Raw genomic sequence first — 72,089 nt, forward strand, 5'->3', positions numbered from 1 at the left:
TTGATCCAATAAATATGAGAGTTTCAACAAAAAAAATTTAAAAAAATTCTATTTCATTTTCTGAATTAAAATTATTTTTTGGATCATTATTAATATTTTTCATGATTTAATTGTTTTTGTGAATATTTTTTAATTGTTTAAAAATAGTTTTAAGTTTCAAAAATTAATGAAATTTTTTCTCCAATGTCCTTTGACCTTGTTTGACCTATGATAAATCTCATGGCCATTTATTTGGTGTTTTGATGAGGTTTTAGGATTTGGACCAACCATAATTTAATTTAATGCATTATTTAATTGATTTTAATAGTTTAATTGCAAAATAAATTGTGTTGAGCTTTTGATATTGACTTGTTGAATTTGACTTGTGTTGTTGGGCCTTGGTCAAGGTTGATTTGACTTTGTTGACTTAAAATCATTGGATTTAGGGGATTGATGGAATGTACATTTCATCTCCCAAAATGAATGAATGATTTTAATTTGATAAAAGTCCTCATTTGACCAATTTGTGTTGATTCCATTACCCCTCCCTCTTCATCTCAATCTCATTCTCTTCTCATTCATTTCATGGACCTATGATATCTCTATATCCTAAGGCTAGTTGATTACAAAATCAACCTAAGTATGGATGAGATTGGGTACACCCCTTTTGCATTCTTTTAAGTATGGTATAGTTTAGGAGTATGGTTCACAATACCATATCTTTAACATGCATTAACACTAAAATTTCTATTGCCTAACCTCAAATAGTTGTGACTTCTACATAAGTCCAATTACGGTTGCTTAATATAGCGCTAAATTGTTGACACAAAAGACATATCATTCTAGTAAGTGAGATTGTAAGTCTCCCCTCTTTCATGGTATTGTGTGGAAACTTGGCCTTTTTTCCTTCCTTTGAAAGATGTCTTGGTTCAAGGATCCATGCTTGTAAATAATGGGTTGAATATTCTCCAAAGAATGACGTAAACAAAACAAAGCAAAAGCAATACTAACTTCTAATCAACTAACAACTAACATTTAATTTCAAGCCATTTACTTTTATGCACTTTAATTTTAAAGTCTTTATTCATTTGCCATTATTCATATCATTTGACTTGTTTACCTTAATGCCATTTTCACTTTGCTCATTTGAGCCTTATCTTGTGATTATAGTGTGATTGTATATACTTGTTTGTGTTTGTGGTCTTTTGACCGTAATGTATATAATTACAACAAAAATCTTAAAAGAAATTTGTGTGGACTGTTGGATTTGATCTGAGACATCGGACTTAGAATTAGGCAACACTCCCTATGCAAAAGGACTTGGCCAATGCCAACTTTCATGAAACTAAGTGCTTGTGAATTGAAACTTCATCTGATGCAAGTATTCTGATTCCATTTGAGTTCATATGCTATATGGTCTTATTGAAGCTGTTACTTTGAACATGTATCTAATGCATATCTCTGAGCCATTCAAGGAGTATGTCATCTGATACATGGGAGATTATGAAGAAGATCATGGAATTGCTAAGCTTGGATGTGGATATCTTTATTTGATGCCTTGCTCTTCATCTTGATATTTGTGTATTGATATTGCTTGATTCTAGAGTCCAAGGGAAGTTTAGGTTTCTATATGACATTCTTGTCTATTGGATTGCAGCCCTTGGTCAGATCTTTTCAACTCTTAACTTTTAAATTTTTGCTTAGGATTAGTCTCTTCATCTCCTCCCCATTTCTTTAATTTCAAATCTCTCCCTCCTTTTAAAATCTTCTTTGTTTGTGATTTCTAAACTTAGACCATATTGAATATTAGAAACTTTGGCCTTATGCCATTTCATTTTTAAACTCTTTTCTTAATCAAACTTGTAAATGAACTTAACTATGCTTGACTTAAAATTTCAAAAGACAAAAAGAACTAACACTCATTCAAACCTTTTTAGGCCTTTTGGGCCTTTGTTAAAACTTAATTTGTTTTTTAAAAGCAATGCATTCACTTTGAAATCGTTACCACGAACTACGAGGTTTTAATCCCTCACTTTTTGTTGGTACGTAGGCATAAGTACGAAGGTCTTGTCAAACGCAAAAGTATAATTAATGAATTCTTTTCTCATCCCTCCACTCTATTTATCGCAAACATCATTTTGTTCAAAAGCACATATGCATACAAGAAAGGGCTCCCTAGGAGTACCTAGGACACTTTGGGTGCTAACACCTTCCCTCTGTGTAACCAACCCCCTTACCTGTAATCTCTGGCATTTTATTAGTTTTGATTTGAAAACTTCTTATCTTTTGGGTTTTGTTCGTACTTTTCCCTTTTCCCTTGAAAACAATAAAAATGCGGTGGCGACTCTGGTTTAATTGACGTTAAGTTTATCCATAGCTTAATGGTCATGAATTTACTGCTACATCAGTGGAGACCCCCTTGGAATTATTGATGTCACACAAGTTAATCGTGGATAGGCATTACTCTTTCCGAACCGGGAGTCCAAGAAGCTGAGGACCGTAGAACATTTAACCCAACTTGGCCTATTTAGGATGTAGTGCGGAGACTGTTCAAGTGTAGACTTGATAACAGTTGTTACACGATACTACACTCAAACGAGTCTCTCTTGAGAATATTATAGGTTGATGAGTCAGTCATCCTAACCTATAGTATTCGATAGATGGGATCAAGACTCTAGGAACTTTCTAGAACATGCTCTACAGGTTTTTATTTGTAGTACACTCCTTTGGGATGGTTCTAACCCGACTCCATGCTCGTGACTCACAATAAACCCTTTGATTCTTGGTTGATCCGATCAGTCTCATCAATATCAATGGAACTTGGGTGTTGATAAGGTTAAAACAATAATCCACCAAAATGGACGATTGATCTTGATGATGACTTGATCCTTCCCTTGACCTTTGCTTATGTTTGACTTGTGTGTGATCCCTTGTGTGTTATCCCTTGTGTGTGATTGTTGCATTCATGCATATACGCGCATCATAACATTCATAACAGAAAAATAAATTTAAAGGAAACTAAGGCCTTATTTGCAAATAATTCAGACCATGTGTAGCACCTCAAATTTGCACCCTACATTTTGTACATACAGTTTCATATTGGGTCATTTAACATAACATAGGCCATTGCATTGTCCTTTGCCCAAGTGCAAGTTCATCTGACAGACTAGGTCAAATTGGTCAGGAGATCAATCAAGCAAGCAAGTGCATTTTTCCTTTGAGACAAGGCCCTAGGGTTGGTCAAACATGTTCACATGACCTAGGGGTCCTTTGGAAGTGTTTTGGTCAAGGATTGGTTGCTCAGAAATCATCAGTCAATGTGCAGTCCACCAGAAACCCTAGAAGGTCAAATATGGTCAACTATGGTCAACTGTGCCTGATTTTATGGATTTCAAGGTGGGAAATGGTTTGAAAAGGTTTCATTCATGTCCACACAAGTCTCATTCAACATTTCAAAGATCAAGATTGAAGAATTTGAAGTCAGACAAAAAGTTTCCAAAAATAGAAAGTTGACCTGTATTTGGAATTTGCCAAAAATGGAAAGTCTTGATCCTCAAAATTACATCATGAGACAAGCTTCAAATGAATTTTTGCCCAACATGAAAGTTGAAGATCTTGTTCTTGCCTTTCCAAAACGTCCAAGAACACTCAATTCCCAAGTATGGTTGGCAAGTTATGATCAAATCATTCTCAAAAATATTTGAACTTCAAAGTGGCATATCTTCCAAACCATTTGGCCAAATTGGGTGGGGTTTTTTGCTACAAGTCATATTTGATGCCCTCTTTCCAAATTTGTCATCACAATTCATCAAAAGTTTACCAATCAAAATGGCCATTTTCAAAGTAGCATGAATTAAATTAAGTGAAGTGAAAAAATGGACTTTCAAAATAAACATTTCCAACACTTTGTGCCAATTGGAATGGTTCTGAAATCATGTTTAGAGGTTGTCTAAGGCCCAAATTCGTGCACCTCCATACACCCCCATGCAACTTGAGTAATTTTTAGCAAATGGCAAAAACATTTCATTAAACTAATTTCCAATTAATACTTCCATTAACCAAGCTTACAAAGGTTAAACAGAATATATATACCCCATTTTCTGTGAGAAGAAGCCCTAGCACACCTTGCCAAAACAGAAAAAACCCTCTTGCTCTCAAAACCCTCATTTCCTTCATTTGAGAATTTTGCTGAAAAACTCAAAAGAACACGAACTTGGTTTGGTTATTTCGTGATCCACCATCCTCTTGGAAGCTTTTGAAAGCAAGGAAACACAACTGTAGGGTCATCTTCCACACTGTTCTATCAAAGCTTCTCCCATGGCAGATGTTATTTGGAGCGGATTCAAGAGCAGATGAACCAAAGTTTCATCTTCATTCACCTACTGCATCATCAAGCTTCGTCTGTTTCAACTCATAACAGCTAGACAACCACTATTCCACACTGCCCTTCAAGATTTGGTAAGAATTCGAACTCAACCTTCGATGAAATTACATGATGCATCTTGTAGATCTTTTCACCGTGAGTGTCATGAACTTTAAATCGATTGAAACCATGCCATAATAAGAGAGAACGAGGGATTTGAAGTTTCTTGTTCATGATTAGATTCGTTCGATTTGTGCTTGATATGTTGTTGTTTGATGAAATGATTGTTGTATATTGATGCCTGTTGATGGATCTACACGTTGCTTTTCTTAAATTTCATTTCTGGGACTTTTGATTTTTTTCTGGAAATCACGTTTGGAGATGACGATGACCAGCTGGCTGTTCTTCTTTTCTGGAGAATTTCCTGCGGATTCTCCTGCAGCCTTCATAGGGTGTTGCTACGACATTACCTGCGGAAACACGTGAGTTTCCTGCGGATTTCGTTCACCTAGGGTATGCATGCGCTTCCCATGCGCTGTTTCTGATTGGCTGAGCCAATCCACTAATTGAAACGCACCGTTTGGTGCTTGGCGCCAGTTTGTCTTTTTTGAATTAATTACGAATCTGCCACTGGCCATTTAATTATTTAATTAATCATTTTAATCTTGCAATATTTATTTCATTTACATGGCCAATCTTAGAAAATTCATAAGTTGATCATTCCTTATCCAATTTTGATGGGGTTTTTTGTGGATTGATGCTCTTGATCTCTAGTTTTTCATGGTGTATTTTCCAGATTTTTTGCACGTGTGAATTTTAAAAGATGCTAGGGTTTGTTCATGTTGACCATTTTGTGCATGTTTTGCCAAATTGATTGTGAAATGGTGATACATTATCCAATGCCTTCGAAATTTTTTTGTGCTTAAACTAGACACATTCATGGTGATTTTGGTGTAAAGTTTGTGAATTTACCATTGCTGGTTTGTGAGTTATGATTTTTTGAATAGGGGTGTGACAATTTGTGTCACACCATTGATGTCCAACTTCTTGATTTTAATTACCTTGCCTAATGAACTCAAAATGGTCCGATTTTTTGCATGAACATGCTTATGGATGTTGAGAAAGTGTGTGATTTTTTTTCTGGAATTTTGGAATGCATTTTCTATTTGATTGATAATTTCTCCCCTGTTTGACCAAAATGTTGACTTTTGTGACACATGATGCCATATGATTTGTGAAATTCTCATACATTATTGGATGGACATGAAATTTGACATGTGATTAGTAGACATCTTAAGGTTTATCATGGTTTTAATCCCATTCATTTCTCATATGTTGTCACTGATTTTTGATTTTTTGAAGTTGGTGTATGTTTGGTTGGCTTCTTTGAGCATGTTTGAACTTGCCATGCCTTCCTGATTTTCATTTCCCTACTTCCCATGATCAAAATGAGCTGAAATTTGGTATGCTTATCATGTTATGGATGATGTTTGATCATGAATTATTTGAGATTTTTTTGAATTGTTTGTGATTGGATTTGAGTTGCATATTTCTGTTGACTTCTTTGAGCTTCCATATGCCATGCTTTGACCCAATTTGCTTATGAAATGATGATGATGATTGATATGAGCATGAGATCAATTGGGTTTGTTTCTTGATTGTTTGAACTTGATTTTGGACATTTGTCATTTGCTGTTTTGACTTTTTTATCTCTTTTTGACCCTAGGCTTGTCCTAGTGGTCATGTTGCTCATGTTTAAGTTGGTTGTTTCAGGTTAAGCAACAAATACCCAAAGAGATCAATACAAATTGATTGAGCCTGAGTGATTATCATGACTAACTTGTTTGTTTTGTAGGTTGCTTGGCTCACATGCTTTGAGCCTTGTGCATTGCACACTTAACTGACTGTGTTGACTGTTGATCTCTATCTCATTTTGATTTAACTTTGAATTGTATACTGATGTTGTCTGACTGGTTTCAGGTACCTTTAGTTGCTTATAGTTCTTTAAGAACTTTTCTTTGCTTTGCTTAAGAGCAATTTGCATTGAGGTATAACTTCTTATCTTCATGTAGTCTGGAAGACCTGGCCTGTTACTTGGCCAGGCACCTGTCTGAAGTCCTCCTTAAGAGGCAGTGTTTGTGACTGTTTACATTTGTCCTTGTATATATTCAAAGACCTCCTAAGTGAAGAGGCAATTGGCAGAACCCAAGGGATATGCAATCTATCCCCTGTTATTCTGTGTGTCATCTGCTTTGCTCACACCACTGTGTTGATGCATTGCAGATACCAACCCAAGATCTTGTACAGTTGTACAGTTGAGTCAGTTTCAAATGTGTAGAAGGGTTCCCACTTTCTGAACCCACACATTCTTGTCTTAATCTCTCCCAGGCCAGGGATAAGAGCTGTGAAGTCTTATCTTCACTCACCTTTCATCTGCTTCACCTTAGCCCCTCAATGGCAAGGTTAAGAGCTAACACTACCCAGTTCCAGTGGTTTGTTTGTTGAGGTTGATATGACCCCTCGACTAAAACCTAACCTTGTTTGAGCCCATTGCTTGCATATAGTGTGTGCTATTTGTGTTTGTGTGTTTGCTTTAGCTTGCTTCCTGTGCAAGTTAGGTTTAGTGTGGCTTGCTTCCTGTGCAAGTCATGTTTAGGATAGGCTTGCTTCCTGTGCAAGTTAGCTAGAAACCTTAACTTAGGGATGATTTTGCATGATAACATCTAGGCTCGAGTCGTAGTCTCCCTAGTTGTGTCTCCCTATGTTATCTGGTTAGGCTAGTCCTGTGTCCCTTCGTAGGGGAACTACGTCGCCCTGATCCTCATACCAGATGAGGTACGTAGGCAGGAGATGAGCTGATCTCTCCGGGCGCCCTTTTGTTTTGTTTGTGTGAGTTGTTTCTCCTTTTCTGGTTGGAGTCCGACGTAAGTCCAGCGATTGGCAGTTGGTTTCCTGTGTGTGTTTGTTGGTTCGGATGCTGATGTAAGTCTAGTGATTGGCATTCGGGCTCCACGTTTGCCTTTGCCTATGTTTGTTTGTGTGCGTGTCAGCCGAGCTACGGATGCTCTGATTCTTCTTAGTCCAAGAAGATACGTATGCATAGGGTGCGATATCCTAGCGAGCATGTGTCGTTTCCCCAGTCCGAACTACTTTGACTCTGATGTCTATGCCTGATAGACTAAGTAGGCCCAGGATGCGGTATCCTGCCGAGTCAGTTTCAGTCTGTTTTCTTGTGTCTCTTTCAGCCAGTGTGTGTGTGTTTGAGCAGTGTTTTAGCAACCATTTTCCTTCCTATTATGCGTGGATCCCGTCGAGTACGACGGATGCGTAGGGGTGCTAATACCTTCCCTTCGCATACCGACTCCCGATCCCATTCTCTTTGGTCGCGAGACCATGTCTTTTCCAGGTTTACTCTGAGCGTTTCCTTTCCCTCTTTTGGGATAAATAACGCACGGTGGCGGCTCTGTTGTTCTTGTTTTCCCGCCGGTTTTTCGCGTAATGCGACACCATGGATTGTGGATGAAGGAATACTAAGAGGTACAGTTTCAGATGTCCTGATTTGAAGGAATTAAGGAAGTTATCATCCTTTGCATTAGATCCCTTGGACTTCAAGCAACGTCATGGGGATCTTTTGTCCATGTTATCTACTGATGTGGTTGAAGGACTTCTGAGTATTTTGGTGCAGTTTTATGACCCTCTCTATCGCTGCTTCACTTTTCCCGATTAACAGGTTATGCCTATGTTAGAAGAGTATGCCCGTCTCTTGGGTATGCCCGTATCTGACAAAGTACCTTTTAGTGGATTAGAGGAGATTCCCAAATCTCATGTCATGGTTGAAGCTCTTCATCTGAAGGAATCCAATATTGATGCTTATTTGGTACAGAAAGGAGGTATTCTTGGGTTGACTTCTGAGTTCCTTATTGATAGAGCTACTGTTTTTGCTCAGTGTCATACGGTGAACTGACTTGGGGTATTTTGCTTTTTATCGCAATGTCGCGGATAGCAAGAGTCGCCACCGACTTTTCTTTTATCCAATAAGGAAAGGTGGAAAAGAACAGGAAAGACCTCAATAGATTTTTTGGGTTCGGGAGGTACATTATACAAAGGGAAGGTATTAACACCCTTTATATCCATGGTTATCCATGGGCTCTTAATTGTTGGATCACTTATATTTTTGTCTGAAAAGTGTCGGTGAATTGCTTAAAAAAATGTTTGAAAGAGAGTTTAACTTTGTAATGATTCTCGTATGAATGTATACAAAGTATTTATCTCATTTGATTTTGAAAAATGGTTTAGAAAAATATAACTCGGTAATGATTCTAGTATGAATGTATACCAAGTGGTGATCTTCTAGGATTTGTAAAGTGTAAAGTGTGAGGGGTGGAAAATGTTTTAGGTTATGATCCAGTAATTGAGAGTTATACCTTCCTGAGGTCGTTATGGGCATTTCCTATCCTTATGAGGGTAAAACTGTCCTTACTATTGAGAAGTAAGTAATTTTACCCTTTGGATGTTTAAGGGTCATCGTAGGGTCATCGATAGGTCATTGAAGGCAATAGTTGTAAGGATACCTTGGCATTCGAAGGGACGATCATCATTTAACCGTAGGCTACACCGAAGGGTCATCGAGGGACAAAATCGTATTTTCGAAGGCAACATCCGAGGGACCATGATTTATTTTATGATGATTTAATCGGAGGGTCTTTGCTAAGTGTATCCCTACATTCGCGGGACATGACCGTTATACCGTAATATCGTAAGGCAAAAGAGAGGTCCAAGATCACATATTTAAAGGCCATATTTTAAAGTCAATTAGGTAATTAGGATGAGCCTCCACATTAAAATCAATACATTAAAATTAATACATTAAAATTAATACATTAAAATTAACACATTAAAATTAATTAAGCAATTTAGAGTGAGTCTCCACAAGGGTATCCCACAAATAAAGTGGAAGACCTAAACGGCGATCTTTTTTTCTGGGACATATGAACCTTTGCAAAATTCAACAAACGGGTTAGCATACCAAATCAGGGTGCAATCGAGGATTACACCGCAAAAGAAAATACAGCAGCATGAATGTCAGGCAAAACAGTGCATAATTAACATAGAATAGATCAGGTTACGCATAGAACATAACAAATATCAATGGCTGTCCCGTTCGCCTCTGCCTCGCCTAGCGAAGGCCTAGCGAACACTCGCTACATGCTCGCTTAGCGATGTGCTAGCGAGCGGCTGCGGGTTTTGAATTTCAGAACAGTATGACTTCAACCTGCGGCATGGCTTATGGCATTCAACACATAATTACATGGTTCAGCATTCACAATATTCAGGCACACTTAAATTCACATGCAAAACCTCAAATATGTTTATGAATTCAATTATAATATCCCATGCAAGTTAAGAACATAAAGCGGTATCACATGCAAATTAAGAAAATAAAGCGATAATAGTAATGCAAACCTGTTTGCAATCGAATTGTAACCTTGAGTTGGCCGATCGGATCAAATTGAGTGGAAGTGACCTTGCTGCCGCCGGCTTTTCCTTCAGGGTTCCCTTTAGGGTTTTCCGTCTGTGAGCGCTAGGGTTTGCTTGCTAGGGTTCTCCTTTTCTCCTTTTTTCGTTCCTCTTTCATTACTGAAGTGCTGGTATTTATAATGCCCTTTTTCATGACCTAATGGGCTCAGAACGAAGCCCGAAATTTTTTGTTGTCTGTCAGCCTCGCTAGGCGAGCTGGTAGCGAACGTTTGCTTCGCTAGGCGAGTGTGTAGTGAACGTTCGCTAGGCGAGCGTGTAGCGAACGTAACGTTCGCTAGGCGAGCGTGTAGCGAACAGGCCAGTTTGGGCCATTTTCTGGATTGGGCCATTCGTGAGCTGGGCCTTTGTCCCTTTAAGATCAGTGCCATAAAATGAGTCGGAATGCCCCTGAAAAATGTCTTGAACTATTGATGGGCAAATTTTGGGGTATGACAGCTGCCCCTGTTCAATATTCTTGAACCGAGAGAGTAGAATGGTATGTGCACCATTCGTGGTCTGGAGGTGGAAGATTATTGAACACTAGAATGCCCCGAAAATTTGCGCTTGTCAATTAGTCTTGACGGAGATGGGCTTAAAGATGCCATCCAGGTAGCTTGATGAGGAGATTTCCAGATTACGTCGTACGTTAGACGATATCTGGAGACATGGGTGTCACACCGGGTCATATGCTAGACCATATAGTGAGTCATCCATTATGCTGTCGACTTCGCTGGGGAGTCAGAGTATGCTATATACTGCTGGGGATAAGGGATCAGAATGGATCATACGCTAGATCATATCTGAGTACCAGAGTGAGCTGTTCGTTAGGCGGATGACTTTGATGGGGATAAAAGATCAGAATGGATCGTACGCTAGATCGTCTCTGAGTTGCAGAATGAGCCGTCCGTTAGGATGAATCCGCTGAAAAGGGAGTAGTCGTATACTAGACTACCATTCAGAAATGTACCTGTCCGAAGGTAGCATCTGAGTAACAGAATGAGCCGTCCGTTAGGCTGAATCTGCTTTAAAGGGAGTAGTCGTATACTAGACTACCATTCAGAAATGTACCTGTCAGAAGGTAGCATCTGAGGAGGGAGTAGCCGTATACTAGACTACCATTCAGAAATGTACCTGTCCGAAGGTAGCATCTGAGGAGGGAGTAGCCGTATACTAGACTACCATTCAGAAATGTACCTGTCCGAAGGTAGCATCTGAGTAAGGGAGTAGCCGTATACTAGACTACCATTCAGAAATATACCTGTCCGAAGGTAGCATATGAGTAAGGGAGTAGTCGTATACTAGACTACCATTCAGAAATGTACCTGTCCGAAGGTAGCATCTGAGTAAGGGAGTAGTCGTATACTAGACTACCATTCAGAAATGTACCTGTCCGAAGGTAGCATCTGAGTAAGGGAGTAGCCGTATACTAGACTACCATTCAGAAATGTACCTGTCCGAAGGTAGCATCTGAGGAAGGGAGTAGCCGTATACTAGACTACCATTCAGAAATGTACCTGTCCGAAGGTAGCATCTGAGTAAGGGAGTAGCCGTATACTAGACTACCATTCAGAAATGTACCTGTCCGAAGGTAGCATCTGAGTAGGGGAGTAGCCGTATATCAGACTACCATTCAGGAATGTACCTGTCCGAAGGTAGCACCTGAGCAAGGGAGTAGCCGTATACCAGGCTACCATTCAGGAATGTACCTGTCCGAAGGTAGCATCTGAGTAAGGGAGTAGCCGTATACTAGACTACCATTCAGAAATATACCTGTCCGAAGGTAGCATATGAGTAAGGGAGTAGTCGTATACTAGACTACCATTCAGAAATGTACCTGTCCGAAGGTAGCATCTGAGTAAGGGAGTAGTCGTATACTAGACTACCATTCAGAAATGTACCTGTCCGAAGGTAGCATCTGAGTAAGGGAGTAGCCGTATACTAGACTACCATTCAGAAATGTACCTGTCCGAAGGTAGCATCTGAGGAAGGGAGTAGCCGTATACTAGACTACCATTCAGAAATGTACCTGTCCGAAGGTAGCATCTGAGTAAGGGAGTAGCCGTATACTAGACTACCATTCAGAAATGTACCTGTCCGAAGGTAGCATCTGAGCAGGGGAGTAGCCGTATATCAGACTACCATTCAGGAATGTACCTGTCCGAAGGTAGCACCTGAGCAAGGGAGTAGCCGTATACCAGGCTACCATTCAGGAATGTACCTGTCCGAAGGTAGCACCTGAGTAAGGGAGTAGCCGTATACCAGACTACCATTCAGGAATGTACCTGTCCGAAGGTAGCACCTGAGAAAGGGAGTAGCCATATACCAGACTACCATTCAGGAATGTACCTGTCCGAAGGTAGCACCTGAGCAAGGGAGTAGCCGTATACCAGACTACCATTCAGGAATGTACCTGTCCGAAGGTAGCACCTGAGCAAGGGAGTAGCCGTATACCAGGCTACCATTCAGGAATGTACCTGTCCGAAGGTAGCACCTGAGCAAGGGAGTAGCCGTATACCAGACTACCATTCAGGAATGTACCTGTCCGAAGGTAGCACCTGAGAAAGGGAGTAGCCATATACCAGACTACCATTCAGGAATGTACCTGTCCGAAGGTAGCACCTGAGCAAGGGAGTAGCCGTATACCAGACTACCATTCAGGAATGTACCTGTCCGAAGGTAGCACCTGAGCAAGGGAGTAGCCGTATACCAGACTACCATTCAGGAATGTACCTGTCCGAAGGTAGCACCTGAGCAAGGGATGAAGGTCTAACTTGGTCGTACATTAGACTGTATTTGAGCAGCATCTGGTCTAACTTGGTCGTACATTAGACTGTATTCGAGTTGAATTCGAGGACTTGACGGTCTAACTTGGTCGTACATTAGACTGTCATTGAGCAGAATCTGGTCTAACTTGATCGTACATTAGACTGTATCTGGGCAGAATCCGAGGACTTGACGGTCTAACTTGGTCGTACATTAGACTGTCACTGAGCAGAATCTGGTCTAACTTGGTCGTACATTAGACTGTATCTGATGACTGGAAGGTCTAACTTGGTCGTACATTAGACTGTATTTGATGACTGGAAGGTCTAACTTGGTCGTACATTAGACTGTATTTGAGTGGTATTTGAAGATTTGAAGGTCTGAATGGATCGTACGCTAGATCGTATCTGAGTTGAAGGAGTCATGTGTTGAGATGAATCAGGGTGGACCGTATGCTAGGTAGTACCTGAGAAGTGAAGGTCCAACTGGGTCGTGCATTAGATCGTGTTAGGAGTAGTTGAAGATCAGAATGGATCGTCCGTTAGATCGTATCTGAGTGGAAGGAGTTATATGTTGAGCCGAATCAGAACGAACCGTACGCTAGGCTATATCTGCTAGTATTTGTATATGTTGTATTTGCAATGAATATTTGGGATGGGCTTATAGATGCCATCGTTAGGAGGATGTCAGAATGAATGTTGTCATGGAGTGTATCTGAAAGATGTAGTTGAATCCTGAATGTAATTGATAAGGATGTCCGTCTGAATGGACCTTTGTTTTGACTATGTCAGGAGGATAATTGACCTGAAAAATAAAGTTAGCTTCATGCCATGTCATGATGCATGAGATGCAAATGTTGTATGCATGCGTATGCTGTGAAATGATGTAATGAGTGAATTATGCGTCTGGAATAAATGAGAGCATTGTATGATGTAATGCATATGATGCGGAATGAAAATTGTATGTAGGTATGTGATGTGAAATGATGTAATGAATGCCCTATGTGTCTGAAACGTTCTTCCAGGGGACTCTACTGGGGAATAAATCTCAGTCTTCTGGTCGGAGATATTTGTATTGATGATCCTTCCTTAGCTAGGGGATACTTGATTTTTATCTGATGGCAGAGATATTCAACAGAGCCTGGCTGGGGTAGAAGAGATGACCAGTCTAGTGATGCCAAGTTCTTCTGGGGCATAATTGGCTTAGCCGGGGAATAGAATTGGCAACAGATTCATTGGAAAGCCTGGTTAGACCTTCTCCTCGATCCTGAAGTCCTTTAGTAATTGTCATTGTTATTTTATGCATGTATTTTGATAAACATTGATCATATTCAAATGCATATATCAATTCAAGTTAAATCAATGGACGTTTATGCAAACAAAATAGAGAAAGTAAAACAAAAGCATTTTTTTTGAAACAGAATTGTATTGATTTAGAAAGAGGGCCTATAAACAGGCAATTTGTGTACAAGGAGACAGAAATCCTAGTAAGAGGAAATCGTCCAGAAACGAAGACAAAGCTATGCAGAAAAAGTCCTGTTGATTTTAATTCCACTACTGTCATTATGTCTTCAAGCCTCTCATCTCCTGCTGTCGGATGAAAGTGATTGGCTTGTTCAGTCCCTTGAACTTGGTTGAAGCAGACAGAGAACAGGGCATAGTCATACGCTTTAATCCCTAATTTTTGCCTGGACCGCCTTTTCAGGTTTTCAGTCCACCGGGATACCCTTTTTTGCTCAAGCCGCCTTTTCAGGTTTTCGACTTGCCGGGTGTACGTCTTTATATGTTTATCCTTAATTTTTCCCGAACCCTTTTGGTTCGCCGGGATGCCCTTACTTTTGCCTAGATACGTCGACCTAGCGGGTCTCTTTTATGCGTAGTATTTTTTTTAACTATGTCAGCGTTCACAGGATGCGGGAACTCTTCGCCGTCCATTGTAGCAAGCATCATGGCTCCACCAGAGAATACCTTCTTAACTACAAATGGCCCTTCGTGTGTGGGAGTCCATTTGCCTCTGGGATCACCTTGTGGTAGAATGATACGCTTGACCACCAAGGCACCAAGTTGGTACACCTGTCTCTTGACCTTTTTGTTAAATGCTTGGGTCATGCGCTTCTGATATATCTGCCTATGACAAACAGCCGCGAGTCTCTTCAATCAAATTTATCTGATCGAGTCGAGTCTGAATCCGTTCCTCTTCATCTAAGCCCGCCTCTTTCATGATTCTTAGATAGGGAATCTGAACTTCCACTGGTAAGATGGCTTCCATTCCATAGACTAAAGAGAACGGAGTTGCCCCTGTCGAAGTGCGGTAACCATGAAGAGCAAAAGGTAACATCTCCTGCCGGTCTTTGTATGTTACTGTTATATTCTTGATATTGTTAGCAGCCTCCACGGCGCCGTTCGTCTTTGGCCGGTACGGAGAAGAGTTATGGTGCTTTATTTTGAACTGCGTGTAGAGTTCAGTTTAGTACCATTATCAGTGATAACTCTCTCAGGAGACAGCAGGTTTCTCAAGTAGATATTTGATAGAATCCATCTTAGAAATCAATAAAGTGGTATGATTCAACATATACTGTCTTAGTCGGCGAGCAGCCTAAGCCAAAGCACAGTAAGCTTTCTCGAGCTGTGAGTATCTTGTTTCACAGTCGGTACCTTTTGCTAAGGCAGTGTATGGCATGCTCTTTTCGACCAGACTCGTCATGTTGCCCCAGCACACCCTATTGAATTTTCTAACACGGTCAAATACATGATTAGAGGTCTTCCTTCAACTGGTAGCATTAGAATTGGAGGTTCTTGGGGATATTTCTTGATTTTGTCATTCATCATTCCATACCATCTCTTGATTTTTCTTTTTTGGTAATTTGAAGATGGGTTTGCAGGTAGCAGTCAAATGTGGGATGAATCGGGCAATGTAATTCGAGTGCCCCAAGAAACCTCTGACTTCTTTCTTGTCTATGTCAGTACCCATTGCAATTTCAATTGATTCCTCCTGCGGCTGTATGGTCTTTTCTTCTTGTAGTAACAGTCTGACAAGTTCACCAGGGACTTCACAATCTTCCTCGCTTCCATCCTCGGCTTGGTAGATCAGATTTTCAAAGTCATAATGAACAGTAGTAGAACTATTATCAACAGGATCCAGAGTGGATATGGATCGGAAAACTGTTACGTGCGTGTGTGCAAGAAAACATAGCTTGTTTTGAAAAAAATGACAGGAAAGATAAAGAGCGCAATATTTGAATGCAAAAAGTCCATTGATTTATTGAATATGAATATGCTTATGAAATGACAAAACCCTTGAAAAATTAGCTATTATGCCCCGGGTATAGACACAATGCTTTGAAACACAAAAATAGCAATAACAATTACTCCTGACTAAAGGAAATCGGGATAGTGTCTTCAGCCTTCCAATTATTGGGTCCGTCACCAATTGTTGGGAAAATCCAGCTATCCAAGTCATAATCGTTATCAGTATCTTCCACAGCATTGACAGTCTCGTCATGATTAGGCAGAGGGGCAGTGATGCCATTAGGAGTCTCCGGAGGATCAAAGATAGTCGCTTGTATCTTCCCACTTCGAATGCCACTTTCAACATGTTCACCTGTTAATATAAGTTCAGTGAAACCCAATGAGGAACTCCTCAATAGATGGCTGTAGAATGGGCCAGTCAGTGTGCTCATGAACATGTCCACTAATTCTCGATCAGTCATAGGGGGTTTGACTCTGCCAGCCAAATCTCTCCACTTTTGAGCATATTCTTTGAAACTTTCTTTAGATCCCATGTGTGGATGTCAGAGCTCTCGAGCTGATAATACCACTCCAATTGTGTGCCAGACAGACTCTCTTGGAAGAAATGGATCCAGAGCTTCTTATTAGTGGTATACGGCTGAATCTTTCTCACGTAAGCTCTCAGATGCATCTGAGGACAAGATGCCCCATCATACTGAGTGAAAACGGGGACCTTGAATTTGCGAGGAATGATCACATCGGAGACTAGACCCAAACTTTCAAAATCCAGACCGGGCGCCTTCTGACCTTCCATAGCTAGCATGCGTTCTTCCAGCAACTTGTACTTGCCATCTTTTGGAGAGTACTGTTCATTCTCGTAATCTTCATCGTCATCCTCAGGGTTGAAAGGATCAGCATTCTCATCTTCTGAATCTGTCTCTGTTTCCTCTTCTTGATCCTTCGGAATTCTGATTTTGATTCCCGCAGCCTGTCCTTTAAGCCTTCTTCCCGGGTTAATGTAACTCACAGCTTTCTTGTCTTTTTTTTCTCGAGCAAGAGAGCTTTCAGTTCCTCCTGCCCCCTGGATAAGTTCAAGATCATCTCCTGGAGTTGAGCATTCTGAGCATGGAGATCCTTGACAGTTTGTTCGAGGTCCATTTTTCTGTGTGGAGGAAAACCGTGAGAACACTGATCCCTTTAGAGTACCTGTTATGCTATGTTATGCTATGCAATGCATGAAATGTTTTCAAGGCCTTTTGGAATTTAACTTTGCATAAACTACCGAAAAGGGAAACTTTTTTTTTTTGTTTTTTTTTTGTTTTTTTTTTTTTTCATACAAAACAGAGCAAAGTTAAATCCCTAAGTCCTTGAAATGGTTAGTACAATGTTATGATGTCATGATGTTATGATGTTATGAGGTTAAATAAATAACAAGCACAAGCAAGTCACACAACCATCATTCCTAGGTTTTAAGGCTTGCATGAGTTCCATAGGTAAGTACCCTCCCCACTGAAGTTTAGTTGGTTCAACCTGTCCTAGAATAGTAACCGGGTTCTAAAAGGATCTCCAATCATTGACCTTCTTTTAAGTCCACTTCAGTGCAACACCAAGTGGTTGACCAAAGCTTCCCTAAAGTCCAATCTCAAAGAGTGTAGTATCGAGTCTCAACCAACCCCAGTCGGAACCGAAGTCAGTTATCTCACTACTTTCTACTGGCCAGGATGAGTCAATTAGGGTTCTAAAGGTCTGGTTAATGCTTTAATGACACCACGCGGAAGCCAAATTTTTCCTCAAGTAACATGAGGAACATCAGGACAACCAAAGTGTCACATTAACCGTAGCCATCATTTTAACCATTCCAGTATACGTCGGATAGTCGCGATGATCTATTGCTACTTACCTAAGGTACACTAGATCCGGGTGTAGGATCTTTCACTCAAGCATAGGATACCCAAGCAATCCCTTAAAAGTAAATCAGACAATTTTAAATAAGTGATCTTGTTTTTTTTTTAAGGTTACCTCTCTTGTAAGTACTCCCCAGCAGAGTCGCCAGTTCTGTCATACGGTGAACTGACTTGGGGTATTTTGCTTTTTATCGCAATGTCGCGGATAGCAAGAGTCGCCACCGACTTTTCTTTTATCCAATAAGGAAAGGTGGAAAAGAACAGGAAAGACCTCAATAGATTTTTTGGGTTCGGGAGGTACATTATACAAAGGGAAGGTATTAACACCCTTTATATCCATGGTTATCCATGGGCTCTTAATTGTTGGATCACTTATATTTTTGTCTGAAAAGTGTCGGTGAATTGCTTAAAAAAATGTTTGAAAGAGAGTTTAACTTTGTAATGATTCTCGTATGAATGTATACAAAGTATTTATCTCATTTGATTTTGAAAAATGGTTTAGAAAAATATAACTCGGTAATGATTCTAGTATGAATGTATACCAAGTGGTGATCTTCTAGGATTTGTAAAGTGTAAAGTGTGAGGGGTGGAAAATGTTTTAGGTTATGATCCAGTAATTGAGAGTTATACCTTCCTGAGGTCGTTATGGGCATTTCCTATCCTTATGAGGGTAAAACTGTCCTTACTATTGAGAAGTAAGTAATTTTACCCTTTGGATGTTTAAGGGTCATCGTAGGGTCATCGATAGGTCATTGAAGGCAATAGTTGTAAGGATACCTTGGCATTCGAAGGGACGATCATCATTTAACCGTAGGCTACACCGAAGGGTCATCGAGGGACAAAATCGTATTTTCGAAGGCAACATCCGAGGGACCATGATTTATTTTATGATGATTTAATCGGAGGGTCTTTGCTAAGTGTATCCCTACATTCGCGGGACATGACCGTTATACCGTAATATCGTAAGGCAAAAGAGAGGTCCAAGATCACATATTTAAAGGCCATATTTTAAAGTCAATTAGGTAATTAGGATGAGCCTCCACATTAAAATCAATACATTAAAATTAATACATTAAAATTAATACATTAAAATTAACACATTAAAATTAATTAAGCAATTTAGAGTGAGTCTCCACAAGGGTATCCCACAAATAAAGTGGAAGACCTAAACGGCGATCTTTTTTTCTGGGACATATGAACCTTTGCAAAATTCAACAAACGGGTTAGCATACCAAATCAGGGTGCAATCGAGGATTACACCGCAAAAGAAAATACAGCAGCATGAATGTCAGGCAAAACAGTGCATAATTAACATAGAATAGATCAGGTTACACATAGAACATAACAAATATCAATGGCTGTCCCGTTCGCCTCTGCCTCGCCTAGCGAAGGCCTAGCGAACACTCGCTACATGCTCGCTTAGCGATGTGCTAGCGAGCGGCTGCGGGTTTTGAATTTCAGAACAGTATGACTTCAACCTGCGGCATGGCTTATGGCATTCAACACATAATTACATGGTTCAGCATTCACAATATTCAGGCACACTTAAATTCACATGCAAAACCTCAAATATGTTTATGAATTCAATTATAATATCCCATGCAAGTTAAGAACATAAAGCGGTATCACATGCAAATTAAGAAAATAAAGCGATAATAGTAATGCAAACCTGTTTGCAATCGAATTGTAACCTTGAGTTGGCCGATCGGATCAAATTGAGTGGAAGTGACCTTGCTGCCGCCGGCTTTTCCTTCAGGGTTCCCTTTAGGGTTTTCCGTCTGTGAGCGCTAGGGTTTGCTTGCTAGGGTTCTCCTTTTCTCTTTTTTCGTTCCTCTTTCATTACTGAAGTGCTGGTATTTATAATGCCCTTTTTCATGACCTAATGGGCTCAGAACGAAGCCCGAAATTTTTGTTGTCTGTCAGCCTCGCTAGGCGAGCTGGTAGCGAACGTTTGCTTCGCTAGGCGAGTGTGTAGTGAACGTTCGCTAGGCGAGCGTGTAGCGAACGTAACGTTCGCTAGGCGAGCGTGTAGCGAACAGGCCAGTTTGGGCCATTTTCTGGATTGGGCCATTCGTGAGCTGGGCCTTTGTCCCTTTAAGATCAGTGCCATAAAATGAGTCGGAATGCCCCTGAAAAATGTCTTGAACTATTGATGGGCAAATTTTGGGGTATGACAGCTGCCCCTGTTCAATATTCTTGAACCGAGAGAGTAGAATGGTATGTGCACCATTCGTGGTCTGGAGGTGGAAGATTATTGAACACTAGAATGCCCCGAAAATTTGCGCTTGTCAATTAGTCTTGACGGAGATGGGCTTAAAGATGCCATCCAGGTAGCTTGATGAGGAGATTTCCAGATTACGTCGTACGTTAGACGATATCTGGAGACATGGGTGTCACACCGGGTCATATGCTAGACCATATAGTGAGTCATCCATTATGCTGTCGACTTCGCTGGGGAGTCAGAGTATGCTATATACTGCTGGGGATAAGGGATCAGAATGGATCATACGCTAGATCATATCTGAGTACCAGAGTGAGCTGTTCGTTAGGCGGATGACTTTGATGGGGATAAAAGATCAGAATGGATCGTACGCTAGATCGTCTCTGAGTTGCAGAATGAGCCGTCCGTTAGGATGAATCCGCTGAAAAGGGAGTAGTCGTATACTAGACTACCATTCAGAAATGTACCTGTCCGAAGGTAGCATCTGAGTAACAGAATGAGCCGTCCGTTAGGCTGAATCTGCTTTAAAGGGAGTAGTCGTATACTAGACTACCATTCAGAAATGTACCTGTCAGAAGGTAGCATCTGAGGAGGGAGTAGCCGTATACTAGACTACCATTCAGAAATGTACCTGTCCGAAGGTAGCATCTGAGGAGGGAGTAGCCGTATACTAGACTACCATTCAGAAATGTACCTGTCCGAAGGTAGCATCTGAGTAAGGGAGTAGCCGTATACTAGACTACCATTCAGAAATATACCTGTCCGAAGGTAGCATATGAGTAAGGGAGTAGTCGTATACTAGACTACCATTCAGAAATGTACCTGTCCGAAGGTAGCATCTGAGTAAGGGAGTAGTCGTATACTAGACTACCATTCAGAAATGTACCTGTCCGAAGGTAGCATCTGAGTAAGGGAGTAGCCGTATACTAGACTACCATTCAGAAATGTACCTGTCCGAAGGTAGCATCTGAGGAAGGGAGTAGCCGTATACTAGACTACCATTCAGAAATGTACCTGTCCGAAGGTAGCATCTGAGTAAGGGAGTAGCCGTATACTAGACTACCATTCAGAAATGTACCTGTCCGAAGGTAGCATCTGAGTAGGGGAGTAGCCGTATATCAGACTACCATTCAGGAATGTACCTGTCCGAAGGTAGCACCTGAGCAAGGGAGTAGCCGTATACCAGGCTACCATTCAGGAATGTACCTGTCCGAAGGTAGCATCTGAGTAAGGGAGTAGCCGTATACTAGACTACCATTCAGAAATATACCTGTCCGAAGGTAGCATATGAGTAAGGGAGTAGTCGTATACTAGACTACCATTCAGAAATGTACCTGTCCGAAGGTAGCATCTGAGTAAGGGAGTAGTCGTATACTAGACTACCATTCAGAAATGTACCTGTCCGAAGGTAGCATCTGAGTAAGGGAGTAGCCGTATACTAGACTACCATTCAGAAATGTACCTGTCCGAAGGTAGCATCTGAGGAAGGGAGTAGCCGTATACTAGACTACCATTCAGAAATGTACCTGTCCGAAGGTAGCATCTGAGTAAGGGAGTAGCCGTATACTAGACTACCATTCAGAAATGTACCTGTCCGAAGGTAGCATCTGAGCAGGGGAGTAGCCGTATATCAGACTACCATTCAGGAATGTACCTGTCCGAAGGTAGCACCTGAGCAAGGGAGTAGCCGTATACCAGGCTACCATTCAGGAATGTACCTGTCCGAAGGTAGCACCTGAGTAAGGGAGTAGCCGTATACCAGACTACCATTCAGGAATGTACCTGTCCGAAGGTAGCACCTGAGAAAGGGAGTAGCCATATACCAGACTACCATTCAGGAATGTACCTGTCCGAAGGTAGCACCTGAGCAAGGGAGTAGCCGTATACCAGACTACCATTCAGGAATGTACCTGTCCGAAGGTAGCACCTGAGCAAGGGAGTAGCCGTATACCAGGCTACCATTCAGGAATGTACCTGTCCGAAGGTAGCACCTGAGCAAGGGAGTAGCCGTATACCAGACTACCATTCAGGAATGTACCTGTCCGAAGGTAGCACCTGAGAAAGGGAGTAGCCATATACCAGACTACCATTCAGGAATGTACCTGTCCGAAGGTAGCACCTGAGCAAGGGAGTAGCCATATACCAGACTACCATTCAGGAATGTACCTGTCCGAAGGTAGCACCTGAGCAAGGGAGTAGCCGTATACCAGACTACCATTCAGGAATGTACCTGTCCGAAGGTAGCACCTGAGCAAGGGATGAAGGTCTAACTTGGTCGTACATTAGACTGTATTTGAGCAGCATCTGGTCTAACTTGGTCGTACATTAGACTGTATTCGAGTTGAATTCGAGGACTTGACGGTCTAACTTGGTCGTACATTAGACTGTCATTGAGCAGAATCTGGTCTAACTTGATCGTACATTAGACTGTATCTGGGCAGAATCCGAGGACTTGACGGTCTAACTTGGTCGTACATTAGACTGTCACTGAGCAGAATCTGGTCTAACTTGGTCGTACATTAGACTGTATCTGATGACTGGAAGGTCTAACTTGGTCGTACATTAGACTGTATTTGATGACTGGAAGGTCTAACTTGGTCGTACATTAGACTGTATTTGAGTGGTATTTGAAGATTTGAAGGTCTGAATGGATCGTACGCTAGATCGTATCTGAGTTGAAGGAGTCATGTGTTGAGATGAATCAGGGTGGACCGTATGCTAGGTAGTACCTGAGAAGTGAAGGTCCAACTGGGTCGTGCATTAGACCGTGTTAGGAGTAGTTGAAGATCAGAATGGATCGTCCGTTAGATCGTATCTGAGTGGAAGGAGTTATATGTTGAGCCGAATCAGAACGAACCGTACGCTAGGCTATATCTGCTAGTATTTGTATATGTTGTATTTGCAATGAATATTTGGGATGGGCTTATAGATGCCATCGTTAGGAGGATGTCAGAATGAATGTTGTCATGGAGTGTATCTGAAAGATGTAGTTGAATCCTGAATGTAATTGATAAGGATGTCCGTCTGAATGGACCTTTGTTTTGACTATGTCAGGAGGATAATTGACCTGAAAAATAAAGTTAGCTTCATGCCATGTCATGATGCATGAGATGCAAATGTTGTATGCATGCGTATGCTGTGAAATGATGTAATGAGTGAATTATGCGTCTGGAATAAATGAGAGCATTGTATGATGTAATGCATATGATGCGGAATGAAAATTGTATGTAGGTATGTGATGTGAAATGATGTAATGAATGCCCTATGTGTCTGAAACGTTCTTCCAGGGGACTCTACTGGGGAATAAATCTCAGTCTTCTGGTCGGAGATATTTGTATTGATGATCCTTCCTTAGCTAGGGGATACTTGATTTTTATCTGATGGCAGAGATATTCAACAGAGCCTGGCTGGGGTAGAAGAGATGACCAGTCTAGTGATGCCAAGTTCTTCTGGGGCATAATTGGCTTAGCCGGGGAATAGAATTGGCAACAGATTCATTGGAAAGCCTGGTTAGACCTTCTCCTCGATCCTGAAGTCCTTTAGTAATTGTCATTGTTATTTTATGCATGTATTTTGATAAACATTGATCATATTCAAATGCATATATCAATTCAAGTTAAATCAATGGACGTTTATGCAAACAAAATAGAGAAAGTAAAACAAAAGCATTTTTTTTTGAAACAGAATTGTATTGATTTAGAAAGAGGGCCTATAAACAGGCAATTTGTGTACAAGGAGACAGAAATCCTAGTAAGAGGAAATCGTCCAGAAACGAAGACAAAGCTATGCAGAAAAAGTCCTGTTGATTTTAATTCCACTACTGTCATTATGTCTTCAAGCCTCTCATCTCCTGCTGTCGGATGAAAGTGATTGGCTTGTTCAGTCCCTTGAACTTGGTTGAAGCAGACAGAGAACAGGGCATAGTCATACGCTTTAATCCCTAATTTTTGCCTGGACCGCCTTTTCAGGTTTTCAGTCCACCGGGATACCCTTTTTTGCTCAAGCCGCCTTTTCAGGTTTTCGACTTGCCGGGTGTACGTCTTTATATGTTTATCCTTAATTTTTTCCCGAACCCTTTTGGTTCGCCGGGATGCCCTTACTTTTGCCTAGATACGTCGACCTAGCGGGTCTCTTTTATGCGTAGTATTTTTTTTAACTATGTCAGCGTTCACAGGATGCGGGAACTCTTCGCCGTCCATTGTAGCAAGCATCATGGCTCCACCAGAGAATACCTTCTTAACTACAAATGGCCCTTCGTGTGTGGGAGTCCATTTGCCTCTGGGATCACCTTGTGGTAGAATGATACGCTTGACCACCAAGGCACCAAGTTGGTACACCTGTCTCTTGACCTTTTTGTTAAATGCTTGGGTCATGCGCTTCTGATATATCTGCCTATGACAAACAGCCGCGAGTCTCTTCAATCAAATTTATCTGATCGAGTCGAGTCTGAATCCGTTCCTCTTCATCTAAGCCCGCCTCTTTCATGATTCTTAGATAGGGAATCTGAACTTCCACTGGTAAGATGGCTTCCATTCCATAGACTAAAGAGAACGGAGTTGCCCCTGTCGAAGTGCGGTAACCATGAAGAGCAAAAGGTAACATCTCCTGCCGGTCTTTGTATGTTACTGTTATATTCTTGATATTGTTAGCAGCCTCCACGGCGCCGTTCGTCTTTGGCCGGTACGGAGAAGAGTTATGGTGCTTTATTTTGAACTGCGTGTAGAGTTCAGTTTAGTACCATTATCAGTGATAACTCTCTCAGGAGACAGCAGGTTTCTCAAGTAGATATTTGATAGAATCCATCTTAGAAATCAATAAAGTGGTATGATTCAACATATACTGTCTTAGTCGGCGAGCAGCCTAAGCCAAAGCACAGTAAGCTTTCTCGAGCTGTGAGTATCTTGTTTCACAGTCGGTACCTTTTGCTAAGGCAGTGTATGGCATGCTCTTTTCGACCAGACTCGTCATGTTGCCCCAGCACACCCTATTGAATTTTCTAACACGGTCAAATACATGATTAGAGGTCTTCCTTCAACTGGTAGCATTAGAATTGGAGGTTCTTGGGGATATTTCTTGATTTTGTCATTCATCATTCCATACCATCTCTTGATTTTTCTTTTTGGTAATTTGAAGATGGGTTTGCAGGTAGCAGTCAAATGTGGGATGAATCGGGCAATGTAATTCGAGTGCCCCAAGAAACCTCTGACTTCTTTCTTGTCTATGTCAGTACCCATTGCAATTTCAATTGATTCCTCCTGCGGCTGTATGGTCTTTTCTTCTTGTAGTAACAGTCTGACAAGTTCACCAGGGACTTCACAATCTTCCTCGCTTCCATCCTCGGCTTGGTAGATCAGATTTTCAAAGTCATAATGAACAGTAGTAGAACTATTATCAACAGGATCCAGAGTGGATATGGATCGGAAAACTGTTACGTGCGTGTGTGCAAGAAAACATAGCTTGTTTTGAAAAAAATGACAGGAAAGATAAAGAGCGCAATATTTGAATGCAAAAAGTCCATTGATTTATTGAATATGAATATGCTTATGAAATGACAAAACCCTTGAAAAATTAGCTATTATGCCCGGGTATAGACACAATGCTTTGAAACACAAAAATAGCAATAACAATTACTCCTGACTAAAGGAAATCGGGATAGTGTCTTCAGCCTTCCAATTATTGGGTCCGTCACCAATTGTTGGGAAAATCCAGCTATCCAAGTCATAATCGTTATCAGTATCTTCCACAGCATTGACAGTCTCGTCATGATTAGGCAGAGGGGCAGTGATGCCATTAGGAGTCTCCGGAGGATCAAAGATAGTCGCTTGTATCTTCCCACTTCGAATGCCACTTTCAACATGTTCACCTGTTAATATAAGTTCAGTGAAACCCAATGAGGAACTCCTCAATAGATGGCTGTAGAATGGGCCAGTCAGTGTGCTCATGAACATGTCCACTAATTCTCGATCAGTCATAGGGGGTTTGACTCTGCCAGCCAAATCTCTCCACTTTTGAGCATATTCTTTGAAACTTTCTTTAGATCCCATGTGTGGATGTCAGAGCTCTCGAGCTGATAATACCACTCCAATTGTGTGCCAGACAGACTCTCTTGGAAGAAATGGATCCAGAGCTTCTTATTAGTGGTATACGGCTGAATCTTTCTCACGTAAGCTCTCAGATGCATCTGAGGACAAGATGCCCCATCATACTGAGTGAAAACGGGGACCTTGAATTTGCGAGGAATGATCACATCGGAGACTAGACCCAAACTTTCAAAATCCAGACCGGGCGCCTTCTGACCTTCCATAGCTAGCATGCGTTCTTCCAGCAACTTGTACTTGCCATCTTTTGGAGAGTACTGTTCATTCTCGTAATCTTCATCGTCATCCTCAGGGTTGAAAGGATCAGCATTCTCATCTTCTGAATCTGTCTCTGTTTCCTCTTCTTGATCCTTCGGAATTCTGATTTTGATTCCCGCAGCCTGTCCTTTAAGCCTTCTTCCCGGGTTAATGTAACTCACAGCTTTCTTGTCTTTCTTTTTCTCGAGCAAGAGAGCTTTCAGTTCCTCCTGCCCCCTGGATAAGTTCAAGATCATCTCCTGGAGTTGAGCATTCTGAGCATGGAGATCCTTGACAGTTTGTTCGAGGTCCATTTTTCTGTGTGGAGGAAAACCGTGAGAACACTGATCCCTTTAGAGTACCTGTTATGCTATGTTATGCTATGCAATGCATGAAATGTTTTCAAGGCCTTTTGGAATTTAACTTTGCATAAACTACCGAAAAGGGAAACTTTTTTTTTTTTTTTTTTTGTTTTTTTTTTTTTCATACAAAACAGAGCAAAGTTAAATCCCTAAGTCCTTGAAATGGTTAGTACAATGTTATGATGTCATGATGTTATGATGTTATGAGGTTAAATAAATAACAAGCACAAGCAAGTCACACAACCATCATTCCTAGGTTTTAAGGCTTGCATGAGTTCCATAGGTAAGTACCCTCCCCACTGAAGTTTAGTTGGTTCAACCTGTCCTAGAATAGTAACCGGGTTCTAAAAGGATCTCCAATCATTGACCTTCTTTTAAGTCCACTTCAGTGCAACACCAAGTGGTTGACCAAAGCTTCCCTAAAGTCCAATCTCAAAGAGTGTAGTATCGAGTCTCAACCAACCCCAGTCGGAACCGAAGTCAGTTATCTCACTACTTTCTACTGGCCAGGATGAGTCAATTAGGGTTCTAAAGGTCTGGTTAATGCTTTAATGACACCACGCGGAAGCCAAATTTTCCTCAAGTAACATGAGGAACATCAGGACAACCAAAGTGTCACATTAACCGTAGCCATCATTTTAACCATTCCAGTATACGTCGGATAGTCGCGATGATCTATTGCTACTTACCTAAGGTACACTAGATCCGGGTGTAGGATCTTTCACTCAAGCATAGGATACCCAAGCAATCCCTTAAAAGTAAATCAGACAATTTTAAATAAGTGATCTTGTTTTTTTTTAAGGTTACCTCTCTTGTAAGTACTCCCCAGCAGAGTCGCCAGTTCTGTCATACGGTGAACTGACTTGGGGTATTTTGCTTTTTATCGCAATGTCGCGGATAGCAAGAGTCGCCACCGACTTTTCTTTTATCCAATAAGGAAAGGTGGAAAAGAACAGGAAAGACCTCAATAGATTTTTTGGGTTCGGGAGGTACATTATACAAAGGGAAGGTATTAACACCCTTATATCCATGGTTATCCATGGGCTCTTAATTGTTGGATCACTTATATTTTTGTCTGAAAAGTGTCGGTGAATTGCTTAAAAAAATGTTTGAAAGAGAGTTTAACTTTGTAATGATTCTCGTATGAATGTATACAAAGTATTTATCTCATTTGATTTTGAAAAATGGTTTAGAAAAATATAACTCGGTAATGATTCTAGTATGAATGTATACCAAGTGGTGATCTTCTAGGATTTGTAAAGTGTAAAGTGTGAGGGGTGGAAAATGTTTTAGGTTATGATCCAGTAATTGAGAGTTATACCTTCCTGAGGTCGTTATGGGCATTTCCTATCCTTATGAGGGTAAAACTGTCCTTACTATTGAGAAGTAAGTAATTTTACCCTTTGGATGTTTAAGGGTCATCGTAGGGTCATCGATAGGTCATTGAAGGCAATAGTTGTAAGGATACCTTGGCATTCGAAGGGACGATCATCATTTAACCGTAGGCTACACCGAAGGGTCATCGAGGGACAAAATCGTATTTTCGAAGGCAACATCCGAGGGACCATGATTTATTTTATGATGATTTAATCGGAGGGTCTTTGCTAAGTGTATCCCTACATTCGTGGGACATGACCCTTATACCGTAATATCGTAAGGCAAAAGAGAGGTCCAAGATCACATATTTAAAGGCCATATTTTAAAGTCAATTAGGTAATTAGGATGAGCCTCCACATTAAAATCAATACATTAAAATTAATACATTAAAATTAATACATTAAAATTAACACATTAAAATTAATTAAGCAATTTAGAGTGAGTCTCCACAAGGGTATCCCACAAATAAAGTGGAAGACCTAAACGGCGATCTTTTTTTCTGGGACATATGAACCTTTGCAAAATTCAACAAACGGGTTAGCATACCAAATCAGGGTGCAATCGAGGATTACACCGCAAAAGAAAATACAGCAGCATGAATGTCAAGCAAAACAGTGCATAATTAACATAGAATAGATCAGGTTACGCATAGAACATAACAAATATCAATGGCTGTCCCGTTCGCCTCTGCCTCGCCTAGCGAAGGCCTAGCGAACACTCGCTACATGCTCGCTTAGCGATGTGCTAGCGAGCGGCTGCGGGTTTTGAATTTCAGAACAGTATGACTTCAACCTGCGGCATGGCTTATGGCATTCAACACATAATTACATGGTTCAGCATTCACAATATTCAGGCACACTTAAATTCACATGCAAAACCTCAAATGTTTATGAATTCAATTATAATATCCCATGCAAGTTAAGAACATAAAGCGGTATCACATGCAAATTAAGAAAATAAAGCGATAATAGTAATGCAAACCTGTTTGCAATCGAATTGTAACCTTGAGTTGGCCGATCGGATCAAATTGAGTGGAAGTGACCTTGCTGCCGCCGGCTTTTCCTTCAGGGTTCCCTTTAGGGTTTTCCGTCTGTGAGCGCTAGGGTTTGCTTGCTAGGGTTCTCCTTTTCTCCTTTTTTCGTTCCTCTTTCATTACTGAAGTGCTGGTATTTATAATGCCCTTTTTCATGACCTAATGGGCTCAGAACGAAGCCCGAAATTTTTTGTTGTCTGTCAGCCTCGCTAGGCGAGCTGGTAGCGAACGTTTGCTTCGCTAGGCGAGCGTGTAGTGAACGTTCGCTAGGCGAGCATGTAGCGAACGTAACGTTCGCTAGGCGAGCGTGTAGCGAACAGGCCAGTTTGGGCCATTTTCTGGATTGGGCCATTCGTGAGCTGGGCCTTTGTCCCTTTAAGATCAGTGCCATAAAATGAGTCGGAATGCCCCTGAAAAATGTCTTGAACTATTGATGGGCAAATTTTGGGGTATGACACTCAGGTCGGTAGCATGGATGATTTTGAAGCTATCTTTGTCTTGCTCATCTATGACTTGGCTTTGTTCCCTAACATTGACGGTTTTATTGATGTTAACGCCACTAGAATCTTCTTGATTGGAAATCCTATTCTGAATTTGTTGGGCGACATGTATTTCTCTCTGCATTTAAGGAATTCTAAAGGTGGTGGAACTATTGTATGATGCATTCCTCTTTTGTACAAGTGGTTTATTTCGCACTTGTCTCAGATGCCTGCTTTCTTGGAGAACAAGCAATGTCTACAGTGGTCTCAGAGACTTATGTCTCTCACTAATTATGATATTGTTTGGTATGATTTTGCATTAGGTAGTTTGGACATTATTGATAGTTGTGGTGAGTTCTCTAATCAACTATAACCCTGCTTTGTCATGTCGTCAGCTGGGGTTCCCCTTGAAAGATAAGCCTAATAATATTCAGTTAGAGGGTTTATTTTATCAGGGGGTAAAGATCCCCAACATTTGAAGAAAAGGATGATGCATGCTTGGCATAATATGCATAGGAAAGGAAGATCCGAGCTTGGTCCATGCAACTGTGTAGCTTTGGAAGCTTACACTATTTGAGTGAAGAAAAGAGCTTTGGAGCTCAAAATGTCATACGCTTGTGCAAGACCTATGTCTTTGGTTGTGGCTAAGCCATCAACTCTCCTTAACCAAGATGTAGAGGAGTTGGAAGATGCACTCACCAAGATGAAGCAAGAGAAAGATATGTGGGAAGAGAAGTTCCATGCTTTGAGCCAAAAGCATGAAGAGTTTCAATTTGAGTCAAAAGACAAAGATGCACTTATTGAGATTCTGGAAGAGCGTGCAACAAAGAGACAGAGAGAGCGAGAGGATTTATTTTCCTCTAGCATGCCTCAATCTTCTGGTGCTTGGAAGAAGATTGTTGATCAGCTCGTCCTCGAGAAGGCTCAGATGAAGACATCCTTTGAATCAGAGATTCGACACATCCACAGGAAATATACTCTTTTGTCTAGATCTTCTGATACAGTTGCTAGGGATCCTTAGGATGATAGTTTCCTTTTCTCTTGTATTTGTATTTTGGTTTTTGAAATTATATTCAGTGTAATCTTTCCAAAATTTTATGAATAAAAAGAGACTTTATGGTCAATTGAATTATTATTGTTCATTATTATTATATTTGCAAATAAGACTTCATATGTTCCTTGAAATTAAAACCAATTCAAAACCATTGTGTTTCAAGCATCATTTGCATAACAGGTTTCTCCCATCAGGTGTCTTATTAGTTCTTCTTCTGTGTATCAGCCAAGTTGACTCACCACTACAACACCCGAGCTAATCGTTTGAGAAGAATGGAGCATCTAGAGCAAGAAAATAGAGAACTGGAGGATGAGATCGCTAGACTTACAACATTTATAGAATCTGTGATAGCTCTTCATAATCAACCGTCTTCGCCTCCTGCAACTCCTCCTCCTCAGAGGACTATTATTTCAGAGATTGCTTCGCCATCTGTGTCTGTTATTGTTGTCAGCCAGTTTGTTCCTGCTATGCCAGCTGGGTTCCCTTGGGGAATGCCACCAAACTTTATACCTGAAGGATATGCGCCAACTTTTACTTCTCTGCCAGCATCTAGCCTGGTCATGTCAGTGCCTCCTCCCATTGTTCATACTTTTCCTCGTGCCAAGGAGACTATTTACCTCTTTGAGTCGTCTGAAGGTCCAGATGTATATGAGAAGATGGATAAGATGAAGGATCAGTTTCTTGAGTTGCGCAAGGAATTGAAGACTCTGAGAGGAAAATATTTATTTGGCAAGAGTGCTTTTGAACTGTGTTTGGTTCCCAACGTTAAGATTCCGGTGAAATTCAAGGTCCCAGACTTTGAAAAATACAAAGGGAAAGTTGAGTCATCTTGTTATGTATGTCAGGAATATGTCTACTCAAACTGATAATGATCAGCTGCTTATTCACTACTTCCAGGATATTCTGACTGGAGCTGCCCTAAGCTGGTACATGGGCCTGGATAATGCTAGCATTTGTACTTTTAATGACTTAGGCGAGGCCTTTGTCAAGCAGTATAAGTACAACGTTGATATGGCTCCAGATAGAGATCAGTTGAGGTCGATGTCTCAAAAGACAAGGAGACATTCAAAGAATATGCTCTGAGATGGAGGGAGTTAGCTGCTCAGATTAGTCCTCCTTTGAAAGAAAAAGAGATTACCAAGATTTTCCTAAAGACGCTGAGTTCATTTTATTATGAACGTATGATCGCAAGTGCCCACAATGATTTTACTAAGATGGTAAACATGGGGATGAGACTAGAGGAAGGAGTCCGTGAAGGGCGTTATGAAGCGTCAACAAGCAAGAAGTATGGTAGTAACTTTTCCAAGAAGAAGGAAAGAGAGACTAACGTAGTATCAGCTGGGAGGCAGAGGAGGCCTCATGTGAAAAGTTCCTAATCCCGTCAGCATCAGCATCGGGTATCATCAGTGGTTCCAGTTTTTTTCCAATAATTCAACCAATTAATCAGTTCTAATTCAATAGCAACATCAGCAACAACCGCAACAACGAACCAACAACAACAACAACAACAATCATCAGCAAAACTATGAGAGGAAGAAGATATCTTTAAACCCTATTTCTATGATATATGCAGAATTGTACCCGTCCTTGGTGGTCAAAAATCTGATCCATCCAAGGAACCATCCTCAAATTCTTGAGCCACTGCCATGGTGGTTCAAGCCTAATCTTCATTGTGCTTTTCACCAGGGAGCCCTGGTCATGATATAGAGAACTGTTACCGCTGAAATATAAATTTCAGAAGCTTGTCAAGAGTGGTATGGTGTCCTTTAAGGACAGAGCACCGTATGTCAAAACCAACCCGTTACCTCCTCATGGTAACGCCTCAGTGAACATGGCAAACGGTTGTCCAGGGAATTTCAGGGTATTTGATGTACGCCGTATCCGTAGATCTTTGGTGGCAATGCATAAGGATATTTGCTTGGTAAGTGATTGTGAACATGACCATGATGGTTGTGTGATCTGTAGTGTGAACCCAAACGGATGTGTAATTGTCAAAAGGGATATTCATAGATTGATGGATGCAGGTCTTATCCAAATCTTCCAGTCCTGGCATTTGGGTAATAACGTGAATCTGATAGTTCTAGTGTTCAAGACCCCTGAGCGGGTAGTCATTCAATTTTATAGCAGCAACAACAATAATGTCAACAGTTCGGTATCGCCGTTGGTTATACGGTTAGCAGGCCCCATCCCTTATTCATCTGATAAAGTTGTGCCATACCGGTATAATGCCACTATGATAGAAAATGGTCGAGAAGTTCCTCTACTAGTTGCAGACTCGGTGGTAAATATTGCAGATATTGTGAAGGTGACCAGTAGTGGTCATGTGTTAAGTCCAGTACTTCCGAAGACTGTAGAAGATGTGTCAGTGGGAAAGAAGGCAAAGATTCTTGCAGTTGATACAGTTAGTGCTCCAATGTGTAAGTCTGGTGAATCCAGCAAATTGAAGGCTAATGATGATGATGAGGTATTATGCCTGATAAAAAGGAGTGAATTTAACATTGTAGATTAGCCGATTCAAACGCGGTCAAAACTTTTTGTGATATCATTACTCATGAATTCTGAGGCACATAGAGAAGCATTGCAGAAAGTGTTGGAGCAGGCTTATGTTGAAAGCGATGTTACTGTGGATCAGTTTGACGACATTGTTGCCAATATCACTTCCTGTAATAATCTGAGCTTTTGTCATGAAGAACTTCTTGAGAAGGGAAGGAATCACAATTTGGCGCACCATATTTCGATGAATTGTAAGGAGGATGCTCTGTCCAATGTTTTGGTTGATACTGTATCATCGCTGAATGTGTTATCAAAGTCGACTCTATCAAGACTCTCCTATCAGGGCCCCCCGATGAGGTACAGTGGCGTGGTTGTTAAAGCGTTTGACGGTTCTTGTAAAATTGTTATTGCAGAAGTGGACCTTCCAGTGAAGATAGGTACGAGTGATTTCCAAATTACTTTTCAAGTGATGGATATCCATCCGGCCTATAGCTGCTTGTTGGGAAGGCCATGGATTCATGAAATTGAAGTCGTGACGTCTACTCTACACCAAAAGCTAAAATTTGTGAAGAAAGGAAAGCTTGTCCTTGTCGGTGAAGAGAAGGCATTGTTGGTGAGCCATTTTTCATCTTTTACTTATGTTGATGCTGGGGAGGAAATTGGAACATCGTTCTAAGCTTTATCCATTGCTGATGAATTAAAGAAAGTTGGGGCACCCATGTATTCTTTAAAGGATGCACAAGAGGCTATTCAGGCTGGAAATATTGATAAGTGGAGTCGTGTTGTGGAAGTCGCTGAGAATAAGAACAGAGCAGGGCTGGGATTTTAGTAAGGGCCATTCAACGCCAATGTCAAGGTTATGCAACCGATTTTCCGCAGTGGGGGGTTCATTCATGAGAATGATCAACACTCAGCTGCCATTATTGAAGACAGTGATAAAGGCGAAGCTTGCGCCAACTTTGTGACACATGGCCAGACTTACAACAACTGGGTTGATGTTGATGTTCCTACTGTTATTCACCATTGTAAGGGAGAAGTGAACATTGTCGGGCATTTTTTTACTATCATCAATAAAGTAAAATTTTATTCATCCATATCTATGATGTTTTATTTTTACTTTTTGCTTTTTCTGAAAATGGTAATCATAAAAAAACATAAATAAATAATAAGCTTTCCATCTGCATAATATTTGTTTGCACTCCACTTCTCTAAAATCAAAATATTAAATCATTATGCAGGTTGGTTCTCAAACCCGTTGAATATAATAATCATACTCCCTCTCCAAACTTTGATTTCCCTGTGTTTGAAGTTGAGGAAGAGAATGATGATGAAGAAGCATCTGATGAGTTATCTCGTTTACTTGAGCACGGGGGAAAAGCCATTCAGCCATTTGAAGAGCAAATTGAATTGGTCAACTTGGGTTCCAAAGATGATATGAAGGAAGTCAAGATTGGGTCTTAATTGTGTCCAGAAGCTAAAGAGGGGTTGATTGATCTTCTTCAAGAATATTCTGATGTGTTTGTCTGGTCTTATTAAGACATGCCTGGTTTGGATTCTAAGATTGTGGAGCATAGATTATCGTTGAAGCCAGAATGCCTGCCAGTCAAGCAGAAATTGAGAAGAACTCATCCTGATATGGCAACGAAAATCAAAGAGGAAGTACAGAAGCAGATTGATGTGGGATTTCTTTTTACCTCCGAGTATCTGAAGTGGGTGGCCAACATTGTGCCTGTTCCTAAGAAAGATGGAAAAGTCTGCATGTGTGTTGATTACATAGATTTGAATAAAGCCAATCCAAAAGATGATTTTCCTCTGCTACACATTGATATGTTGGTAGACAATACAGCTAAATTCAAAGTGTTTTTGTTTATGGATGGATTTTCTAGTAATAATCAAATCAAGATGGCACCCGAAGATATGGAGAAGACCATATTCATTACACCCTGGGGAACATTCTGTTATCGAGTGATGCCATTCGGTTTATATAATGCTGGTGCAACATACAAGAGAGCTATGACCACTCTTTTTCATGATATGATGCATAAAGAGATCGAAGTCTATGTTGATGATATGATTGCTAAATCTAGTGATGAAGAAGATCATGTTGAGCACTTATTGAAGTTATTTCAGCATTTGAGGAAATATAAACTCCGCTAAAATCCCGATAAGTGTACTTTTGGTGTTCGTTCTGGTAAGTTGTTAGGCTTTGTTATCAGCGAGAAGGGTATTGAAGTTGATCATGCCAATGTCAAAGCAATACAAGAGATGCCTACGTCCAAAATTGAGAAGCAATTCAGAGGTTTTCTCGGCCGCTTAAACTATATCTCAAGATTTATATCGCATATGACTGCCACATGTGCGCCTATATTCAAGCTTTTTCGGAAAGATCAGTCTTGTGATTGGACCAAAGATTGCCAAAAAGCTTTTGATAGTATCAAAGAATATCTACTTGATCCTCCGATTTTGTCTCCGCCTATTGAAGGAAGACCTTTGATCATGTATTTGACTATGCTTGATGATAGTATGGGTTGTGTTCTTGGTCAGCAAGATGAATCAGGAAAGAAAGAATATGCAATTTACTACCTCAGTAAGAAGTTCACCGACTACGAGACTCGGTATTCTATGCTTGAGAAGACATGTTGCGCATTGGCTTGGGCTGCTAAGCGTCTGCACCAGTATATGTTGAATCATACTACTTGGTTGATATCCAAAACGGATCCAATCAAGTACATTTTTTAGAAGCCTGCTTTAACTGGGAGGATTGCCCATTGGCAGATGTTGTTATCTGAGTATGATATGGAATATCGATCTCAAAAAGTTATTAAAGGTAGTGTCTTGGTTGACCATTTGACTCACCAACCTATTGAAGATTATTAGTCAGTGCAATATGATTTTCCTGAAGAAGAGATTTTGTACTTGAAAATGAAAGATTGTGATGAACCATTTCTTGAAGAAGGGCTAAAACCTAGTTCCCGTTGGGGCATGGTATTTGATGGAGTTATTAATTCGTATGGCAATGGCATTGGGGCAGTGATTATTACTCCTCACGACACTCATTTTCCGTCTACAGCTAGATTGACCTTCAAGTGTACAAACAATATGGATGAGTATGAAGCTTGCATTATAGGCTTGAAGAGGCCATTGATCTCAGAATCAAATATCTTAATGTCTATGGAGATTCAACTTTGGTTGTGAATCAGATCAAAGCTGAATGGGAGACGAATCAACTCGGTTTGATACGATACAGAGACTATTCGATGAGAATATCAACTTTCTTTACAAAGGTTGAGTTTCATCATATCCTTCGAGATGAAAACCGGATGGCAGATGCTCTTGCAACATTTGTTTCAATGATTGCGGTGAATTTTTGGAATGAAGTTCCTAATTTGACTGTGATGCGTCTTGATAGGCCAGCTCATATATTTGCTATTGAAGAAGTCAAAGATGAAAAGCCTTGGTATTATTTTATCAAATGTTTCCTCCAAATTCAGCTTTACGCGTCTGGGGCATCTTTGAAAGATAAGAAGACTTTGAGAAGATTAGTTGGTAACTTCTACCTAAATGGTGATGTGCTTTATAATAGAAATTTCGATATGGTTCTGCTCAGATGTGTGGATAGACACGAAGCAGACCTATTGATGACTGAAGTCCATGAAGGTTCCTTTGGTACTCATTCCAACGGATATCCTATGGCGACGAAAATGTTGAGAGCATGTTACTATTGGCTGACAATGGAATCTGACTGTTGTAAGTTTATGAAGAAATTCCACAAGTGTCAAATTTATGCAGATAAAATACATGTTCCTCCGACACTGTTGAACATCATTTCCTCCTCATGACCCTTCTCCATGTGGGGAATTGATATGATTGGCATGATTGATCCCAAAGCTTCGAATGGACATCGTTTACTTTGGTGGATATTAACTACTTCACAAAGTGGGTTGAAGCGACATCGTATGAAAATGTGACCAAGCAAGTTGTTATAAGGTTTATCAAGAATCAGATTATATGTCTTATGATGTGCCGAGTAAGATCATTACTGATAATGGATCGAACTTGAATAATAATATGGTGGAAACTCTTTGCAAAGACTTCAAGATTGCACATCATAATTCTTCTCCCTACAAACGTAAGATGAATGGGGTTGTTGAAGCTGCAAACAAGAACATTAAAAATATCATTCAGAAGGTGGTTGTAACGTACAAAGATTGGCCTGAGATGCTCCCATTTGCTTTGCATGGGTACCGTACATCTATCCGCACTTCAACAGGGGCAACCCCTTTCTCTCTTGTTTATGGTATGGAAGTTGTGCTCCCCGTGGAGGTTGAGATCCCATCATTACGTGTCTTGATGGAAGCCAAGTTGACTGAAGTTGAATGGTGTCAGACCAGATTTGATCAGTTGAATTTGATTTAAGGGAAAAGATTGAATTCCATGTGTCATGGTTAGTTATATCAGCAGAGAATGAAGAAAGCATTTGATAAGAAGGTCAAGCCTCGTGTATTCAGAGAAGGTGACCTCGTGCTCAAGAAGATTCTATCTTTCAAAGATGATGCTAGGGGAAAATGGACTCCTAATTATGAAGGCATGTATGTTGTTAAGAGACTCTTTTCAGGAGGTGCTTTGATTCTTACAACTATGGATGGTGAAGAGTTCATTCGTCATGTGAACACCGATGCAATCAAGAAATACTTCGCCTAAAAAAGAAAAGAACAGCTCGCTAAGTTGAAAACCCAAAATGGCGACTTCGGAAAAAATGAGCGTCTCGGTGGATTGAAAACCCGAAAGGGAAGTCCAGGAAAAAGTTAGAGACATAAAACAGAAAATTCATCCCGGTAGATTGAGTACCCCACCTTGGGGCAATCTAGGCAAAAAATAGGGATTATGGAAAGTAACTACATTCGGTTGGTCCTGATCTTGGAAGCAGTTTTGAATAGTCATTTGGTTCTGATTCATCAATCTCAACCGAAGATAAGCACAGTGGATTTTTGAAGTTGGTAGGGAGAGTAGTGATCATTGTATTCAATGTAGCAATTTTCCATGTAAATTATCATTTTTCAAACTTTGTAAAGATCCATAGAGTCCCGCCATTCGCGAACTACCATTTTATTAAATAAAGTTGAGCTTTTATACAATTATTTCTATTCTTATTTGTTTCTGTTTTAAAATTGAATTTTTATGATGATAATTTTGAAATAAATAAATCAATAAAGAATCATTTTTCTTAAAATAATAAGGCATTTACTTTAAAGAATAATCAATTTCATTAAGGAATGTCAATAGTAACCTAAGAACGGGTAAGTCTTGAGGTGAGACATTGTTGGTCTTCCCCGGGCAGTTGGTTTGGTAACTTTGTCCCCCAACATTTTGTCGCTCATCCCAAACATGGTTAATAAGTTGCTCCCCGAACAACCTATTATCCCCGGTTAAGCTGATGATTGGTCCCCTTTGTAGTTCATCTTCCCCAGCTGAGGTGTTCATGTTTTACATCCCCCAGTTTATGACTTAGTGATTAAACCCTGGCTATCTCGGAACCTTTATTTGATCTCCAGATCCCCATTTGCATTTGTTAGTGTTGTATAACCGCGATAGTTTCTCCCCTGTGTGAGTCAGATCCGGTTATCTTTGCCTTGGAATTGGTTTATTTCGCAATTTCCAAGAAGAATTTGATGATTATTGAGGAATTTGATGGTCTTCGATTTGTTCCAACAGGTCACAATCTCCCTAGCACTTTGCCTGGTTCCTCATTCAGAGTTTTACCTTTTGAAATCCCCAGAAGAATTTCGTCTTATGATGGAAGTTCCCTCATTCCTGGCAGTGCTTAATTCTGAGCAGTTTTGATTATGTCCCCTGCAAGGTCGTCTCCCACTTGATATGGTGTTGACTTAAAAGTCCCCGTAGCATTGACTCATTTTAGATCCTCAGCAAATCCATCTTTATCCTTCGGCAGTGCTCTATTCCCCCACGAAGTTTGCCATGTTTGGTTGGAAGCATCTTCTCCATGGCTCTCCCTAGCCAGAGTTGATTTATTTTGAGCTAGATGATTTATTTTCATCCCTAGCATATTCTCGAGTGGTTGTCTCCATCTTGTTGAGATAAGTCGAGTGTTTTGTAGTGATGATTCAAATCTTCGTTATTTATATCATTTGTGTTGTTTTTCCAGCATAATCACAATCACATACATACATATTCATGCATAAAACCCAGCATCAGATATTTCATTATTCATTTTATCGCATTGATTTTTCTTTTGATACACTGCTTTGGTGATATTATTCCCCCAAGCAGATTTGGTGTGTCTGTCCTCCTTCAATTGTAGAGTGTCACCCCCTTAAGCAGAAAGAGTTTATCCTTTATCATTCCCCACTGAGTTATTTCCTCGTGGATGATTATTATTTCAGTTTCCTCCCCAGTTTATCATCTAGATGGAACCACTTCCCTTGAGTTATATCCTCATTGGGTTGAGTCTTTGATTGACCGTTTCTTTCTAGTTATTGCCTAGATAGATCTTTTGGTCCCCGATAGTCTATTACCTAGTAACTGGTAATATTCTTCTTGATGATGAGTACTTTACCTTTACCCAGTAATCGGTAAAAAGTAATCTACTTCCTTTGTTTTCCCCAGCGAATTCGTTTTCACGTTTCCCCAGCAAGTCTATCCTTGATATGTTCATCCTAATCGGTGACGGATATTCTTCCTGTTTGGTTTTCTGCCCAGTAAAAAGGTAGTTGTAATCCCTATTTTATTCCCAGGGAGTCTATCCTTGATATGTTCACTTTAACCAGTGATGGATTTTCTCTTCTTTGTGATCTTATACCCAGTAACTGGTAGATATAAATCCTATTTTCCCCTCTGAGTCTATCCTTGATATGTTCACTTTAACCAGTGACAGATACTCTCTCTCTGGTGCTACCTAGTAACTAGTAGATATAAATCTTATTTTCCCCGACAGTTTATCCTTGATATGTTTACCCTAACCGGCAACGAATATTCTTCCTCTTTCCCCTCGTGGTCTATCCTTCATATGTTCATCTTAATCGATGACGAATATTCTTCCTCTAAGTCTATCCTTGATATCTTCACTTTAATCAGTGACGAGTATTCTCTCTTTGGTCTTCTTCCTAGTAACAGGTAGTTATAAATCCTATTTGATTTCTTTCTCCAGTAAGTCGTTCTTACCCAGTAACTGGTAATGAATACGCCTCTTTTTCCTCAGCGAGTCATCCTTGATATGTTTACCCTAACCGGTAACGGATGTCCCTCTGTCCGAGTGTATTATCTTCATACCCAGTAACCGATAATAGATTATATATCTCTTTTAATCTTCTGTTGAAGTTTTTATCTTCCCAAGTTGGGTTTGGTTTCATATTTCTTCGTGAAATTGAATCCCCTTTGCATAAATATGCCAGCTTTGTTCTGATTTAAGCTCGTCCCCTGCAGATTCCTTTATCCTCAATCCAAGTCTTTCCATTAATTTATTTTCATGGAAATCCCCTCGTGTCTCCCATCAGTTTTAAGTCGTACCATGGACTATGCATAACTTTTTATCCCCCAGAGTCTATGTCTCCCCAGTGAGTTTTCCTTACGAAATGCATTGTGCTCCTGCGGACTTTTAGTTTCTCCGGATTCTTTTCCTTTGTGGTAATATATTCCCCACAAATATTATTTTAACATACATATCATATGCATCATGAGGTCTCTTAGGGAGTCCATTCTGCTGAGTTGATACGAATATTTTAACCTTCACATCCTCAACTAGAATGTCCTTAAATAGAGGCAGCTGTAAGACCCCAATTTTGACCCTAAGATCCCTCATGTTATCTCATCATTTGCATTGGCTTTGGGATCACACCTTGGCATCCTCCTTACCCCTTATTCATTGGGTTTGCATTGGGAGAGATCACCAAGCACATTTGATTGTATCATAATTTATTTTTCTTTGTTTACTAACGAAAATACCAAAAATATGTCCATGTATAGCTTTGTTTCTTTTGTAGGTAGTGTGTGCATCCACATGTGCTTCATCAAGCTCACAACTAGGGTTTGAGACCCTCATGGCAAGATATCAATCAAGGAAAGATACACAATGGTTCTAAACATCATATATGGATCCCCATGTTCATCATTTATCATTTTGACCAAGAATTCATCAAGAGTTTGAAGCTTGTTTGCCTTGGAAGCCCTAATTCATCTGGGTATCTCTTGTGACTTCCTCAGCAAGTTTCTTCAACATTTGATCAAATATTTCAAGGTATACTTCATCATACATCATCTTAAACATATATTATCCTCCACGAGTCCCAAAGATCAAGAGAACTTCAAGTTTGCAGGTTGGTTCAAAGAGGTTGACCAGAGAAAGCCAACTGGTCAAAATTGGGGTTCCCTAGACCCTATCTCCTACAATTTTTGTCATATGAAAATTATCCCAAGAGAAAAGTTACTCTTTATGACATTCCAAACAAATTTCATGTTGTCATAAATAACTAGTTTTTCTTGGAAAGTCATTGTTTATGGTGAAAGATTATAGGTCTTTTTTTGTGCCCTAGTCAAGAGGTCAACTTCCAAGGACCATAACTTGCTCAATTGTTATCATATGAAGGCCATCCAAGTTTCATGATCCAATTCAAGATGCCTTATCCAACTTTGATTCTTTTATAAATGTAAAATTCAACTTTCAAGAGCATGTTCCCAGAGGAAACATTATAGGTCATTTTGGGCCATCATCATTGAACAAGCAGTTTTCCTCAACTTATAAAATGCATAACTCCCTCGTGCCAAATCCAAATGATGTCAAATTTATGACCAAATTGAAGAGGGATGAAAGAGATACAAGTTTGATGAAGAAACCATTTTCATTTGTGAAATTCTGGTGTAGTCAGTATTCAGATGTTCTACTTCAAGTCATGACATCTGATCTAACATTGTACCTATTACAGCAAGTCAGTTATTACACTCTGTATTCATGTGCACCTTTTCACAGTGTCACGACTCCTCCTTCTATGTCATCCTAGAGATGAGGAACACTTAGTTATGTGCACCATAACCTTCACTTCTGTTGTTTTCCTACACAGATATCAGCATGATGTCTCAATCCAGTTTTGAACATCATCTGTTACATTGTTCCAGTTTGTTGGGCATGTACTTGTATTTCCTAAATTAAAGGTTGTAACAAGTTAAACTAATCTTCACTTATTAAGGACCTAACAAATAGATTATTTTCCAGGTTCATTAATTGTAGCTTAGTTGTTAGTTTCCTAGATTTTAGATCAGCTGGTGGATTCCTGAAGAATAGCCTGAGAAAAATCCTGAAACAGAAAACTAACCATCCAACAATTTAGCATATGCAGTTAGGAGTAAATGTCACAACATTCCGTTTGACATCCAAGTCCAGAACCATATGCTAAGTCTGTTTGGTTCCTGAAAACAGACTGAGCTAAATTTGCTGTACTGTAAAAGACCAACCAGTCTCTACTTCAGTATCAGCTTTCTGGAAGAACTGTCAAGACACCCAGTTTGACAGTTACACAATGATCTTTTGGCCAGGTCTGTGATGCTTTTGAAATCCAGACTTCACTACATACTGAACTGAGATCATCAGCTTATTATACAGTATGTGCTGTTGTTGATGAATGTCAAAACATTCTGCTTGACATTCCAACAGAAGGCTATGTATCAGGTCTGCTATTATCTTGCTGAACAGACTGAATTACATGCTCAGTTTAGGCAGACATGTATATATCATACAGAAGGAAAACAAACACAGGAAATTGTTAACCCAGTTCAGTCCAACATGACCTACATCTGGGGGCTACCAAGCCAGGAAGAAGATCCACTATTAGTAGTATCAATTCAGAGCTAAACTCCCCCGTTTACAACTCATCACTTAATCACTACCCAATGCAATCTATACCTAGGAACTCCTAGATAGAAACCTCCAGTTTCCATTCCTATCACTACAAATACAATGTAATGTGCAAACACCTTGAACTTGCTTCACAGCTTCATTCAAGAACATAATCACTCTTGCCTACAGGCTTTGAGTGACAAACACTCTCAGGTTTACCACTGAGAGACACATGGTAACCTTCCCACAGATTGGGAGGTTTACCTTACACACACCCCTAAAAATTCATCCTAAGAGGCTTACAAAAACTAGATTACAATCAGCTATTTATAACCTAATTACCCAACTGGATTTGGGCCTTCAGAAATTGCAGCAGACTTGTTCTTTGCTGTTACAACTTCAGCAGAAAAATTCTGCTATAAACAAGGTCTTCAAGTTCCTAATCTCTCTCCATATATATCTCCATCTTTAGAGCCTATATGTATTCTGAATTAGTCTTCAAGGCCTTCACAAGGGAGTTAGGATATTCACCAGATATCCTTGCTGATCCCTTGACATATACTGAATTAATTAATTCAGTCTTCTACACATGTGCGATGTCACAGACCTGATGTCGTGACATCGTACATGACATGTTGGTCCAGATGTTGAATTTCTTCAACCCAACATATTAAAACAACAGAGATGTTTACATTATTTGTTTTCTAAAATTACTGCCAATCCTAAGGAATCAACAATCTCCCCCTTTGGCAAATTTTAGCTAAAACAAATAAGTCTCTGTCATTCTCTCCACCACCACAAACACCTATGTTGGTGTACATGAGGAGGTAGAGGAACAAGGCTCAGTTGTTCCAGAACCTTTCCCCTCAACAGGAGAGCTTCCTGAAGAGTGTGTAATGCTGAGTACATAGACAATGTAACTCAGATCACAAGGCACAACTGTCTTCTTAACTCAGATCACAAGACACAAGTGGTAATTCAGTTGGTGATGTAACTCAGATCACAAGACACAAGTGGTAATTCAGTTGGTGAATTTTGTGTCTAACCCCAACCCCAACTTTCTGTTTGCTACCACAGTGATCTGTTTGCTTCTCGACCCCAGGACTATGTTTCTTTCTCTCCCCCTTTTTAGCTAAACATTTGTAAAGGCACCCTTCACAAAACCAGATCCAGGCGCAGCTTGCCGAGACCTTAACATACCCCATGATTCTGAGATTGGAGTGTTTCTGTTGTGGGGAGAGGAGGGCTCTTGCATCCTTTAAATAGTCCAGCCTGTGCTTAGGAATATCCGGTAGAAATAAATGCTTGGTCAAGATGCATTTATTTTTGCTGAGAAACAGTCAGAGAATCACCAACAAAATCTCAGACTATCTTTGAATACCTTTTATAGCTCTTGACTGTTTCTTTTCCAAAACAGCCGTTCCAGTGCATGGAGACCATTCCATATATGCAGTCAGACACGTTGCACGCGATGTCTTAACATTCCTGCATTCAGCCAGTATTCAACAAGACCTCTGTCATACCTCCAGTAGAGACTTGACACCTAGCACTGCTACAGCCAACTTTCCACACTTCAGTTGATGGTTACTCCCCCTGTACCACACAGCTGTAGCCAACAGGCTTATTCTGGTTTATCAGACTTAGCCACATCACCCTCATAATTCCTAATGACTTTAAGATTCAGAAGGAATTAACAGCACTGTCCAGGGCAATGTCATGACATCCGGTCAGACATTCTTCTGCTCACTCAGCCTTGCCACACATCACAGCATCCTGAAACCTACCAGGTTGCCATACCCCGTTATCTGAGAGCACATAGACCACAAGCTTGGTGATTACTTGCAGCACACGGACACACTCCCCCTGTCATGGACAACCTACTTTCTTGGAGGTCACACATGATCATATCCAACACCCCAAGGTTGGACCTTCACATACTTCCTGATTCAAAGAGATTTCAGACCACTTGATGAGAGGAAAACATAAGACGCATCTTCATGTTTTCAAGAGCGCACCCTCTGTCCAACCCTCTTGGCTGAACACATCCACACTCTGTGTCACTGTCTCTTCTAACCAGAACAGAAGATCACTTCACCAGATGTTTTAACATCAGCTGGGACGTCCTTCACAGCATCACAAGGAGCACTATCTGACAGGCTTCAGATATTACTGAGTCCCCAGTTTGGGCCAGGGGAACCCATACATACATTGGGATATATACACTCTCATCCCACTCCCAGAGACAGTCTTCCATAGATAGCTCAGAACTCCTACCACAAGCTCCAAGGGATGAATAGACAACACCTCCTTTTGTCTTCAACTTAATACTTTTCTGCCCAAAAGTAATTTGTCTTAGACTTTCCTCAAGAATAATCAGCTGCCTTATGTTGATTATCTTGATTCTTCGAACTCACTTCTGAGATAGACCAAATGCCACTGGTTGATTACCTCCTTCATGAATTCTCATATGAAAAAGTCAAATGCTGCTTTTTGACCTCTCCACGTGTATCAGACTTCTCGCAAAGATATTCTGACCTTCCAGGTGAGATTTGAACTTCAAGCCTTTTGAAGTGTCCAATCTATAACCCTGTAGATCCTTCTATCTCAAGTTGATGTGCCACTTCATCAACCAAGAATCTGATGCTGAACCGAATGTCACAACATCGTGCTTGACATCCAGCTGTTGAATTCAGCTCCTTCTTCTGCCACTTGAAAGAACTTCCTCCCTTTACAGACCAAGAGTTCAATGTTCTCATAGACTTGATTTTGGAACCAAGTTTGAGTAAACAACCTCCATCCTGCAGGTTTGCAGTTAAGTCATCCAAGCTCACACCTTGATGAATCCCTGCTTCTTCTCTAAAGACTTCAGACACTCTGATGTATGAGTCTTCAGAAGGATTAGTTGGAACCTAACCCTTCAGCTCTGCCAAGGATTCTACTTCCTAAAGCAAGGCTGTTTTCATGATGTCAAGAATGCTGTCACTTGTTCTTGACTTCACAGTGTGCATTAGCCAATGCACTTCCTTACCTAGATCAGAAATAAACTGATCCAAGTAACCACCATCAAGACTATGATGCCTTCTTCTTCTTGTACACACCAAGGCTGAACATGTTTCTTGCCAGGAATCCTTTTCAGAGATCATGTGCTTTTGCTGCCACCAAGGAGATAGATCATACCCCAATGTACTATCCTTCCTGTGATTCTGCACAGGGTCTTGAAGAAGAGATGTTCCAACATCTTTAAGAACATCAGTTGTCTTGAGCTCCAAGGATAATCAATTAAATACTTGTACTTGACACAAGTAGACATTGATCTTAAATCCTTTCCCAATTATCCTTTCAGATACTTCTACCATAAGAATACTTTGAAAATACTCTTCTAGTGTCAACATCTTCTGCTTGCAAGCACCTCAATAGTCTTGAGACTCTTTCCAGATTAGATTCACCCTTAGGAATGAGAGAGATGAATCCTTCCTTGCAAATGTGTCACACAACACCCAGAACCCATGTGACACAGGTCAACAGCCAACCCGACCCTAGGCTGACCAAACGTGAGGAGGTTAACCAAAACTCCCCCTCAAATCAACAATCATGGAAACTCCACACCAATATCCATGCATTGTACACAAATGTCTCAACATGACATCCACCATCCCTTACCAGTGGTAACTAACTCCTCCAATCACACCAATCAGACTTCAGCTGACCATAAGTACTAGTGAGACACACAACACCAGTCAATAGTAGATATGCATTGCCAGAGCATATCACCTCAACCAACCTCTGAATCTTCATATTCTCACTCCCAGTAAGAACTGCCACTTCTGAACGTGGTGTTTGAATAACAAGATTCATGGTTCCAACCCTCTTAAATGATATCACAATCAGGTTACCCCATTATTGACTGCTAACATCCAGGAGACTTGTCTTCCAACACACCATAGTACTTCAGGGAACAACTATCCAATCCTGATCAAACTGCAGGAAGAGGCCTAACAGCAGGAGATTGCACAATGTCACATCTCAACCAGCTCAACTTGTAGGGATGACCTTCTTGAGCTCACATCCAGTTGACTCTGCTCTTGTCAACTTAGCACACACAGATGTCTCCTCTTCCAGGTCAGGAGTAGGTTCCAAACAGAATTATCCCTTTGTTTGAAACCCTAACACATCTGCTCTTCAACCAGTAGCTGCATACTTGTTGAACTACATGTTCTGACATCACATAGAACATTGGTTCCACCTCCTTGGTACAAACCTTCCTAGAAGGTCTTCAAGGTCTTCATATACACTACTCAAGAGAGTAAAAGAATCAGTGATTAAGTGATTCTTACCATCCTGAAGTGAGAACGTCATGATGAGTGGACTTGAGGAGACTCAAGTATCTTTGACATCTTCAGTAGATTATGATGAGATCTTGACCACAGCAGCCTTTTCTCCACATGAGGGGAAACTACATCAGAGTTTGAGTATTGCCAGGTATTATGCAGCGGAACTCATAATACAACTCAACATATGAACACACACTTCACCAGATTGGCCTCCAAGACCATACCAGGTTTGAATGTGATTTAGTACTGGCACATCTGTCCCACACACAGGCCAATTGCCAACCTCCAGAGACAGGTACACACCATTCCTGTCCTGAACAGTCCATCCACCTACTTCAAGGGACCATTCAGGGAATTACAGCACCTTACACAGGTTCCAGCATCAGTACTAACATAACTCCTTGCCAGCTACCAGAAAGTATCACCCATGGATCTCATCCAGAGACAGAACAGGATGCCTGCTCTGATACCAATTGAAATTCTGGTGTAGTCAGTATTCAGATGTTCTACTTCAAGTCATGACATCTGATCTAACATTGTACCTATTACAGCAAGTCAGTTATTACACTCTGTATTCATGTGCACCTTTTCACAGTGTCACGACTCCTCCTTCTATGTCATCCTAGAGATGAGGAACACTTAGTTATGTGCACCATAACCTTCACTTCTGTTGTTTTCCTACACAAATATCAGCATGATGTCTCAATCCAGTTTTGAACATCATCTGTTACATTGTTCCAGTTTGTTGGGCATGTACTTGTATTTCCTAAATTAAAGGTTGTAACAAGTTAAACTAATCTTCACTTATTAAGGAGCTAACAAATAGATTATTTGCCAGGTTCATTAATTGTAGCTTAGTTGTTAGTTTCCTAGATTTTAGATCAGCTGGTGGATTCCTGAAGAATAGCCTGAGAAAAATCCTGAAACAGAAAACTAACCATCCAACAATTTAGCATATGCAGTTAGGAGTAAATGTCACAACATTCCGTTTGACATCCAAGTCCAGAACCATATGCTAAGTCTGTTTGGTTCCTGAAAACAGACTGAGCTAAATTTGTTGTACTGTAAAAGACCAACCAGTCTCTACTTCAGTATCAGCTTTCTGGAAGAACTGTCAAGACACCCAGTTTGACAGTTACACAATGATCTTTTGGCCAGGTCTGTGATGCTTTTGAAATCCAGACTTCACTACATACTGAACTGAGATCATCAGCTTATTATACAGTATGTGCTGTTGTTGATGAATGTCAAAACATTCTGCTTGACATTCCAACAGAAGGCTATGTATCAGGTCTGCTATTATCTTGCTGAACAGACTGAATTACATGCTCAGTTTAGGCAGACATGTATATATCATACAGAAGGAAAACAAACACAGGAAATTGTTAACCCAGTTCAGTCCAACATGACCTACATCTGGGGCTACCAAGCCAGGAAGAAGATCCACTATTAGTAGTATCAATTCAGAGCTAAACTCCCCCGTTTACAACTCATCACTTAATCACTACCCAATGCAATCTATACCTAGGAACTCCTAGATAGAAACCTCCAGTTTCCATTCCTATCACTACAAATACAATGTAATGTGCAAACACCTTGAACTTGCTTCACAGCTTCATTCAAGAACATAATCACTCTTGCCTACAGGCTTTGAGTGACAAACACTCTCAGGTTTACCACTGAGAGACACATGGTAACCTTCCCACAGATTGGGAGGTTTACCTTACACACACCCCTAAAAATTCATTCTAAGAGGCTTACAAAAACTAGATTACAATCAGCTATTTATAACCTAATTACCCAACTGGATTTGGGCCTTCAGAAATTGCAGCAGACTTGTACTTTGCTGTTACAACTTCAGCAGAAAAATTCTGCTATAAACAAGGTCTTCAAGTTCCTAATCTCTCTCCATATATATCTCCATCTTTAGAGCCTATATGTATTCTGAATTAGTCTTCAAGCCCTTCACAAGGGAGTTAGGATATTCACCAGATATCCTTGCTGATCCCTTGACATATACTGAATTAATTAATTCAGTCTTCTACACATGTGCGATGTCACAGACCTGATGTCGTGACATCGTACATGACATGTTGGTCCAGATGTTGAATTTCTTCAACCCAACATATTAAAACAACAGAGATGTTTACATTATTTGTTTTCTAAAATTACTGCCAATCCTAAGGAATCAACAATTTGGACTGCATCTTCTCTAACCTCCATTGATAGGATAACCTTGATGATTTCACTTGAAATCGAGCTTCAATTCCACTTCTATTTTGGGATTGAAACTCCAAGGATCCAAGCATTTTGATCATCCCTTTCATCTCCTACAAGAAATCATAAGCAAGCCCATGCAAATCGAGATTCAAATCGAGCTTCATCACTGCAAACAGAAGATGAATTTTATGAAACTTTCTATCTTCGATTCTCTCTAAATTCTCCATCATTTCAAGTCATTTTTGCTTGGATGAAGTCCAACCAACGTAGGCAACAAGATTGAGTTGCTTTGAGGTCAAATCTAACCAACTCAAATCATGCACCTCAAACTTCAAGTCCATGTATCTTTCAATGTACTTGGAATTGGGTGAAATTGAGGCCAGATCGAGCTCCTGAGCATTTTTTTTCTTTAAAATAGTGTACTCACTTTTTATTTTAATGGTGGTTGGTGGTGGAGCAATTTTGTAAGTTCCACCGGAGAAGAAGACTGGAGCTTGGGCTCTAGTGGTGTGTTGGCATCTTCCCAACCACTTGATCATGTTCAAACGTTTTAATCCTGGCCTTCGCATCTAATTACTACGTGTGTACACGCTTTGACTGTGGTACATGATGGAGCGCGTATTGTGGCCATCAAATCTGCCACCTCAATTAATAAGGGAGATCTGATGGGCCTTGTTTTTTCTCATTTTATTTTATTTTCTAATTTTTCATTTAATCCTCTTATTTTATTTAATTCATAGAAATTTCATTTTTAATCCAAAAAATATGGGACTTTCACCAAAAATCTTTAAATATTTTTCTCTTTCATATTTTGAATTAAAATTATTTTTTGGATTAATTTTGATATTTTCCATGAATTAAATATTTATGTGCATATTTTAATTGTTTTAAAATACTTCTGACTTTCCAAAAATCATGAATTTTTTTGTCTAAGGTCCTTTGACATTGTTTGGCCTAGGATAAACCCATTGGCCATTTATTTGGTGTTTTGAAAGGATTTGAGGTTTTGTCTATATTAAAATGCATTTTAATTCACTTTTAATTTGATTTTTAATTGATTAAATGTTTAAAAATTATGTTGAGCCATTTTTATGGTCTTGTGATGTTTGACTTTCTGTTTGGGTCTTGGTCATGGTTGATTTGACTTTTGTTTAATAAATACCATTGGACTTAGGGGATTGATGAAACGTACATTTCATCTCCCAACATGAATGGATGGTATTGATTAGATGAAATTTCTCTCATGATCAATTTGTGTTTCTATTTCCCCTTCCATCTTCATCTTCATCCCTATTCTTTCCCAATCCTTCATTTGCAAATGATTTTTCTAATGTCTAAATCCTAGTTGATTCATCAATGACCTTGTGTCAGATGAATCAACACAAGTTTGACTGAGATAGGTCCTTCCCAATTTCTTTTAGTGTGTGGTATGTTTTAGGAGTTTGGTCCTTTGTACCAAGTCTCTAACATGCATTAACACCTATATTTTTATTGTCCGACCTCAGATAGTTGTGACTTCTACATAAGTCCAATTACGATTACTTAACATATAGCTAAATTTGACCCTCAACGCATAGCATTTTAGTAAGCGAGATTGTAAGTCTCCCATTCTTCATCGTATTGTGTGGGAACTTGAGCTTTTTCCATTCATGAGATCTAATGGCATACTTGTTGATTTATCCAAGTTGGAGCCCTTATCATGGATGATGTCTTGGTTCAAGGATTCATACTTGTGAATGAAAGGTTGAGTGTTCTCCAAAGAATGACTTAATCTATTAAAACTCATCACTAACATTTGACTAACCATTGACTAACTTCTTAATTAATATTGCTTTACTTTTAAGTCATTTAATTTATGCATTTTAAATTTCAAGTACCTTAATCATTCATTGCCATTTACATTTCATGCAACTTGTTTATGTTTCAAGTCCTTCTCACTTTGCTCATTTGAGCCATATCTTGCGATTGTATATATTGTTTGTTTGCATTTTGTTTTATTTGTGGTCTTAGGACCTTAAAACATTTAATAACAACAAAAACCCTAAAAAAACATCTTGTTGGACTATTGGGATTTGATCTGAACTTCTGAACTTAGAACTAGGCAACATTCCATATGTTAAAGGACTTGGCCAATGCCAACATTTGAGACTGAGATATCTTTGACTATGCCTTTCATCTTATGCAAGATCTTGGATCCCTTTGTGAAATTCTGGTGTAGTCAGAATTCAGATGTTTTACTCCAAGTCATGACATCTGATCTAACATTGTAACTAATACAGCAAGACAGTTATTAACCACTGTACTAATATGTACACGTTCACAGATGTCACGACATCTTATTCTATGTCTCCCTAGAATGGATGAACACCTGGTTCTGTGCATCAGGAAGAAAGACTCAACAGAGATCAATCCTAGCACTCACTTCTGTTGTTTTCTTACACAGTTATTAGCATGATGTCTTACTGTTGATTTTGGACATCATCTGTTACATTGTTCCAGTGTGTTTGTCTTTTATTTGTATTTCCTGAATTAAGGTTGAACACGTTAATCTAATTTCCACTTATTAGATTGCTAACAACTAGGCTATTTGTTAGGTTCATTAATTGTAGGTTAGTAGATGGTTTCCTGGATTTTAGCTCAGCTGTTGAATCCCTGAAGAATAGCCTGAGAAAAATACTGAAATAGAAAAACCAATCATCCTACACTTTAGCACATGCTGTTGGGAATGAATGTCACAACATTCAGTTCGACAGCCAGAACATATGCTGATTCTGTTATGTTCCTGGAAACGGACTGTGCTAAGTTTGCAGTACTCTAAAAGACCAACTAGTCTCTACTTCAGTATCAGCCTTCAGTATCAACTGTCAAAACATCCAGTTTTACAGTTTCACAATGATCCTTCAGCCAGGTCTGTTATCCTTGAAAAGAACAGACTTAATTAAATATTGAACTGAAACTAACCTGCTTATTATTCAGTATACGCTGTCACTGATGAATGTTACAACATTCTGATTGACATTCAAACAGAAGGCTATATACTAGGTCTGTTATCATCTTGATAAGCTGACTGGAATACCAGCTGAGTTATGACAGTAACAAAAACACATGCAGAAGGAAAACAAACACAGGAAATTGTTAACCCAGTTCAGTCCAACATGACCTACATCTGGGGGCTACCAAGCCAGGAAGAAGATCCACTATCAGCAGTATTAATTCAGAGTTAAACTCCCCCGTTTACAACTCTTCACTTAATCCCTAACCAATGCAATCTATACCTAGGAATTCCTAGATAGAAACCTCCAGTTTCCATTCCTATCACTACAAATACAATGTAATGTTAACACACCTTGAACTTGCTTCACAGCTTCATTCAAGAACAAAATCACTCTTGCCTACAGGCTTTGAGTTACAAATACTCTCATCTTTTACCACTGAGAAACACATGGTAACCTTCCCACAGATTGGGAGGTTTACCTCACACACACCCCTAAATTTTCATTCTATGAGGCTTACAAAAACTAGGTTACAATTAGCTATTTATAACCTAATCACCTAACTGGATTTGGGCCTTCAGAAATCGCAGCAGACTTGTTCTTTGCTGTTACAACTTCAGCAGAAAAATTCTGCTACAAATAAGGTCTTCAATCCTAGAATCTCTCCATATATATCTCCATATTTAGAGCCTATGTATATTCTGATTAAGTCTTTAAGACCTCCACATGGGAGTTAGGATATTCACCAGATATCCTTGTTAATCCCAGAATATATACTGAATTAATTAATTCAGTTTTCTACACATGTGCGATGTCACAGGCATGATGTCGTGACATCGTACATGACATGTTGGTCCAGATGTTGAACTTCTTCAACCCAACATATTAAAACAACAGAGATGATTACATTATTTGTTTTACAAAATTAATGTCAATCCTAAGGAATTAACAATCTCCCCCTTTGGCAAATTTTAGCTAAAACAAATAAACAATACACTGGACAAAACATCCCAATTTGGGAATGCTCTTCATCTCTGTCGTTGGCCTCACCACCACAAACACCAAAGTTGGTGTACATGAGGAAGTAGAGGTACAAGAATCAGTTGTACCAGAACCCTTCCCCTCAACAGGAGGGCTTTCTAAAGAATATGTAATGCTGAGTACATAGATAATGTAACTCAGATCACAAGACACAACTGTCCTCTTAACTCAGATCACAAGACACAAGTGATATACCCAGTTGGTGGATTTTGTGCCTGACACCAACTTCTGTTTGCTACCACAGTTAGCTTGCTTCTGGTACAATCTCAACCCCAGGACTGTATTTCTCTCCCCCTTTTTAGCTAAACATTTGTAAAGGCACCCCTCACAAAACCAGATCCAGGCGCAACTTGCCCAAACCTTAACATACCCCATGATTCTGAGGGAATGGAGTGTTTCTCTTGTGAGAAGAAGAGGGCTATTCCATCCTTTAAATAGTCCAGGCCGTGCTTAGGAATTAACGGTAGGAATAAATGCTTGGTCAAGATTCATTAATTTTTGCTGAGAAACAGTCAGAGAATCACCAACAAAATCTCAGACTATCTTTGAATACCTTTTATAGCTCTTGACTGTTTCTTTTCCAAAACAGCAGTTCCAGTGCATGGAGACTATTCCATATATGCAGTCAGACACGTTGCACGCGATGTCTTAACATTCCACGCGGCTTGTTCCTGCATTCTGCCAGTATTCAACATTTCCCAAGACCCCTTTCAAACCTCCAGTAGAGACTTGACATCTGGCACTACTATAGCCAAATTCCCACACTTCGGCAGATGGTTACTCCCCCTGTACCACACAGCTGTAGCCATCAGGCTTATTCTAATTTATCACAATTAGACACATCACCTTCATAATTCCTAATTACTTTAAGATTCAGAAGGAATTAGCAGCATTGTCCAGGGCAATGTCATGACATCCGGTCAGACATTCTTCTGCTCACTCAGCCTTGACATACATCACAGCATCCTGATAACTGACAAGGTGCCATACCTAGTTATCTGAGTACACATAGACCACAAGCTTGATGATTACTTGCAGCTTCAAAGACAGAACTCCCCCTGTCATGGACACCCTACTCTCCTCTTGAAACTTGGAGGTCACACATGAGCATATCCAACACCCCAAAGTTGGACCTTCACATACTTCCTGATTCAAAGAGAATCCAGACCACTTGATGAATGGAAAACATAAGACGCATCTTCATGTCTTCAAGAGCACACCCTCTGTTCAACCCTCTTGGCTGAACACATCCACACTCTGTGTCAATATCTCTTCTAACCAGAACAAAAGACCACTTCACAAAATGTTCTAACATTAGTTAGGACATCCTCACAACATAACAAGGCACACCATCTGATAATTTTCAGATATCACTGAGTCACCAGCTCAGTCCAAAAGAGCCAGACACAAATTGGGAAACATACATTCTCATCCCATTACAAGAGATAATCTTCCATAGATAGCTTAGAACTCCTACCACAAGCTCCAAGAGATGAATAGAGAGACATCTCCTTTTGTCCTCAACTTACTACTTTTCTGCTCAAAAGTAATTTGTCTAAGACTTTCCTCAAGAATAATCAGCTGCCATATGTTGATTATCTTGATCCTTCGAACTCACTTCTGAGATAGACCAAATGTCACTGGTTGATTACCTCCTTCATGAATCCTCATATGAAAAAGTCAAATGCCACTTTTTGACCTCTCCAAGTTTATCAGACTTCTCCCAAAGATATTCTGACCTTCCAAGTGAGATTTGAACTTCAAGCCTTTTGAAGTGTCCAATCTACAACCCTGTAGACCCTTCTATCTCAAGTTGATGTGCCACTTCACCAACTAAGAATCTGATGTTGAACCAAATGTCACCACATTGTGTTTTGACATCCAGCTGTTGAATTCAGCTCCTTCTTCTGCCACTTGAAAGAACTTCCTCCCTTCACAGAACAAGAGTTCAATGTTCTCATAGACTTGATTATGGAACCAAGTTTGAGTAAACAACCTCCATCCTGCAGGTTTGCAGTTAAGTCATCCAAGCTCTCACCTTGATGAATCCCTGCTTCTTCTCCAAAGACATCAGACACTCTGATGCATGAGTCTTCAGAAGAACCAGTTAGAAACTAACCCTTCAGCTATGTAGCGGTGTATTCGTCACTATATGATTTATTGATTAAACCATAAGCAAAGCATACAAAGAAATCGAGTCGCCACCGCACTTTTATTTATCCTAAGGACTGGTTAAAAAGCGAACAAAAACCTAAGAAGTTTTACACGTAGAAAACCAATAAAAAGATCAGAGAATCTGGGTAAGGGGTAAATTACGCAATGGGAAGGTGTTAGGCACCCATCACGTCCTAGGTACTCCTAGGGAGCCCTTTTCACACTTGTTGTATAAAAATGTTTATTTGTTTATGACATATTGTGCAAACATGAATGGGAAGATGAGAAAAGAATATACAAGTTAGTTATTTTTGTGTTTGAACGGATGAACCCGTTGCCTACGTACCTTCCATCAAAGGTAAGGATCAAAACGCCGTAGTTCGGCTAAAAGATTTCCAAAAATTAGTGAGTTCATTTTTAAACACAAGCATTAAGGCTTTTCATTACGAATGGGAGAAAACTCAACCTGAATCAACAATCCACCATGCGAGGACGGCTTCGACGTACTAGAGGGGTTAACCCTGTTTTCAGTACGGAAGTCTCACAATCGACTCACTAAGGACAAGGTAAGATTTACATCAACCACTATGGTAATTGAAACCTATGGCTAATGTATGAAAATGTATTAACAATGGACAAAGCCACAAAACAATTGAATGGGTGAAGTTAATTGATTATGAGTATTCACAAAATATGGTCAAGATATGATTAGGATTGAATTCAAAGAAGTGTTATCAAAAGTGAAGTTTGAAAAGTCAAGGACTTAAGGTCCAGGTTTCTAATTTGAAAAGACATGAAGATGTTTGCACAACAAGTCAAAGTTTTGGAAGCAAAGTGTGAAAAGGTTTAGGACAAAGAGGGTGGATGGATAATGGAGTGTAAAACTTCTCAGAAAGGTTCACCTCTTGAGATCATATAGAAGATGATTCAAGTGTGTCCTTAGGAATAGGAAAATGAGCAATAACAAATAAGCAAACAAATGATACCGGAGGCCAATAGTTGGGCTTATACCAATCTCACAACAAAGGTGGATACCGGATACCAATAGATGGATTTACACCGGTCTCCTAAAACAAACAGGGATGTCAGATGCCAATGAATGGACTTATTCCAACCTCCTAAAACAAAACAAAACCTGGATATCAGATGCCAATATATGGGCTTACTCTAATCTCCTCAAAGTAAAACAAAACTTGGATGTCAGAGGCCAATTTGTCTGGACTTATACCAACCTCCAACAGATGATCATAGGAATACAAAAGCCAACAACATGGTCTTACACTTGCATCCTCACATACAACAAACAAACAAGCACTAGGCAATGGACATGAGTAGCCAAATGAAATGGTCTTACACTCTATCCCTTCCAAATCATAGGAACAATGGCCAATGAGTGGACTTACAGTTGTCCTCAATGGGTAAACCAAAGATGGATCACAAAGATATGAAATGATGATCATGCAATAATGAACAATTAAGGATGATAAATGCCCTAAGGTATGCAAGCAAACATGTACAAATGAACCAATCAATCAATCAAACAAAGTCATTTAGCACACACTATAACCAAGCAATTAGGCTCAAGCAAGGGTTAGACTTTGAAGTCAACTGGAATGAGGTAAATGGTGCTCTTAACCTTGACATTGAGAGCCAAGGTGAAGCAGATGAAAGGATATGAGGGGTGTGCCTCATCACTCTTATCCCTGGTCAGGGAGAGTATTGAATATCAGAAGGTGTGGGAGTTCAGAAAGATGGAACTCTCTCCACAAGTTAAGGACTCGATAGATCTTGGGTTTTTTACTCACTATGCATCAACACATGTGGTGTGAGCAAGGTGAGCGACACACAGAATAGTAGGAGATAGGCTACATATCTCTTCTATCTACCAATTGCCTTATTAGAAGGACTTTACCTGCTTGGGGACAAAAATAAACAATCACAAACATTGCCTCTTAAGGAGGACTTCAGACAGGTGCCTGGCCAAGTAACAGACCAGGTCTTCCAGACTACATGGAGACAAGAGATTCTACCTCAATGCTAATGCTATCAAGCAAAGCAAGCAAGTTCAAGATGAACTATAGCTACTAAATGTACCTGAAATCAATCAAATATAATCAGTACTCAATCACAAAGTCAAAACAGACAAGATAAGAAACAACAGTCAACACAATCAATCACATGTGCAAAGCACACACTCAAATGAAATGAGCTAGCATCCTACAAAACAAACCAAGTTAGTCCATAACAATCAAATAAACCAAACTCAATCAACTTGAGTTGATCTCCTTAAAGTAATTGCTTCTTCAACCTGAAAATCAAACTCAAATGTGAGAAGTAAACCCTTAGGCCAAAGCCTAGGGTCAAAGGAGGAGAAAAAATTTAAAACAGAACATGAAAATTGATCAAAATCAATATTAATCAAATTAGAACAAATTCCAATTGGTCTCATACCAAAACTATGCACCAAATCCATTTCATAAGCAAATCATGTCAAACTATGCAAGTTGAGAACTCAATGATGTAAACAGAATGAGCACAAGCATATCAATACCAAAATGGCTCAATAAATTCCAGGAAAAATCATGCTTAACCAGAACACATTGAATGAGCAACACACCAAAAATCATGTCAATTGGATATGTGCAAGTAGGTCAATGAAAATCAACAACTCAAAGCATGTTCAAGCAAGCTCATACAAGTCACTAAATGGTACATCAAGTTCATGCAATCATAAAACAGGAACCAAACATGATAAATGAATGAGATCAAAGCCATGGCAAACTTCAAGATGTCTATAATACACATTCCAATTTTCAAGTTCATCCAATAAACCACAAGAATTTCACAAAACATATGAGATCATGACTCACAAAATGTTCACAATTGACCAAACAGGGGGAAAATTCTCAAACAAATATAAAATGCATTCAAAAATCCCAGGAAAAATCACAAGCAAATTAGACATTCATAAGTATCAACATACAAAAATCCAGAGCAATTGGCATAGCATAAGCATGGAAAATAAAATCAAGAACATGAACAAGACATGGTGTGACATACATTGTCACACCTTCAAAGATCCCATCATATCTCACAATCCAGGAACTCAAAAATCACAAACCATATACCAAAATAACCAAGAATGAGTCTAGATCATGCATGTAAAATTTCAAGAATTTCCAATTAAGCATCAAGATTTCATGAAAGAAAGAGTAAGCTATATGCAAAAAGTGACACATGAAAATAAACCCTAGGAAATTATTTTTTCTACACGTGCACAAAATTATTAATGTGGAAAGAAAATAAAAAAATGATTGGAATGCATATGAACATGTAAGCATGGCATGGAGAAAATATGGCAAGGCAATATGTGAAGCGCTGTGGATAAGAATCGAACCGTGTAACTTTTTAAAACTGGCGCCATTTAGTGAAACGCCGCGTTTCACTAAATGAGGTGGCGTATTATGATTCGCTTCATGGCGCGCAAACACAATTCTCATGCAAAAGCAAAGCAATACGGATCAAACACATGCTGGAGAATGAAAACCTAAGTGTTCTTCACAAACTCATCGTGTTCATATCACCAAGATCCAATGTTCACAGAAATGCACGAAATTCATATCAAACGAACCGTCTTTCATCACACATCAATAATCTAACAATGATTTCAATTAATTCTCACCACAGCAAAAGAATCGAATCAAATAAGTTTTAGCATTAAACATTCAAATCCATGTATCTAGCTCAAATCTTAATGAAATTGCACGATTCAACTTGCAACAAGCTCAGCAATAAAAGATCTATCAAAGCCATATCATAATTTTAGCAATTGTAAGAATCGAGTTCCAACCTGAATTGAAGTGCAGATCTTGAGTTGATAGATTCAAGGCTTGAAAATATGAAACAGATCTTCAATAATGCTTGGATGAAGGTATAGGATCACGATCTCAGCTCAACACGGCTCGAATTAGCATAAATCTCCAACTGCCATGTGCAAGCTCAAAGTTCTACAGCCACGATTCTTCAAGATTCTTCCACTTTTTGCCTTCAACAGTTCTTCAACAACATCTGTAAATGATGATTAGCACAAAAGAAAGCAAGAAGAATGGTGAAATTCGATGGAAAAGTGAAAAAAAATTGAAAAGAATTTGAGAGAATTGAGAGAAATTTGATTTTGGATCTGAGATTGTGATTGTTCATCTCGATTTTCTATTATGATTAATGCTTTATAGTCCCTGTTAATCCACTTCCTTAATCAAGATTAGCAACAATGGATTGGATTAGTGAAAATGCACATGTTATGTAAAAATGCCAAAATTCCCTTATCCAAGTGTGATCAATGGAACAGTGCAAAACCAGCTGAAGCAAGTCCAAATTTCTGTTTAGAAGCAATGTGAATTGGTTTGGCATGAAAATTGTGTGTATTTTTCAAAATGGCTTTTTTTTCCACCAAAATTTAAAATGGTTCACTTGAAAAATGACCTTTTTATGTGATGATTTTTGATGAAATGTAATGATGGATAATGATAGTACATGTCAAATGGGATTTTCTCAAAGAAGAATCACACAAATTGGCCAAATGGTTCAAGAGTTATGCCTCCTTGAAGTTCAATTTTTTTTTGAAAATGATTTGATCATAACTTGCCAACCACAAATGAGAAATGAGTGTTCTTGGACTTTTTGGAAAGGTAAGAGCAAGATCTTCAACTTTCATGTTGGACAAATTTTGATTTGAAGCTTACTTGATGATGTAAAGTTGAGGAGAAGACCTTTCCATCTTTGGCAGTTGAAAATTACAGGTCCTTACTATTTTTAGAAACTTTTTATCTGACCTCCAATTCCTCAAAGTTGGTGTTTGTCATGTTATATGAGGCTTGTATGGACATGAATAAGACCTCTCAAACCATTTCCCACCATCAAATCACTGGTTTTATGCACAATTGACCACAGTTGACTTTGCTAGGGTTTTGGTTGACTGAGCCATGCTTTGATGAATTTCAAACCTCTACCACTTGAGATCTCAATTCCAAATGATGTCACAACTCATATGAATCTCTTATGAATGATCATGGTGCCCAAATTCTTCAGAATGGCCACCATATATGGCTCAATGGCTGACTTTGACTGGTTTGACCTAATTGCTTCATCTGCAAGTAACAATGTTAGATGACAATATTTTTGTACTTTTGGGTTAGTAAACAAATGAAAAGCAATGATATACAATGAAAAACATGCTTGGTGATCAAGAACCACTCTCAAAAGATAACCCACCCACAGGAAAGCAGGCAAGGTGCACAAGGATCCTTGAGGCCATGATATGATATGATATGATGCCATGAGGGATCTTAGGGCAAAAATTGGGGTCTTACAGATGCCCCTATTTAAGGTCATTCTACCCGGAGAAGTGAAGTTTAGAAATCTTCATCTTGACGCGGTAGAATGGGCTTAAATAACAGTAATGAGACAAATTTTGGTCCCTAAGAGACCTCATGATGCAAATGAATGCATGCAAAAGACACAAACTCTGTGGGGATATGGTTCACACAGAAAAGACGATCCGTCGGAGTAATACACTCACCAGGAACAGAGACTCTAACAAGACTCTTATGGGGACTCCGATAGGGGATAAAAAGAAAAAGAATGCGTGAGCAGGACACGACTTTGAGTTGGGGAAAACAAAACTGACCGGAGACTTTACTGGGGAAGTAAAGGACTCAAACTGGGGAGAGAAAGAAATTCCAAAGGAAAACAACTTCCATTGGGAAGACCCAAGCTGATTCACAAAATGCATGTACTGGGGATAACACCAATACAGCAACTCGAATAGGAACACAAATCCGCTGGGGAAATCTAGAAAAGACTTTCCAGGGGAAACCAAAGGATGAGATGTTACCGGTTAGTGAGTAACAAACTCAGGAAGAATGAATATCCAAGACCGGTATACGGGCGATAGATGTCAATCAACCAAACATCTGAGAAAGACCTGAAAAAGGCACATCAACTCAGGAAAATCTGACTCCACAGGGGACCAAGGTCATAATAGGGAGCAGACAGGAAGGAACACCAAGGATACCGGGTTGTAGGTATGAAACAGGTGACCGACCAAGGCGTGAATTGGTGTGTGTTCCAAGACACTCATCACCCTGAAGAAAGCTAGAAAAGCAGACTTGTTTATAGGATGGACATTTGATTCTGTAAAGAATGCAAATCTTACTCAGTTGGGAAAACAGCAAAGGATCCGACAAAAGAGTGCATGAGATATATTATCTATAGCCGTCAAAACGTAGATAATATACTCGCATGGAAGATTATCCTGAACCGGGTTGTAGGTTGTTTATAGGATAAAATCCGAAATCGTGAATTGGTTTGTGTTCCAAAACACGCATCATCCTGAAGAAAGCTAGAAAAGCAGACTTGCTTATAGGATGGATATTCGATTCCACAAGGAATACGAATCTTACTCTACGGAGAAAACAATCAAAAGATTGACCCAAGAGTGAAGAAGATATAATATCCATTACCGTCAGAACGTGGATAGTATACTCAAAAAGAAAATTATCCTGAACCGGGTTGTAGGTTGTTTATAGGATAAAAATCCGAAAAATGTGAATTGGTTTGTGTTCCAAATCACTCATCATCCTGAAAAAAGCTAGAACAGCAATCCTGTTTATAGGATGGGCATTCGATTCCACAAGGAATACGAATCTTACTCCACTGGGGAAGATCAACAAAGGACTCCAACCAAATAGTGAAAGAGATATATTATTCATTACCGGCAGACCGTGAATAATATACTCGAAAGGAAAAGACACCAGAGATGCCGGTTAGGGCATATAATAGGTGACTAACCAAAAAGAGAGACAATCGATACCAAGCATCCGGGTAAACGAAAGACAACTCAAAGGGATAAATTGCAAGCATCCGACAATTATCCAACAACAAATATTCGACTCCGCAAAAGGGAAATAACGAATCTTACTCGACTGGGGAAACACAAAAGGCTTCGGCCGAAGAGCGAATGAGATATATTATTCATAGCCGTCAAAACGTGAATAATAACCTCGAAAGGAAGATTATCCTGAACCGGGTTGTAGGTTGTTTATAGGATAAAAATCCGAAAAGAAAGGCATCGGGATACCAACTAGGTATATAAAGATGACCAATCAAGGGGAGCAACAATCATTACCAAGCAAACGGGTGAATGAAAGGCGATCTGCTGAGGATTCATTGGTACAAAAATCAATGATCCGGGGATGAATTGCATAAACAGCAATTATCCACAACGACAAGCTGGGGATATATTGATGACAATCAACAATCCGGGGAACACAATCACTGACAAATGGTGAAGGGACCCGCTGGGGATAGAATTGCTAGCATACGGCAATTCTCCACAAAAGACTTGTTGGGGATATGAGTGCTTATTCAAGCAACTCATCCAAGCGAAGGAAAATCAACATCGAATACTAGATGAAGATAACCACAAATAGGGAATTATATTTACCAAAGATTGGATAGAAAACCACAAAAAGGGAATTGTCATCGGTTGGGATGAACAAAAAAGTTAACTCCGTTAGGGGAGAAAACAGGGTTTAAACTACCGTGTAGTAGGTAGAAAAACCGCAAAGATAGGACTTACAACTGCTGGTTTGTAGGCAGAGGCCATCAAATTCTGTTGAGGAACAGAATGAGAAAAAAGGATTTACAACTACCGGGTAGTAGGTAGAAGACCACAAAGGTAGGACTTACAACTGCTGGTTTGTAGGCAGAGGCCAAACATTCCACTGAGGATAAGATGAATGAGCGCCGGTTTGTAAGCAACTACTCATTTATGCCACAGTGAAGCGCAAGAGACAGTTGAAAAAGGGCCAATTTAGGATTGAACCAAAAAGGCAGACTGAATCAAGACTTGTCCTAATGAGGATATAACTCAAATAGGAACATCCATTCCAATATATATGTTGGGAGGAAACGGAAGAAACCGTCATCCACGAGGATGTATCTCAGTGGGGAAATGGCAGGAAAGGATAGACACTTTCTGCTTAAGGGCTGACTCTATTTTGAGAGATTAAACACCCGACATCTGCTTTGGGAGATCTATAAAGGAGATCTATAAAGGAGATCTATATCACCATAGCAGGAAACAACGAACAAAAGATATATGGAAAAAAATGCAACATGAATATCTGAATGTTTATGAGTATGCATGAATATGCGTGATTTATGTTTGATGAATGCTGACAAAACAGACAATTCTAACACAACCAGGACCAGGAATCAAACATCCGGTACTATACTTCCAGGGAAAACCAAGGAGGTCCAACTGGAAAGCCAATCTGCTGGAGATCTCCAAGCTGAAAAGCAAAGATCTGCGGGGAGGCAAAAGATCAGAGATATCAGGAAACACCAAATCTCTGAGTGATGGATCAGCAATCAACCCAACTGGAGAACAGAAAGTCACAACAGGCAACAACGGCCACAAAGACAAATCTGTCGGGGAATGGGATAAATCCCAAAACATGCAGGGGAACAAAAGCTCACTGCTACGAAAGCAACTCTACATAACTCCACTGGGGAACAACCCTCGAAGGGAGAACAGATCATCCATGTAGAATCTGACTGCACAAGCAACTCTACCTGGGGATAATGCAAGTAATCATTCCATTGGGGAACAACCCACTGAGGAGGAAGAAAAGATCACACAAGTAGATTCTGCAACAAGCCACTCTACTGGGGATCAAAAGCAACAGGAGATCAACCAAATCTATGTATGATAGATCACCAACCAACCCTACTGGGGGAAACAGAGGTTTCAACTCTGGCGGAGATTCTGAGGGAAATATCACAGATGCAACCCTGACTCTGTTGAGGAATACCCATTCCATTGGGGATTTTGCATACACACGATCCACCAAACCACAAATTTACAGGCAGATCCACTGGGGAAGTCACTGAGAAACCCACTGGGAAATATGGAAGAGAGTTGGGGATCAACCACCAAATGCTGACTCTTCTGAGGAGAAAATCCACAACTTCTAAGGAGGAACACAATCACTGCCCTGCTGAAGGAATAAGCTCACTGATGGGGAGATAGCGACTCCGCTGGCAACTTGGCCGGGGAAGAGGGTACTGTGGCAACTTGGCCGGGGAAGAGGGTACTGTAGGAGCAAACGACGTCTTCCACAAGCACTCTACTTTGGGATATATCACAGATCCCACTAGCGACTGTGCTGAGGAAAGAAGCAACAACCCTGCTTACTACAATGCTGGGGAAAGCGGTAAAGTACCGGGATATCAATCCACCAACCATTGAATCTTCAAAGGAAAAGCATCCATGCTGAGAGAAAAGCAACAACTCCACTGGCAACTGCACTGGGGAGAGTGACAGGGTACTGGGGAAATCCACCCACTACCAAAGCTTCCAGACGGAAAACACCCATGCTGGGAGAGAATACTGCTGGAGAAGAAAACGAAGTCTTCAACAAGCACTGCTTAGGGGAACAAACCCCTACAAAAGCTCTGCTTGGGGAACAACCCCAACAATAAAGCAGGAGAAAGAGGATACAACCACTGCCAGGAATATGAACAAATGTCTTACCTGTTGGGAATCATGCCACCCTCGGGAGAGCACTGAGAAATTCTTGAGTATCCTTTTGTCATTGTGAATGTTCATTTTGTTTAAAACAACAATTTTGAAAAATTTCATTTGTTTAAAACAATGACATTTTATCAATCAAAACATGCAAAACATTTGTTGAATTGAAACAAATAAGAGTGCAAATAATTGGATAAAAGCTCAAATTGATTTGATGGAATGGTAGCCTGCAAATGGCAAGACTCCATAGATCTGTACAAATTTGAAATCAGTGATATATATTGGAAGAGGGCTACATTGAACATAATGATCCTTTCTCCACCAATTTTAATCTCGATGTATGCGAAGCTTCAGTCGATGACGAGTCGAGAACTTCTGACGAACAGACAACTGTGGAACAGAAAGTCTTGTCAGGATGCAGTTACTTGCCAAATCCCTAATTTTTCCTAGATTGCCCCAGGGTGAGGTACTCAATCTAGCGGGATGCAAATATACTCTTCTTTTTTCAAGTCTCTAACTTTTGCCTGAATTACCCTTGCGGGTTCTCCACCGAGACGCTCATTTTTGCCTAAGTCGCCCTTTCGGGTTTTCAACTTAGCGAGCTATTCTGTTTTTCATTTGCATATACTATTTTTTTTTAGGCAAAGTATTTCTTGACTGCATCTGAATTCACAAGACGAGTGAAATCCTCCCCATCCATTGTTGTAAGCATCAAAGCACCGCCTGAAAAGGCTCTCTTGACAACATATGGACCCTCGTAGTTTGGAGTCCACTTGCCCCTGGAATCGGGCGCGAAAGACAAGACTTTCTTGAGCACGAGGTCCCCTTCTCGGAACACACGAGGCTTGACCTTCTTATCGAATGCTTTCTTCATTCTCTGCTGATATAACTGACCATGGCATATGGCAGTTAAACGCTTCTCTTCGATCAAATTCAGTTGGTCATAACGACTCTGAATCCATTCAGCATCAGTCAACTTGGCTTCCATCAAGACTCTCATTGATGGGATCTCCACCTCTACTGGGAGAACAACCTCCATGCCGTAAACAAGAGAGAAAGGGGTTGCCCCTGTTGAAGTGCGGACAGATGTACGATATCCATGCAAAGCAAATGGCAGCATCTCATGCCAATCTTTGTACGTCACTGTCATCTTCTGGATGATCTTTTTGATATTCTTGTTAGCAACTTTAACAGACCCATTCATCTTAGGTCTGTAAGGAGAAGAATTATGGTGTGCAATCTTGAATTCAGCGCACAACTCATCCATCATTTTGTTATTCAGATTAGATCCATTATCAGTAATGATCTTATCAGGCACACCATAACGGCAAATCAGCTGGTTCTTGATAAACTTCACAACCACCTGTCTGGTCACGTTCGCATACGAAGCGGCTTCAACCCATTTGGTGAAGTAATCAATTGCTACGAGAATAAACCTGTGTCCATTGGACGCCTTCGGTTCAATCATGTCGATCATATCAATTCCCCACATAGAGAAAGGCCATGGTAACGAAATCACATTCAGAAGTGTCGGAGGAATATGAATCTTATCCGCATAAATCTGACACTTGTGGCATTTCTTCACATATTTGCAGCAGTCAGACTCCATTGTCAGCCAATAGTATCCTGCTCTCAACATCTTTCTTACCATGGCATGTCCATTGGAATGAGTACCAAATGAACCCTCATGGACCTCAGTCATCAACAGGTTTGCTTCGTGTCTATCCACGCATCTGAGCAAAATCATGTCAAAATTTCTCTTATACAACACTTCACCACTGAGGTAGAAACTGCTTGACAACCTTCTCAAAGTTTTCCTATCTTTCACAGATGCCCCAGGCGGGTAGACCTGGTTCTGGAGGAAGTTCTTGATATCAAAATACCAAGGTTTGTCATCATTCACTTCTTCCACTGCAAATACGTGAGCTGGTCTATCCAAGCGCATCACGGCAATGTTGGGAACTTCATTCCAATACTTGACAACAATCATGGAAGCAAGCGTAGCAAGAGCATCTGCCATCCGATTATCCTCTCGAGGAATATGATGAAAGTCAACTTCTGTAAGGAATGTTGAAATCCTTCTTGCATAATCTCTGTACGGAATGAGGCTTGGCTGATTCGTTTCCCATTCCCCCTTGATCTGATTGACAACCAGGGCCAAATCACCATACACATCGAGATGCTTGATTCTCAAATCAATGCATTCTTCCAGTCCCATAATTTAGGCCTCATACTCAGCCATATTATTCGTGCATTTGAAAGTTAGCCTTGCTGTAAGCGGAATATGCATGCCATGAGGAGTAATGATTACTGCCCCAATTCCATTTCCATATTGATTTACAGCGCCGTCAAACACCATCGTCCATCTGGAACCAGGTTCCGGACCTTCATCAAGTGTAGGCTCATCGCAATCTTTCATTTTCAAATACAGAATCTCCTCATCAGGGAAGTCGTACTGAACAGACTGATGATCTTCAATCGGCTGATGCGCTAAATGGTCAGCCAAGATACTACCTTTGATAGCTTTCTGAGCTCGATACTCGATATCATACTCAGACAACAACATCTGCCAACGGGAAATCCTCCCAGTTAAAGCAGGCTTCTCGAAAATATACTTGATCGGATCCATTCTGGATATCAACCAAGTTGTATGATTTATCATGTATTGGCGCAAACGCTTAGCTGCCCAAGCCAAAGCACAGCACGTCTTCTCAAGGGTGGAGTATCGAGACTCACAATCAGTAAACTTCTTACTGAGGTAGTAGATAGCAGATTCTTTCTTCCCTGATTCATCTTGTTGACCCAGGACACAACCCATCGAGTCTTCAAGCACAGTCAAATACATAATCAGAGGTCTTCCTTCTACAGGCGGAGACAAGATCGGAGGTTCAGACAGATATTCTTTGATACTGTCGAAAGCTTTCTGGCAATCCTCGGTCCAATCATGAGACTGATCTTTCCGAAGGAGCTTGAATATCGGCGCACATGTGGCAGTCATGTGGGATATAAATCTGGAAATGTAATTCAAGCGGCCAAGAAAACCTCGGACTTGCTTTTCAGTTTTGGGTGCAGGCATCTCTTGTATTGCTTTGACCTTTGCAGGATCAACCTCAATACCTCTTTCGCTTACCACGAAACCCAACAACTTGCCGGAACGGACTCCAAATGTACATTTGTTCGGATTCAGACGAAGTCTGAACTTCCTCATACGCTGAAAAAGCTTCAGCAAATGCTCAAGATGCTCAACTTCCGTTCGGGACTTAGCAATCATATCGTCAACATAGACCTCTATCTCCTTGTGCATCATATCATTAAATAAGGTAGTCATAGCTCGTTGATACGTGGCTCCAGCGTTCTTCAAACCGAAGGGCATCACTCGATAACAGAATGTTCCCCAAGGTGTGATGAATGTTGTCTTCTCCATATCTTCGGGTGCCATCTTGATTTGATTATATCCGGAAAATCCGTCCATAAAGGAAAAGACTTTGAATTTAGCTGTATTGTCTACCAGCATGTCGATGTGTGGTAGAGGAAAATCATCTTTCGGACTAGCCTTATTCAAATCTCTGTAATCAACGCACATACGGACTTTTCCGTCCTTCTTAGGCACAGGCACAATATTGGCCACCCATTGAGGATATGTAGAAGTCACCAGAAACCCCGCATCAATTTGCTTCTGAACTTCCTCTTTGATCTTCACTGCCATATCTGGATGAGTTCTTCTGAGCTTCTGCTTCACAGGCACGCACTCAGGCTTCAAAGGCAGGAAATGTTGCACAATATATGTATCTAGACCCGGCATGTCTTCATATGACCAAGCGAAGATATCGGAATATTCTCGTAGCAAACTGATCAATCTCTTCTTGACAGACTCTTCAAGAAGTGCCCCAATCTTCACCATACGAACACAATCCTCAGACCCCAAGTTGACTGTTTCCAGATCTTCGAGATGCGGCTGAATGATCTTCTTCTCGTGCTCAAGGAGACGGGTAATCTCATCAGGAATCCCTTCAACATCATCTTCCTCTGCCTCGAATACAGGGGATTCAAAATTGGGAGATGGCGTTGGATCATTATGTTCAATGGGTTTTAAGATCAACCTGCATAATGATTTTGGTTAAAGAAAAACTTTAGAATTTAAACAAACAAATCATTATGCAGATGAAAAATGATTGCTTTTATTCTTGTTTTTATAGGTTTTTTGTGATCACTGATTTCATGCAAAAAGCAAAAAGTGAAAACAAATGGAAAAACAAATGTTTAACAATGCATTAATTGAATGAAACATCATTGTATTAAATGCTGCCAACAATGTCATCACTTCTCCTTTTGGCATGGGAGAAGGGTTTTGAACAAAGTGAACAATTACTCTGATCTATGGATGACCGTAGGAACATCTACAGCGACCCAATTGTGGCAGACACCACCAGGTACGATGAAGTTGCTCAGATCCTCTACATCCTCTTCCAAGATAGCAGCAGCTTCTTCAGGTTGATCAGCATGGATGAATCCCCCACTTGTGAACAAACCTTGCTCATTAAATGCCCCAGAACAGTAGCCAATGCCAACCCGGGATTTATTGTCTTCAAGCTCAATCATTTTCCCTAAACCAGCAACTGCACCACATTCAATGGCCAGTTTCGCATCTCGATAGGAAGCAAATGAAGGAGACTTCTTCTCAATTGGCTCATCAATAGATAAAGCTTGGAACGGAGTTCCAACTTCATCCTCAGCGTCAATATATGAGAAAGAAGAGAAGTGGCTAACCAGGAGAGCCTTTTCTCCCCCTACCACAACCAGTTTCTTGTTCTTGACGAATTTCAACTTCTGGTGTAGGGTGGATGTCACGGCGCCAGCCTCGTGAATCCATGGTCTACCAAGGAGACAACTATAAGATGAGTGGATATCCATTACCTGGAAGGTAACTTGGAAATCACTTGGTCCAATTTTGATCGGGAGATCAACTTCCCCAATCACAGTCTTACGTGACCCATCAAATGCCTTCACAACGACACCACTCTGCCTCATAGGAGGCCCTTGATATGACAATCTGGAGAGTGTGGATTTTGGCAATACATTTAAGGATGATCCAGTGTCCACCAGCACGTTGGACATGGCATCAGATTTGCAGTTCAGGGAGATGTGTAAAGCCATGTTGTGGTCTCTTCCCTCCTCAGGGAGATCAGCGTCACAGAAACTCAAAGTGTTGCAAGCAGTAATGTTTGCAACTATACCATCAAACTGTTCTACAGTGACGTCATGATCAACATACGCTAGATCCAATACTTTCTGCAGAGCCTCCCTATGGGGTTCTGAATTCAACAGCAACGAAAGCACGGAGATTTTGGATGGCGTTTGTAGAAGCTGGTCTACGACATTGTACTCACTCTTTTTGATGAGCCTCAGCATCTCATCACATTCTTCATTCACAATGCCACTCGGGCCAACTGAAGAAGCAGGAGTCTTTTGTACAGCGGAGAAGGGTTTGGCAACATCAAGGGCCAGATTCTGGATATTCACAGCTGTCCCAACCGGACGCTCAGCAGTGTCAGAAACAACAGGAGCCTTGGGAGGTGCAGAAAACACGCGACCACTACGGGTCAGCCCGCTCACATCAGTAATGTTTGTCACGGTCGTTGAAGGCAAAGGCACTTCTACCCCATCTTCCACAGCAACGGGATTGTATCTGAACAGCACAGCTATGTCTGAAGCATAAGGCACAGGGCCTGCGGGCTTGATCGTCAGTGAAGGAGAGACCTTCGGCTTGCTGCTATCATAACGAATAACAACAGGCTCGGGCAACTTGAACATAGGAGATATCACATTTACTTCGGGTTCGTCTTCATCAACATTGCGATTCTGAAGAATCTCAATGGTACCCTCATCCAGCAACTCTTGAAGCTCTCTGCGTACCTGATTACAACCCAAACAATTAACCGAACAGATGCGGCACCTGTCGTGGTCATGCTCCATGTGGCTATACTGACACAGCAAGCGATGTAATTCAACCAACGATTGTCTAATATGGCTTACATATTTGACCTTGTACTTCCCAGGGCATCCCTGGACCATATTCACAAATTTCCCATGCGCAGGCAATGGGTTCTTGGTGATATTCGGGCCTGAATCTTCAAAACTCAGAATACCATATCTCATCAGATCTTGCACCTTGGTCTTCAGCTGAAAGCAGTTCTCAACATCATGGCCTGGAGCGCCAGAATGATAGATACAGTGTTGGTCTGGTTTGTACCACCACTGAGGGTTCGCAGGTACTGCAGGAGGATCCCTTGGACTAACCAATTTCCTTTCCAACAAGGAAGGATAAAGCTCTGCATATGTCATAGGAATTGGATCGAAGCTGATCTTCTTCCTATCATAGTTCATGTTAGCTTGATTGGTTGTACTGCCACGAGGCTGGTAAGCCTGTTGCTGTGGACGCTGCTGTTGCTGATACTGATGTTGAGAAGATTGTTGTTGATATTGTTGCTGCTGCTGATATTGAGCGCTGTCTCTGAATACAGGTGCTATATGAGCCACCTGATGCTGATTGTTGTTATGTCGTGTAGGCTTCCTCTGAACAGAGGGTCTTCTTGGCTTGGTATGGGATTGCACAGCATGTGCCTCTCCATCCTTCTTCTTAAACGCCCCATACCGTTTAGAAGAAGAGCTTTCATCCTTTGCTAAACGTCCTTCACGGACTCCTTCTTCGAGACGCATCCCCATGTTCACCATCTCGGTGAAATCAGAGGGAGCGCTTGCTACCATCCGCTCATAATAAAATGAGCTAAGAGTCTTTAAGAAGAT

Source organism: Lathyrus oleraceus, chromosome 2 (assembly GCF_024323335.1).
Source record: "Lathyrus oleraceus cultivar Zhongwan6 chromosome 2, CAAS_Psat_ZW6_1.0, whole genome shotgun sequence".
Classification (NCBI taxonomy): domain Eukaryota; kingdom Viridiplantae; phylum Streptophyta; class Magnoliopsida; order Fabales; family Fabaceae; genus Lathyrus; species Lathyrus oleraceus.